Source organism: Lycium barbarum, chromosome 6, assembly GCF_019175385.1.
Source record: "Lycium barbarum isolate Lr01 chromosome 6, ASM1917538v2, whole genome shotgun sequence".
In the NCBI taxonomy this organism is placed as follows: Eukaryota; Viridiplantae; Streptophyta; class Magnoliopsida; order Solanales; family Solanaceae; genus Lycium; species Lycium barbarum.
This window is the reverse complement of record NC_083342.1, coordinates 51,697,212-51,769,300: the sequence shown is the minus strand read 5'-3', so window position 1 is coordinate 51,769,300 and position 72,089 is coordinate 51,697,212. Positions and strand designations below refer to the sequence as shown.

At 38.3% G+C, this 72,089-nt stretch overlaps 1 long non-coding RNA gene and 1 pseudogene across 1 annotated transcript; both read left to right on the top strand.

The window, feature by feature from the left end:
• The first annotated feature begins 34,097 nt into the window (after window positions 1-34,097).
• Window positions 34,098-37,684, top strand: LOC132599714 (uncharacterized). Its single transcript, XR_009566961.1, has 3 exons — window positions 34,098-34,343; window positions 35,228-35,273; window positions 37,162-37,684. It is a non-coding gene; the product is annotated as an uncharacterized LOC132599714 (long non-coding RNA).
• Window positions 37,685-40,017: 2,333 nt separating this feature from the next.
• LOC132643961 (F-box protein SKIP8-like) lies at window positions 40,018-43,391 on the top strand (annotated as a pseudogene).
• Window positions 43,392-72,089: the final 28,698 nt, after the last annotated feature.

The window sequence follows — 72,089 nt, the reverse complement described above, 5'->3', positions numbered from 1 at the left end:
GCTTTAATTTTCCAAAAATAGCTTCTAAAACGTTAATAGAAGGTTCTGTACTTCAAACGCTCATAACTTTCTTATACTAAATCGGATTGACCCGAAACTTGTTTCTGAGCCTTCAGGTGTCGGTAAGTATACTTGTCCATCGAGTCTTAAAATTGATTTATATGCATATGATTTTACTAATGATTTCAAGAAAAATTAGTTTTATACTAAAGGAAACATAAAGTGAGATTTACTAATTAAATTTTCAAAACCACTCTGAAGGGATTTCAAAACCACTCCGAAGGGGGTGCGAGGTTGTACTATTTCATTCCATATACGACTCATGTTTAGATTCCATGGCATCATTATTATTATGTCGGGACCGACATGCCCGAAGGGGCCAGGGTAGTATTATGTCGGAACCGGCATGCCCGAAGGGGCCATCATTATTGTTAATGTCGCAAGCGGCATGCCCGAAGGGGCCATGACTAGTATTATTATGTTGCAAGCGGCATGCCCGAAGGGGCCATCATCATTATTATTATGCTAAAAGCGGCATGCCCGAAGGTGTCAGGACTAGTATTATTATGCCGGAAGCAGCATGCCCGAAGGGGCCATCATTTTTATTAAGCCGGAAGCGGCTATCCGATGAGACTATGGTGATACTAAATTTAGATTGAGTATTCTAGAATTTGTGTATGCATATTATATTGTGTATGCTGGAAGTGGTGTAAGGCACTACATGGCACGGTTCATAATGTTGTTCCAGGTTACTCCGGGTTGCCTCTAAATTGGTTTACTATTACACCTCTCCTTGTTTATGATTCAGTGATGCTTCACATATTCAGTACATATTCCGTACTGACCCCCTTTCTTCGGGGGCTGCGTTTCATGCCACGCAGGTATACCCAGGTGGGTAGAAGACTTTGCTAAAGGTGTTCCAGCGGGATTGGCGAGCTCCATCTCAGTTCGGAGTGTTGCCGGATCAAAGCACTTATGTCATGGTATTTTGTATTTGTTAGAGACTTTGCAAACAGTGTCCTTCGGATAAGGCGTCGAGAAGTGCGAATCATTTGTAGATGTTAAAAGAGTATGTATTTTCAGATGACTTCAGTTGGTTTAAAGTTCGTAATTGATTGAAAGTTTTTCATAATCTGTATAAAGATAATGACCTCTATTTGGAAAAGTTCCATGTTTTAAAAGTTTTTGAAATGACAGGTTTTGGTAAAGCGAATGTTTAAGGGTTCGCTCGACTCTGAAGAGAGTCGGGTGCCCATCATGCCCTATCAAGATGAGGGTGTGACAGTATTAGATTTCGGAAGTAATTGGGATGATCATTTGCCGCTTATTGAATTTGCATATAACAACAGTTATCATTCCAGTATCCAGATGGCCCTGTATGAAGCTCTATACGGAAGGAAGTGTAGATCGCCAATTGGGTGGTTTGAAGTAGGAGAGACACAATTAATAGGTCCAGAAATGATCCAACAAGCAGTGGAAAAGATCAAGCTTATTCGAGATCGGTTGTTAACAGCCTAGAGTCATTAGAAATCTTATGCGGACAATCGTCGATGAGATTTAGAATTCCAAGTTAATGATTGGGTATTCCTAATAGTGTGGCAAATGAAAGGTGTAATGAGATTCGGCAAGAAGGGCAAGTTTAGTCCTCAATATATTGGACCTTATAAAATTGTGTGCAAGGCGATCCAAGGGGCTTATGAGCTAGATCTACCTCCAGAGCTTGAATCAGTTCATCCATTTTTTTATGTGTCGATGCTCCGTAAGTGTTTTGGAGATCCTTCCAAAATCGTGCCTGTAGATGGTGTTTAAGTTACCGAGAAGTTGGCTTATGAAGAAGTACCTATTGCCATACTAGATAGGTAAGTGTGGAAACTCAAAACTAAAGACGTAGCTTCAGTTAAGGTCTTGTGGAGAAACAATAATAGAGAATAGGTGACTTGGAAAGCTGAAGAAGATATGAAGACTAGGTATCCTCACTTATTTCCATTCCCATAAGAGGTTCAAGACGAGACGCCATTGTCCCCGGGTATGTGATTTTTTTTAACGCTTTTGGGTCGTGTGTGGCCATGTTTCTTGCTGTTGTATTGTAGCCCTGTGGGGAGATGTTATTTTGGGTTGCTGTGAAAGGGTGGTAGTGCCATATTACAAGGGAAACTCTGGCGAAACTTTTATAGCATCCCCGAGAACCTAACATTCGAGGACGGATGTTCTTAAGGGAGGGGGGGATAATGTTACACCTCGGACGTTTCATATCGTTGGGCTGTGAATAGACTAACGCAAGATTAACGTGAAAATGAAGTTTGTATGACAATAAGGAGAGTACTTAGATTTAAAGTGCATACGACAAGATTTTGAAGTTATATGAATCGGTGAAACTAAGTTCGTCGAAGGAAGTAAAGTATAAGTCATGTTTGGGGAGGTTTTTTGCAATTATCGAGTTAATGATTATTTAGTCATGTCTTTGGAAGGAGTTATAGGGATCTTTATATGGTTAATGAAGTGTGAAACAAGTGTCAAGAAGACTCGATAAGGATTTGAGATCAAACGAATCGACGAAAACAGTTTTGGAAAAGGTGAGTTATACGACCACTTATACGGTCCGTATAACTTTATATGGTCTGTATAAGAGTCCGTATAACTGTTACAGTGAAGTTTCACCACTGGTGATATTATGCGGACCGTATAAGTGTTTCTATAATCGCATCAGACAGCTTTTTTTTTATATATAAAAAGATGACCCAAGTTCTAATTTTCAATTCCCATCTTCTCCACAATTCTTGAGAGCTCTAGAATATTCCACACACCATATCAACACAAACCAAATAGAAATCAAGGATTAAATACCAAAATCAAGAGAATCATGTGTAGAAAAGCTCACTAAGGTTGGTAGAAGCCAAGAATTCCCTTGGTATTGAAGTTGGGGTTTGTCTCAAGTGAAGTATATCCATCCAAAGTTCATCCTTATATGATCAAAGGTGAGTTTTACCTCTATTTCATGTTATTAAGGGTATTTGGTTGTTGAATAACTTGAATGAAGGAAGGAAGAAGAATATGAAGCTCAAACATGGATTTAATGATATTCTTGAATCGTAACTTGACTTGAGTCATAGTTCTTGGTATGTCATGGGTATAATTTTGTTGTGGATTATACTAATGACGTTGAAGAAGTATTATGTGAGAACGAATATGGTATCATGTTGTAGCTATGGTTATAAATGACTTTGAAAAGGAGTTTTAAGGGTTGAACAATGTTTAACTTATAGAAGTCTATTGATTATGATATTATGGGTGTTGCTATTGATGTTTAGGAGTTGTTTATTATATGGAGAAAGTTGTTAAAACAAAGGAAATGCTGCCCAATTTTCGGTAACTCTTAATCGCTTTAGCTTAGACTTAAGCATGTTCTAAATAATCTAATTTAGTATGAATTCTCTTAAATGTAGAGTTGTGGGCTTGGAAGGAGAACGTTTAGTCATTAAGAAGACGTAAAGGTATGTAAAGGATGGTCCCTTTCTTTCAAAGGCATGATTTCTATATTATGATTTCCTCTCTACATTTCCATGTCCTTTTTACTTCCCAAAAAGTTGAAAGTTAAAGATTCTTAAGAGCTTCTTATGAGAAGGAATTTAGATGTGTCTTATGATAATGATGATGATGATGATCCTATTTCTATAGATTCCAAAGCGTATGAATTGATACTATTATGAGCTTAATGACCTTATATAATAATTTTTTTGATGTTATTCATTGTTGGCCATCTCACCTCATGATACTAGTTCCTTCAAGGTGAGACATAGTGACGATGATTGTCCATAATATAATCGGAGGATACCGACCTTACGCCACTCCGATAGAGTTATAGCTTTTACTTGAGTTATCATGCATGCTCTATGTTATGTATATGTATGATTACACTGTGCCTAGTTGGTCGGGCAGACACCACTATGATGGGCGTAGTGGGCAGCTATGATAATAATTACACCTTGCCTAGTTGGCCGGAAAGACACCACTAGTGGGCGGCATGAGATGGTTACCCCGGATGCGGGAGGCCCGGACACGGGCTAATGATGATCATACCGTACCTATATGGCCGGAAGTTTACATATGTATATATCATATGTTGATGTTTTAAATAAAAAAGTTAGCATGCATGACTCGCCTTAAGGGGCGATCGGTTACAAGGTATCTCTTCATCTTATGCTCTCTTATTTTTCTATTATGTTTTCATACATGCCTTATGTACTCAGTACATTGTTCGTACTGACGTCCTTTCTTTTATGGAATCTGCATTCATGCCCATAGGTAGACAGGGAGACGGCACAGACACTTAGGAGCTCATCAGCAGATTTACAGGAGCACTCCACTATTTCAGAGTTGTAGTTTATTGGTATATTCTTTTGTGTACATATTTAGGGCATGACGGGGTCCTGTCCTGTCCTTATGATTTCCATACTCCAGTTAGAGGCTCATACATACATATGTATGGGTAGTAGATATCTCATGATCTTCATAGTGTATATCTTGTATATCATTTTATAGCCTCGTGGGCTTGTACATATACGTATATTTTGAGGAGTAATTGAAGATCGTTTCATAGTAAGCTTTACCTGAGAGCTATGCTGATCTAGGTTGATTATGGTAATGAGCATGATGAGTGGTGCTCGGCAGGTTAGCTCCGGGTACCCGCCATGGCCCCTATCTGGGTCGTGACAGCAGGAGATTTATTTTTCCATTAACGTATTACTAGATACTCAGCCAATATCTATTCCTCCTTATAGGATGGCGCCTGCTGAATTGAGAGAATTGAAGGAGCAACTAAAGGACTTGCTTGAGAAAGGCTTTATCAGGCCTAATACGTCACCCTGGGGAGCACCAATATTATTTGTAAGGAAGAAAGATGGCTCCTTGCGGATGTGCATTCATTATAGGCAGCTGAACAAGGTGACAATAACGAACAAGTATCCACTCCCAAGGATTAATGACTTATTTGATCAGTTGCAGGGTGCTAGATGGTTCTTAACGATAGATTTGAGATCAGGGTATTACCAGGTGAGGGTTAGAGAGAAAGATATCTCGAAAATAGCTTTCAGAACTAGATATAGTAACTTTGATTTTCGTGTAATGTCATCTGGGTTGACCAATGCATCGGCGATATTTATGGATTTGATGAATAGTGTATCCATGCCTTTCCTAGATCTGCTCATCATTGTGTTTATCGATAATATTTTGGTATACTCTCTATTAGAGGCATAGCATGTAGATCATTTACGTGTTGTCCTTAAAGTTCTTTATGCCCGGAAGTTGTATGTAAAATTCTGTAAATGTGAGATTTGGTTGAACTCTGTGACTTTTCTAGGGCATATTATTTCAGATGAAGGTATTAGGATGGATACGCAGAATATTGAAGTTGTGAAGACTTGGCCGAGACCTAAAACACCCACGAAGGTTCGTAGTTTTCTAGGCTTGGCAAGTTATTATATGAGATTTGTAGAGGGTTTTTCTTCCATTTCTGCACCACAGACGGAGCTGACTCAGAAATCAACTATGTTCCAGTGGACAGAAGCTTGTAAGAGTAGTTTTGAGGAGCTGAACAACAGATTGACTTCGGCTCCAGTTCTGACACTTCCAAAAGGATCAGAGGGTTATGTTATTTGTTGTGATGCTTCAGGCATTGGGCTAGGTTGTGTGTTGATGCAGTACGGTAAAGTTATAGCTTATGCTTCAAGGCAGTTGCGGAAGCATAAACAGAATTACCCGACTCATCATTTAGAAATTGCCGCAGTGATTCATACATTAAAGATGTGGAGGCACTACCTATATTGCATGCATGTTGATATCTATATGGACCATAAGAGCCTTTAGTATATTTTCAAGTAAAAGGAGTTGAATTTGCGTCAGAGGTGATGGTTGGAGTAATTGTGATGTTAGTATGTTGTATCATCCCGAAAATATGAACGTAGTGGCCGATGCCCTTAGCCACAAATCCATGGGTAGTTTATCTTATGTTCATCCAGAGAAAAGGGAGCTATTTCGTGAGCTTCAGCAGTTAGCTAGCCTAGGAGTTTGACTATTAGACTCAAGCGATACAAGGGTTACTATCAAGAATTCGGCAGTCTCATCTTTAGTAGCTGAGGTTAAGGAACGCCAGTACGAAGTTCCTATGTTAGCTCATTGTAGAGACACAACCCCTCAGAAGAAGAAAAAGTCACCATTTGGGATTTCTGCAGATGGAGTTCTCAGATGTTGCAGGGTTACGTCGTCAGATTTTGGGAGAAGCTCATTACTCTCGTTATTCTATTCATCCAGGGACGACGAAGATGTATCATGAAATCAAGGAAGTTTACTGGTGGGACGGAATAAAGAAAGGCATAACACAGTTCGTAGCCCCGTGTCCTAACTGTCAGCAGATGAAGATTGAGCATTAGAAGCCCGGCGGATTATTGCAGCCTATTGAGATTTTGACTTGGAAATAGGAGGTGATTAATATGGATTTCATTACAAGCTTTCCTCATTCCTAGCTTAAGTTTGATTCCATATAGGCAATTGTTGATAGACTTACAAAATCAGCCCATTTTCTGCCTGTCAAGACTATTTACTCAGCCGAGGATTACGAGAAGCTTTACATTAAGGAGATAGTGTACTTCACAGGTAGTTGGGATGATCATTTGTCGGTTATTGAGTTCGCATATAATAATTGCTATCATTCAAATATCCAGATAGCCACGTATGAAGCTTTATATGTGCGAAAGTGTAGGTCACTTATTGGATGATTCGAAGTGGGGTAAACTAAGTTAGTAGGGCCAGATTTGATCCAGCAAGAGGTGGAGTAGGTCAAGCTTATACATGAACGATTGTTGGCAGCCCAGAGTTATCAGAAGTCTTATGCAGACAACCGCCGACGAGACTTAGAATTCCAGGTTGGTGACTAGGCATTCTTGAAGGTATCGCCTATGAAAGACGTTGTGAGATTTGGTAAGAAAGGTAAACTTAGTCCTCGGTACATTGGGCCTTACAGGATTGTATGTAAAGTAGGCTATGTGGCCTATGAGTTATACCTACAACTATACTTATAGTCAGTTCATCCGGTCATTCATGTATCGATGCTTCGTAAGTATATCGGAGATCCTTCCAAAATTGTATCCTTTGATGATGTTCAGGTTACCGAGCAACTATCGTATGAAGAGGTTCCCATTACTATACTAGATAGACAAGTTCTAAGATTGAGGACTAAAGATGTAGCTTCTGTGAAAGTCCTTTGGAGGAACCGGAATGTTGAAGAAATGAGTTGGGAAGTTGAGAAATATATGAGATTCACGTATCCGCACTTGTTTCCACTCCCAGAAGAGGTCCAGACTGAGACAGGGTGCATATTGTTTCATTTCTTATGATTTTCAATCGTGTGAGGCCATTATTGTTATTGTTTATTGTGGCCCTGTGTGGTATTGTATATTTTGGGTCGTTGTGACAGGTTGGTAGGGGTACAGTTACAGGGGATACTCTGTCGAAATTCTTAAGGGAAGAGAATGTTACACCTCGCCTTTCGCATACGTTAAAGTTTCGTTTTAAGTTGGTTGTCATAATTTCATATTGGAAATAATTTGGGAAGTTGTGTATGAGGACTATGGGTGCATCTCAAAGATATATGAGCCCTTAAACATGTTTGGACAAGAGTACAAAGGTTACACGTCAAACGAAAACATTTCACCGAAAAATTGGACTAAGGCATTTTCATGGCCACTTCCACGGACCATGAATAATTTCATGGGCCATGAAAGTGGTGGTCGGACACCTTGAAATGGTGGCAGTGGGTGGCAGCCACTAGAATGATTTCACGGCCAGTGAAATAATTCACGGTCCGTGAAAGTGGGCCGTGAAATTGAGGCGGTGGAATTTTTCCCTTTTGTTATAAATTAAAGGGCCATGACTTGGGGCTCAATTTTTCCTCAAAACAGATCCTTATTGACCCTAGAAGCTCTCTCAAACGCTCCCAAATCATTCCAACCCAATACAAGAGAAAATCAAGCTCTAAAGCAGGTTGTGAGTATAAATCAATTAGTGCATAGAAGGCAATTATTCTTGGTTACACTTGGAGATGTGGTGAATTTGGTCTTGAAGCAGGTTGTGTGAGTATAAGTTCTTCAAGTATAAGGTATGTTCTTCACTCTATTACTTATGTTGAGTTGATTCGGAGGCATAATAAATCTTAAAGGTAGGGAGAATCATGGTAGAAAAGGTCATAAAGTATTAAGTTGAAGTATTGGTTATGGATGGAATTTGAAAGGAAGTTTTGGACTTATTTGAGTATAATTTGGGTGTAATATTTTGGTTATGGTATTTTTCATAGTTATTGATGTTTGGGAGTTGTTTTGGAGTTTAGTGGAAGTAGGTGATATAGGGGAAATGCAGCCCAAATTTTGTTAGCTCACTTAATAGTTTAGTTTGATTTTATAAGCGTTTCAACACTTAACCTTAGTGTGAATCAACTGGAATGTATATTTGCTAGCTCGGGAGGATAGACGTTAATTGGTTAAGTGGACAACGAGGTATGTTAAGGCAGTCTCTTTCTTTCTTAAGGCATGATAATATTGATACGAACATACTCAAATGATATCCATGATGACTTTCACTATTAGAATGTTAGGAGCATATGTTCTTGTTGTTCTTATGATATTATTGATCTTTTCCTCATGATTATTGATCTTATCTTATGGTTAATGATCTAGTTTATTGTTGTTGATCCCATCTTATGGTCATTGATTCCTCCAAGGTGAGATGAGCCGACGAGGATAGTTCCATAATGGAAATCGGAGGTTACCGACCTTACATCACTCCAATGGAGTCATAACGTTTCTTTGAGCTCTCATGCATGCTTAATATATATATGTAGCTATTTTTTGACATCGACCCTCATTATAGTAGGATGGGTATGGCACCTATTGTGCACACCACTGCAGTTGGGTACGCATAACATCGAGCCTATCATGGCCGGGTACGGTATTATGATATATATATATGTGTGTGTATATATATATATATATGTGTATGAAAAAACATTTTAAAAAGGAAAGCATGCATGTCATCTCTTATCTCATGTTACTTCCATATCTTTATTATGTTTTTTCCATGCATTACATACTCGGTACATTATCTGTACTAACGTCCTTTTGTTTGTGGACGCTGCGTTCATGCCTGCAGGTAGACAGGGAGACGGTACAGACCTTTAGACTGCCTTCTCAGCGCTTGTACAGGAGCACTCCACGTGTTCCGGAGTTGCAGTTCAGCTTGGTATGATTCTTTTGTGTACATTTGGGCATGGTGGGGTCATGTCCCATCCTTATTATGTTAAGCATTCTAGTAGAGGCTCGTAGTCAGATATGCACAGTCAAATGTCCTATGACCTTCTTGGTCTTTATTCTGTTGTATAATTACTTTGACAGCCTTGTCGGCTTGTATATTTTGGGTTTAGCTTGATGATGTTTGTATGTATATATTTATATACACCTTTTGGGCTTGTGTCCCTTACAACTTATGATATCCATGAGTTAGCATAATGGCCCACTCAGGTATGACTATGAGATGTATGTATGTTCTGAGGGGCTCGGTAGATTAGCTTCGGGTGCCCGTTCTTACACCACGTATGTTACATCCCGTATTTTTGGACAAAGAAACTGAACCGTCCAACATGAGCGATTTTACCGAGGCCGTGGGATTTGGTTATATTCAAGCATGAAAATCAAGAACTCGGTGTATACAAGGAAAGAAGTCCCGAAATGATTTAAGATGGAAAAGTGTAATGACGATGATTGCAAATAATATTTTGTGTGTGCCAAAAGAGACTATGGGCTAATGCTATATCTTATGATTGTGGTATTGAGTATATGAAGTCCATTAAAAATGAGTACTACTTAAGCGAATTGAGATCAAGAAATTAATTATGTGTGTACTTAATTAAGTCTTGGATTGTAGTGGAAGACAAGAAATTAATTATGATTATTGGATAAATATTATATGGACAAAATCATGTAAATCATTGACAAGTGGCAACAAGTGAGTTATACATGCACAAAAGAGTGAAATATGATAAAAATAATGTGTAGCTACATGGACTACACGTATGAAATGATATTTGATGAAAAATGAAAGGGGTGCTCAACAAATGACACGTGTAAATAGTGGAGGGCCCCCTTAAAACACTTATACACCCTTATGTTGACTTGCTATCTTGAGAAACAAGGGCTGCACGTTTTTATATATGTGTACATATCCCACTTTATTTGGAAAAAGGCTATTAAGGAGTGAAATGTGCAGCAACTAAACATATTTATAATAACCTCTTTACTTGAGATGTATAAAAGATATACACCTCCTGTACTGGGAAAAATATACATGTGGCAGCAAAAAGTGTCAAATTGCTATCATAGGAGCAACAGAAATACAAAGAACGACATGGAATTTTTGCATAGTGCTTTTATCTCGTTATTCCATTTTGTCGTGTTGTTGAATCCGGACTTTCTTCAAAGTGAAGTAAGGTGGAAGAAGAGTACTTCTTTTCATATAAGGTAAGAAATCCTCTGTCCTAGATGTATTTGATTTATCCAAGTCGTATCTACATGGCTAGATGAAGAAATATGAAAATTATATCGGAAATCGAATAAATTGGTATTGTAGTTCAGTGGACTGTTTTGGGAGGTTGTTCTTATGAAATTATATGATTGGCAATTAATTGAATAACCTGGAGGTGTTTTTGTTGTTGTTAATATTTTTGGAAAATTTTCAAAATGGAGATGGAGTTTAAAACTATTGTTTAATTGACAAGCTAAGCTTGCCGCTCTTCGCATTATTGTTTGAATTATTGAAACTATTTTTATATTGTTGAGGGGCCGGATCAATGGGATTAATAGTTGATGTTGTTAATAGGGTTGTGGATGATTTGGCCAAGTTGAATTCTCAGGGTTTGTTGAATTTTTAAAGGAAATACTGTCCGAATTTCTATAAATAACGTGCTAGCTTAGGTTTGGATTCCTAAGTACCTATAGCTAATGTTTGGTATCTACTGACGTTGTTGTAGATCTTGGGAAACCCGAGACTTAAGTTTGGATTAGCTTAAGAAGCGGACAAGGTATATTAAGGCTATCCCTCTCTTTCATTTTGGCATGATCCTTATCATATGAACGAACATAGTGAGCAAGCGAGTTCCAAAGACGCTATTCTTAGATAGCGTAGAGATATTTGTATCCTTGGTCTCCTATGTTTTATGTCCATAACTTCCAGAGACTTATCATACTAGCTTCTTATGTCACCAGAGGAGTTCAAAGTATCATTTTCCGTGTCTTACATGCATTTATATATATTATATTATGTATATGGATTAGGTCGTACGTTCCTCGGCACTATTATATTATATATATGGATCGGGCCGTACGTTCCTCGGCACTATTATATTATATATGGATCGGGCCGTACGTTCCTTGACACTATTATATTATATATGGATTGAGAGTTGTACCTTCCACAGCACTATCAATTATATTATAACCTATGCCTATCATATGCCACAGAGTCAGTTTCAGTCATATGGAGTTACGCAGGTATTCTCAGATATTAGCCACAGATGCATTCAAATATTGAGACTGGTTTTCCTGATTCATCTGTACTTAATGTTCTTATGCCTTACATACTCGGTACATTGTTCGTACTGACGTCCCTTTGCCTGGGGGCGCTGTGTTCATGCCACGCAGCCCCAGATTGTTTTGCAGGAAAGATTATACAGGAGATTGACTGTAGGGTATTCCCAGGCTGTCAGCTGGATTGGTAAACTCCATTTCATTCGGAGTATGGCGGAGTCAGAGTATTTCTTTATGATTTGAGTCAGATGCATTATGGGTATGTTAGGGCCCTGTCCCAAATGATGTTCTGATATCATGTTCTACATTAGAGACTTTTGCAGATAGAGTCATGCATACAGTATGTCAGTATTGTAAGCGGCTATGTAAGCCGACTATTACACCCCGTATCTTCGAAGAAGTACTTATCGAATTTGAAACATAAGTACGTTGAGTTACGATTAAGTAAAACCACTTTGGAATATGAAGAGGAAGAATAATTAAGTATATTTAATGAGGAATGATGTATATAAGGTATACCAGAAGGTTTTATAAGGAAATGAGTGGAAGAAATCGAGTAGTACGACTTTGGAAAAAGGATGGGTAATGTTTTGTGTGAAATTTTTTGTCCAACTTGGTGGACGATTATCTCTTAGCATACGAAGTGTTTTAAGGTGAAACAAAAGCCTAAGATGAAGTTCGTCGAGTCTAGTTTCTAACTCAACAAACTGATTGTCGATAGAACATCCGAATAGAGAAGTATGGACGTTACAAGTTCAGCTGACAGAGCAGAAACGCGAGCTACAGTACTGCTACAGTACCTACCTGCTACAGTATCCGACCCGAATTTGACCCGAATAAAAAGGGTAAGAACCCCTTTTTTTCATCAGGTTTGCCCTAGAAAATTCCATAAATTTTAAGAGATAGAGAGAGGGAATCAAAAAGTAAGCAATTTTCAAGTAGCGGAGTAGTGGTTTAGGTCCAGCCAACGCATGGTTGTGATTCTAATGCTGTTTTGTGGTGGATTTTTGCGTGGATACTGAGGATATTGCGGTCTTAACGAGAAAGAAGGTATGAATCTTTCTCTTTTGGTATTATTTAAGGTTTATTCTCGGAGACAAAGTCGTTAAATAATTATGTAGTAAGTTGGTCAGTTATGGAAGTTGGAAAATAGTGTGTGGGCTGTTTTATGGTACATATTGGTGTTGGAAATGATATTATTGATGTTGGTATTGATGTTGTTGTTGGTGGTTGCTGAATTACGATTCTTGGCTAGGCATATAAACAGAAGAGATGCTGTCGAAATTTTGATAGATTTTAGGAAGAATTAATTTAAGGCTTAGGATAAGTATATGATAATGGGCCTAATCATAGTATGAATGGCCTTATATGTAGACTTGCGGGCTCGGACGGATAAGCGTAGGTAGTTGGTGGCTGAACAGGTATGTTAAGGCTCGTCCCTTTCTTTCAAAGGCATGATCCCTATGGTATGATTTCATAAATGTTTCCGTTTCTTGTTTTCAAAAAATAAAAGTCCATGGTTCTTAAAGCTTCTCATGATGTGGAGGATAAGAATGATTTCATGATGGTGACAACGATAATGATGATTTTGTATTTTAAGAACTCAAGTTTACAATTTCAAAGCGAATGTGAGAATGTGGAGCTACTTCTAGATTTTCTCAATTTTACTCATTGATGATGACTCTACTCCTAAAGGCTCCAAAGTGTATGTAAAGCTATCCCTTCTTTCTTTATGGCATGAACTACATAAAGTGAGCGAACGACGAACATACTTTTTTTTAAAACCACCAAACCAAGTTTGGCAGTGTTTTATTAAAAATAGTAAGTTTTCTGTACAATAGTGTAAAGAAAGAAAAAGAAAAGAAAAAACAAATGAAAACAATCCTAGAAAAAAATAAAAAAAGGACTGAAATGTAAACTACATCCAAAGACTGTACGGAAGCTAATCTACTGCAGATCCTCTGGCCTTGCCTTGATACCATCTCAAACACCTACAAGCTCTCACCAGGTGCTATGGTTCAAAGTCAAAATGAATACATATTCAGGCTTCCAGGATGGAGTAGAATTCCTCCATGTTCCTTCAGATGTAGCTGCTATCTCCTTGCCTTGATGTTGACCTTTGTTTGCCATTGTCTCAAGTTTCCTGAATGAACCAATCTTTAGAAGTCTTACAAAGAATGATCTTCAAGGTAATACCCAATCTTTCACTGGGAACTCTTGGTCAAATGACACCGTATGAAGCCCTATATGGGCGGAAGTGTAGATCCCCAATTGGGTGGTTTGAACCAGGAGAGACTAAGTTGATGTCACGACCCAGCCCCGTGGGCCGCGACTGGTGTCCTTCTGGGACACCCCAAACGAACTCACACCCAGACTATCGTAATCAGACTCGTCCAAACTCAACGTACGTTATTCGAACTCAACATCGTAATCGGACATCTACCGAGCACTTATCCTAAGCAGTCGCCCGTACAGATCAGACAAATCACAAATCAGAAAGGAGGCGGAATGTACATCGCCAGATTTCACACACACATCAGAAGGGTGGCGGAATATACATCGCCCCCAAATGCATACACACACATACAAACTCAGAGGCCGACTTGGCCATAGTAGCGTACGGGCCGCTTAAGATCGCAAAACAGACTCACATGCAAACACACCGGACCCACGACCCACAAATTTGACTACAGGCCTCTAAACAAAACAGAACACAAGAACATAGGACGGGACAGGGCCCCGCCGTACCCACGCATCCAAATATACAGAATACAGACACAACCAAAAGATATGTACCGAAAGTAGGCTCCGGATCAAGGGGAGCTCTTCAACACAGCAGAATGAGTAGCCTAAACTGGAGGACCACCCAAACGAGCTTCTGTACCTGCGGGCATGAAACACAGCCCCCGAAGAAACGGGGGTCAGTACGGGAGAAGTACTGAGTATGCAAAGCAGAAGGTACAGAAATCACAAACACAGCTGGAGTCAGAAAGAACAAACACACCAACATCGCAAACAAAGCAACCCTGTGCGGGAGACGAATGTACAAATGCAAATCAAATCATGTATAGGGTTTAGGAACGTGGTCACCCCCCGACGCTGGTGCCACAACACATCATAACTCCAGAAGTTTACAAATCCCCGTACAATCTCCAGACACATCGTATCACACACACATCATATCATCAGAACATATCAAATGCCATATCACATCATAACTCCATAAACGGTAACCGGCCCTATGGCGAGGCCTCGGAAACCGTAACACATCATAACTCCCGAATATATTATAGCGCGCACGATCACAAAGTCGGCCCGGGTACCGACGAACGAAGTCATAGCAGACAGCACGAATAGAGTAGTGCAGAAACCATATGCATATCAAAAATAATTTGTCGGACTCAACATATAGTTTACGTAGAGGTATATACTGACGCCCGAAGGCTCGGAGTAGGAATCAGACTGATCAAAGTATGCGTATAAAAGTTACGAAGTTCCAAACTGCCAAATTCGCAAGAAAAACTGTTCATAAGTCATTTTCCAAAAATCTCACATCATTCAAAGTACAGAACGTACATTAATGGCATAGGAAGTTTCAAACACATCTTTGGGTCATAAACAGACGGTTGCGGATCATAACGGACACAAACGAATCAAACAAACCGAATAAGGGGAGCCTCGGGGCTCGCGGGCCCACCTCGAGTCAAATTGAGGCGGCGGACACAAATCACAGACTCTCGGCTCCATAGAGCCATCTACGAAAGTTTCGAAGAGTTTCGGACACAACAGCACAAGTTATGGGGGTACGAACTTTCTTTTAACCAAATGCAACAAAAGAGGTCAATTGCGCTGAGTGAATAGTGCTCGAACTTGAGCTTCGATTTCCAAGAGTAGGATTATTCCCGAGGGGCCGATCTTAACCTAGTAGGACTAGGACATGCCAAAAAGAATGATAGGTAGGCTTTACATACCTGGTTGGCGCCTTACGCTCCTCAAATCGCAATTCCCGTTTCGTCCAGAAACTGCAAATGGTCACTTTTACCAGTTACTATTCATGAGGATTAACATTTTCGTCTTTGGGCTATATTTGGCTACCGAAATTTCGGCAGCACTTCCCCTATAAATCTAACACCCCGAGACTTAGCTCGGCTCAAAATATAACAACATCAACAGCCCAAACATCATTACACAATACGAATCACAATCAAACACACTAACTTCACAATTGCACTTTATTTCATAAGTTGGTAATCCTATTTCCAAACTTCACAATTTCAACTCATATCCACATTATTGTATTCATTCATTCAAGATTATTCCACTACATAACAAACAAGTTCCAAACAACATACAAACATCCCCAAAATTCACTACTTTCCAATTTTCATTCAAAACACCAAAAGTTACGACGAACGTTCTAACTTGCGTCGTTTCATTCCAAACTCATTATCATCAACCATAAATCATATTTAAAGTCTTTAGTATCATATATATACTATGACATACACATATATACCAAGGATATACACTTTCCGATAACGTCCAAAATTATTTTCTAACACCAACTCAATTCCTTAATCAATCCTTTACAACATAATGACCACAACAACACATCATTCAAGCTAAACAAGATCAAATTCTTATGCCTTAAACCTTATAAAGCTCACGGCCAAACACACTCTTTTTGCACACACATGCCAAGCACAAACACAACACCATTCCAAAATCTTCATGCTAATTCAATCACTAACACATATGTACCCATTTCATAACATAAAAACATTGAAATCTTACCTTAATCTTAAGATCCCGATTTGCCGCAAACGAGCACCTTACGCCAAACTAATTGTACCCCGTTGAAGAGGGGCTCGAGTACTTCATAATACGTTAAGGACAAGGATTTTTGGATCACCACAAAGCTAGCAAATTGTTTTTTTCTTTCCCTATACCCTTCGGCCGAGAGCCATTTTTTTCTTGTTCTTGAATTTTTTTCTTTTGTTCTAGATAATTATCCATTACAATGTGATATATATCCACTTATAGGTCATGTGCATAGCACATGACCTTAATGGAATGGGCTTGGGCTTGCCCCCCCCTTTGGCCGGCCACTTTCCTTCCTTTGGGCCTCAATTTTTGTATTCCATTTTCTTAGCCCAATGCATAAAATGTCCCGTTTTGTAATTCCCGAAACTAATTTCTAAAATTCCAAATTCACCCTCGGCCTTCCCCGAGGTCTTGACATTAATAGTTTCATAATCAACACGAGCATAGCGACTTAAACCAAAATTATTTCCTCAATACACACAAGTCTTATTTATCTCTTGATTTCCCGTTATACGAAAATACGGGACATAACAGTTGATAGGGCCACACTTGGTCCAACAAGCTATAGAGAAAGTCAAACTCATACAAGATCGGTTGTTAGCAGCCCAAAGTCGTCAAAAGTCCTATGCAGATAATCGTCGAAGAGACTTAGAGTTCCCAGTGAAAGATTGGGTATTCTTGAAAGTGTCGCCAACGAAGGGCGTCATGAGATTTGGCAAAAAGGGGAAGCTTAGTCCCCGATTCATTGGGCCCTATGAGATTGTATGAAAGATAGGCAAAGTGGCCTATGAGCTAGAGCTACCTCCGGATTTGGAGTCAGTCCATCCAGTTTTTCATGTCTCGATGCTTCGGAAATGTGTTGGAGACCCTACTAAGGTCGTGCCAATAAGTGATGTGCAGGTGACAGAAAAGTTGACTTATGAGGAAGTACCCATTCCCATACTAGATAGGTAAGTATGGAGGCTTAGAAACAAAGAGGTGACCTCAGTTAAGGTTCTATGGAGAAGCAGTAAACGAGAAGAAATGACATGGGAAGCGGAAGAAAGTATGCGATCCAGATACCCGCATTTATTCCAACCCCCAGAAGAGATTCAAGATGAAACACTAACTATATAAGGTATATATACTTACTTTTCATGCTTTTGGTCGTGTGTGGCCATAGATATGTTGATATTGTGAGGTAGCCCTGTGTGGCGATGATATTATGGGTTGTTGTGACAGGTTGGTAGTGCCAAATTACAGGGGAAACTCTGGCGAAATTTTCGCAGGATCCCGAGTGTTTAGCATTCGAGGACGAATGTTCCAAAAGGGGGGGGGGGGGGGGGGGGGGGGGGAGAATGTTACACCTTGAAAATTTCCCCGCGAACGTACAGTGGATAGGCTAACAAAGGGCATAGCGTGTACGATGTTTCAATAAGAAGGGAACGACGTTTGACGACCCTAAGTAAGATTTCAAAGGCAATTGCAATAAGAGATAGGTTATGCTACATAATGACTAACTATAGGTTCTGAAAATGTGGAAAGTTGCAGATTTGCACTTTGGCCAGTTGATCGTAAAATGAAATACGGACCGTAAAGTAGTTTACAGGCTGTAAACTGCCATGTCGTATTTCAACTTCCAAAACTTCAACTTTCTGTCAAATGCTTGAATGGTTAAAGACGACATGAAATACGGATCGTAAACTGAAATACGGCCCGTAAACTGTGTTCGTAAATCACCATGTCTTAGCCTGACTTTCTGGTTCGGTTATGATTAAATACGTCCATGAAATACGGCTCGTAAATTGGAATACGGACCGTAAACTGAGTTTACGACCACTGTTGTACTTTCAACGACTGTTCATTCCAGATCAGATTTTGGGTTATTAAAAAGTGGACCAAGTTTATTATTTCATTTCCACACTTCACCCCTTCTCTCTAAAACATCTCTCTACATTTATTCCACAAAAATTCAAGGATTATTAGTGATCAACAACATAAATCAAGTGAATCAAGAGTAAGAAAACCCATTAAAGATCATACAAGTCAAGAAATCTCATTGGAGATGAACTAGGGTTTTTTCTCAAGTGGAGTATTATCAACCAAGGCTTGTTCCTACGACATCTAAGGTAAGATTTATGATATTTCTATGTTGTGTAAGGTATTTGACAGTTGAAATACTTGGATTGTAGAAGGGTATAGAAAAATGGGTCATGAATGTGGAATAGTGCCATTTTGAGAAATAGCTTAACTTGAGTTACGCTTCTTGATGTGTTGTGATGTAAATATGTTATAAATGATGTTGAGAACATGATATGAGCAGTGTATGAGAATGGACGTCGTCGTGTGTTATGGCCATGGATAATGTGGATGAATAATGACTATCATTATAGTATTGTGAATGTATTATTGACCTTTGAGAGTTGATATACGCTATAGAGGAATGTCGTATAAATAGAGGAGACGTTGCCCGATTTTCTCTAGTTTAGTCATGTATGCTAGCTATCGATTCTAATGATAGTATGACTTTAATGAAGGTAGAGACGCGAGCTTCGGAGGAGAACGTGCAAGTGTAGAATAGTTCAACGGAAAGGTATGTAAGGCTAACCCTTCTTTCATAAGGCATGGTTCTTTGGCCAAACGTCCAAATCTTCTATAAGACTATGATATCTTTCAAATGATTTGATCTTCCGAGCTTGTAAGCTCACGATTCTTGATATGCCACGATTGTGCTAAGTTCCTCGTATGACGAGTAAGCCTCTAAAGATAGATGTGATGAATGACGATAATAGTGACAATGATATGAAAGACGCTTATGTGCTATAATGTATATATATCTATGTATGACTATTATGGAACCCCGAGCTTATGAGGCCAGGTAGGATATGTAAATAAATATGTATATGATCATGCAATGCGCGCGCACCTCTGCAGATGGTACGGATAACCCTGACGCCTTGGTAGGGCCAGGTGGGTATAACCCTGACACGCCTTGGTAGGGCCAGGTAGATATAACCCTGATGCCTTGGTAGGGCCAGGTAGATGTAACCCTGACGCCTTGGTAGGGCCAGGTATGTGTAACCTTGAGCCTTGGCTGGCCAAGTATGTATGAAACACCGATCCTGCATGGTCGGGTATGCTATGTAAATGCTATGTATATAATATATATACGAGTACGAATACGAATATGAATATGATACGATATGAATGTGAACAAGGGTATGTATACGAATACAGGTACAAATATGGAACGGATACGATTATGGATATGGATATGGATGTATGTACACAATACGCATTAGAAATGGAAAGTTCCTATGAAAGGCAAGTAAGTGCCTATGACGATGATATTACCGTCTCTCATCTTGTGTTATTCCTCATGTTGTTCATTATTCTTCTCTATTGTTATTGATTATGCTTTACATACTCAGTCAATTCTTCGTACTGACGTCCTTTTCTTTGTGGACGCTGCGTCATGCCCGCAGGTGCACAGGGAGACAGGCTTGATCTATAGCTACATTCTCAAGGACTACATAGCGGAGCTCCATTTCATTCGGAGCTATAGCTTTGGGTACTTATTCTTTTGTGTATATAATTATAGGCATAGCGAGGTCCTGTCCCGCTTATGTGATATGTTGTACTCTCCTTAGAGGCTCGTAGACATGTGTACGTGGTTAGATGTGTTTGGCCTTGTCGGCCTATATTTTGTATATAATTTTGTTAGCCTTGTCAGCTTATGTACATTGACGTGGTATAGATGCCAATGATGATATAAAGGCATTGTTGTCCAATGGGACTAGTATGACTGATGAATAGAAATGTATGTTTAATTATGTGGCTCACCTAGAGGTAAGTGTAAGTGCAAGCCAAGGGGTGCCCGGGTGGGCTTGCACCAGGCGCCGTCGCGGCCCCCTAGACGGGTCGTGACACTAAAGGACAAAGCGGTACTGAGTTAAGAATAGGGTTCCTTGTGCGAGGAATAAAAGATTGATTACAAAACGGGAGGTAATAAGATAAATTGAGGAGGAAAGAACGTAAAGGAATAAGTATGGGTATAGAAAGAAAAGGAAATATGCGAAGCATGTGCGCTTAAGAAGTAGTTGTATTATGAGAAAATGAAGATGCATCTCCTACGAATATCCTATACCAAGACAGAATGAGTAAAGTATATAAAGGAATAACTTGGAAAGAAAAATATGGCCATGAGTTATGAGCTTACCGTACGACGATAAAGCGATAAAGCAAGGGTGTCATCAACGACAAATATGATATGATTATGATTGGTTTTGAAATCAATGTTGAGTGCAACACAAGAGTAAAAGGGTATGAGGCATAAGGGGTATTTGTTATATCCCGTATTTTTGAACCTCGGAGTATCTGCTGGGGTGGGGCCCACACACCAAGATTTTTTTTTGGAACATCTGAAATGTCATATGAATCACATATGTAAAGTTAAACACAACTCATGAAGTACCCTTGGGCCAAATCAAAGTGGAAGCCCTCCAAACGAATATTTTTAAGAAAATGTTTTCGGGTGACCTGACTTTGAGGGGCAAAAACGGTATTATAAGTTTGGAATTTGGAAACATACCAAGAAATAGAAGTTGTAGATAATTGAATTAGCTTTCCATCCATAGTTCGTGGGTTCCCAGGTGACGTCGGTACAAGGAGATATGAACGTTTTAAGGCCGAAAGGTCAGTGGTCTAGGCCCAACTCGGGACCAACCGAGTTGGCCCAAAAAAATGAAAAGAAAAAAATTGGCCCAACTTGGAGAGGGGTGGCCGGCCATGCCATGGCCCAAGCCCATGATTTTAATTAATTTTCATGTGCTAAAGGATAAAAGGGGCAATTATTCATTAAATCCCCTAGAACTTTCAAGAGAAAGAAAAGAAGAAAAACAAGAGCAACAACATAAGAGCCATTTCGGGTTTGGCCATAGAAAAATCATCCCTCAAAATCTTGCCTCTAAAATTATTTTCTTGTTGAATTCCTACTAATTCAAGGTCCCTCTACAACTTGGTGTAGTTGTTTTGGAAGATTGAGCATTAGTTTCATCAATCTCACACTTTGGACAAGTGAAGAAGATTGGAGAAAAAGGTAAGAATTCATACCTTTTTATTATGTTATGAAGGTTTGTTTGTGTTGTAGTATATGGAAATGAGTAGAAACTATGGAAATATGGAAGTTTACAAAGTGAATATATATATATATATATATATATATATATATATATATATATATATATATATATGTAGCCGTGAGTGTATATATGTTGTATACATATGGTGAGTTGTATTCTAGTTGTGGTTAGGGCGAAAATTATATTGGGAATGAAAGTTGAATGAATTTTGGTTGAAGTTGGAATGTAGAAGATTATGTCACCTTAGAATGATTTTGTGATATTATGGAAATGAAGTTGTTAAGATGTGAATTATGATTATGGTTGATGAAATTGGAAGATGGAAATATGTTATGGATATGTAGGTTGAATATTAGAAGTTTTGGATGAATTATGACTTTGGTGGAAAGTTTGTATATTTTGTATATCTTGTGAATATTTTGTGGAAATGATATGAAATGCTTCCGAATTGTGTTGTAATGATCTTGATTAGTAATGAATATGAAAATGTCGATATTGATTTGAAAATACGAAGTTGGAATGAAGGTTACGACATGATGTTGGAAAGATGAATAATTATGTTATATTGTGTTTTGTAGTGATTATTGTTGTTGTTGGTGTTGTTGTTGGGTCGTTGTTGATTGTTTTGGCCGAGTTGAATTCTCGGGGGCGCTATATGTATAGGGGAGATGCTGCCCAAATTTTTGTAGAAAATGTTGACTTAAGATTTAGGTCTTAAGTCTTATGGCTAACAATTGGTAAACGTGACCATTTGTAGATTTCGGGCGAAACGGGAATTGAATTCGGAAAGGCGTAAAGACCATATAAGGTATGTAAAGCTATCCCGATTCTTCTTTTGGCATGTCCTAGGTGTACTAGGATCGGATTTGAGTCTCGGAATATATTCTGTCCATCGGAATCCGCGTTTGAAATTGTCACTTTTTCGTTCAATAGAATTGAACCCTTTAGGAATGCTTTGTTGGAAGAATTAGGCAAACTTTCACAAATTGTTTAGAATGTTATGAAATGTCCCTAGTACCTCTATAGGTGACCCCATAAGCTTAAAATATGTAATTTGAGCCCACCGCTTCGGTTGTCCCGAGGTGGACCCACTATTTCCGATTTTACCCTTTTGTGTTTATGACTTGTCTTTGAGCGGCTTTAAAGGAAAGGTTTTAACTTCTAAATAAAAGTCATTTTTAATACTCCATTACGTCTTATAAATCGTTTTGGATCTTGGAAACGATCTCGGAAAGATTATACCTCCGTAACCCATTATGACATCCGAAATTCACTTACTATGATTCCGTCCGATTTCATTGCTTTGATTTGTCATTCGGTATGCCTCATTGAGTCTCTGGAAATATATAAGGTATTTTATTGCATTTAGTCTCTCACTACTCCATTCGTGGATGCCTCAATGTTTCCCACACTGAGCCCGGGCCAGGATATGTTCTCAAGCGATTTCCACGGCATTGTTCGTCGTGCCTCGATGTGAGGGGGCAGGTATAACATGTACATGGGTTGTGGAGTATGTTGTGCCATGTACACTATTGTGATATGATATGATCTGATATGGCCATCGGATATGTTATGCTATGTTATGGGGTTATCCCCTATTCTGATTCTGTCTACCGAGTCCCTTGGCGGGGGCCGGATATGATATGGCATATCTCTCTGTACACACTTCATATGTTTTGAAAATATGCATTTGATATTCTGGATTTTGCATTCTTTTTCTGTTCATTCTGTTTCCGGGTATGATCTTGTTTCTGTACCTCAGGCTTTACATATTAAGTACATATTCCGTACTGACCCCCTTGCTTCGGGGGCTGCGTTTTCATGCCACGCAGGTACAGACGACAGGTTTGCTGATCCGCCCGCATAGGACTTTATTCTGCTATTTTGAGGCGCTCTTTTGTCCGGAGCCTATCTTTGGGTACAGTCTTCTGCCATTGTATATATGTATGCCATTCAGGGGTACGACGGGGCCCTGTCCCGTCTTATGATTCTGTTTTGTTCTGTAGAGGTCTGTAGACATGCATGTGGGTTCTGTATATGTTTCTGGGATTGTTATGATCTGTGATGGCCTTATCGGCTTCCACGTGCTATATCTGTGCATATGCGATATCTAGTAACGCCAAATTGACTCTTATATTGATATATTCTGCTAATATGCTAGTTTGGGGTTATTGGGTACGTATGGGTGTCCAGCACGGACACTAGTCACGGCCTACGGGGTTGGGTCGTGACAGTATTAGTTGCGCATGAGACTTAGATCCTTGAAAACAAAGATGGCGGGTTTAAGGGAAAATGCATTTACGGCTACTATAAGTCGATTACGGGAAAGAGAGGAATAACTTGAGATGGGAAGAAAAGGAAATATGACGCTATAAGTGAACTCTGAGTATCGAAGAATTGGATAAGTGACGTTACATGGATGGTGCGGATAGCTAGACATACTACTATTTCGAGTATCCCTATAGGACAGAAGTTGTTAATTGGAGAGGATGTAGACATTGACTCATAACTTATGGTTGAGCTAAGTAAAATACATCCTTGTTTGGATTGCTATGTTGGTTATATTACTTGATCACAAAATTTCATAATGAGTATGTTAATACTTCACAAATGAATTACTATAGCTATAAATTATGGGAAATGGCATGAATATGACTCAGTATAATAAGGAAATTGAGGAAAGGGATACATGAATTCAAGATTGGAAGTGAGGAAATGGATTTTAGAATGGTATAAGTAAGACCCTTAAAGGGGGGAAGCGAGTAAGGAAAATACAAGTGTAGATATTGAAACGATGAATCCTAAGATGTCACAGATATAGACTCTAAAATAAAAAGTGAGAGCTATGCAGAAATAAATCTAATAGCTAGTAAATAAATGAATAAGAATCGAGCCGGTATCTGAGACTGTACTGAAAATCATTCATGAAGATCTTGAACAACATGACATTGAGAGCAAATAGCTCAAGGAATATTGTAAAGGATAGCGATGCTATACTAGAATAGAGGCAAAGGAATTGACAGTAGAGTCGTTTGCTAATGATATTACAATTTATAAGTGACAAATAAGAAGGGACATAAAGTTTTCTATAGTAGAAATATAAGATGTGATAATCAAGGGACAAATAAACAAAAGAAAAGAGTATGATGAAATAAGTCATAACAGATAGACAAAAGAGTTTTGGTATGTATGAGATACGTAAAGTAGAACGAACCGAAGGAAGGAAAGTTTACGAATAAGATTAGATGTTCATACACGAATCACACAAGAACGGTTATGTAACCTGCAAGTATTTACACGTCGAGAATGAAACTAACTGGGTACTTAAAAAGAGGAGTAAGAGGTAAGCTTGAATAGTGTGTTAGTGATACTCCGGATCAGTTGGGGGAAACTATGGTAAATAGGACCATTACTCTGAATATGATATAAGTATATGTTATATGTTTCCTACGATAGCCCTGGGTGTGTTAGATTATGTACGAACTTGATAGGATCATCGAATGAAGGGGGTTTTACCAGAAGAATATTACGCCTTGGAACTTTCATTTTTGTATCATTGTGGTTATATCGAATTTCCAACAGTTTACCAGAGGATTATGAAATTCTCGAAAATTATGACGCCTTTAATGAGTCGACGAGGGATACCTATGACAGGACATCTCAGATTGAATTTATCTAGACACTGCAGATGTAAATCAAAACCATTATCATGGTCATATGGAAGAAAGGAAGTGGGAGAGATTTGCAAACCATGTCAGACTTAATATCATTATTGAGCAAGAAAAAGGATCGACGAGTCCGAGTATCAAGGAGGATCATATCAGAAAGTGACGCACTTATATCTCTTCAAAGGATATTCCTAAGGAATCGAGGGAATATTGCAACCACGAGTCATTACTAAGAAGGAAACTCGTTTTCAACTATTCAAAGGGAATATTATAGATAGTGCATGTTAGAGGATTAGAATGATGACACCAAGAAAGAGGTACGCTGCAGACTATGCGACCTAAATAGAGAGTGGATGTAGACCTATAAGAATTAGAAGAGAGAACAAGAGGAACCAATATGCGATGGTAAACCTACCTAAGGGAAAGACAACTCCTATTCTACAGTATTACTGGAAAGATGACTCCAAAACAAGAAAAACTCGACCTAAGCTTCAAACGTAGATGAATATAGTAAGTTGCAGTAAATTACGGAGGCAGCTAAATTATGGCCACTTTCTTTGGAAATTCAATAATAACTGATGTCAGGTGGAGAACCATATTAAGTCAGGCAAGGAGAGGCATAGCATGATAGAAGAGTAATTGATTTGTCATAAGATCGCCATAACTATTATACTTATACAAGACAAGTTTAACATTCGAGGATGAATGTTCTAAAGGGGGGAAGGATGTTACATCCCGTATTTTTGGACCAAGAAATTGAACCATCCAACATGAGCGATTTTACCGAGGCCGTAGGATTTGGTTATAGTCAAGCATGAAAACCAAGAACTTGGTGTATACAAGGAAAGAAGTCCCGAAATGATTTAAGATGGAAAAGTGTAACGATGATGATTGCAAATAATATTTTGTGTGTGCCAAAAGAGACTATGGGCTAATGCTATATCTTATGATTGTGGTAATGAGTATATGAAGCGCATTAAAAATGTGTACTATTTAAGTGAATTGAGATCAAAAAATTAATTATGTGTGTACTTGATTAAGTCTTGGATTGTAGTGGAAGACAATAAATTAATTATGATTATTGAATAAATATTATATGGACAAAATCATGTAAATCGTTGACAAGTGGCAACAAGTGAGTTATACATTCACAAAAGAGTGAAATATGATAAAAATAATTTGTAGCTACATGGACTACACGTATGAAATGATATTTGATGACAAATGAAAGGGGTGCTCAACAAATGACACATGTAAATAGTGGAAGGCCCCCTTAAAACACTTATACACCCTTATGTTGACTTGCTATCTTGAGAAACAAGGGCTGCACGTTTTTATATATGTGTACATATCCCACTTTATTTGGAAAAAGGCTATTAAGGAGTGAAATGTGTAGCAACTAAACATATTTATAACAGCCTCTTTACTTGAGATGTATAAAATATATGCACCTCCTGTACTGGGAAAAATATACATGTGGCAGCAAAAAGTGTCAAATTGCTATCATGGGAGCAACAGAAATACAAAGAATGACATGGAGTTTTTGCATAGTGCTTTTATCTCGTTATTCCATTTTGTCGTATTGTTGAATCCGGGCTTTCTTCAAAGTAAAGTAAGGTGGAAGAAGAGTACTTCTTTTCATATAAGGTAAGAAATCCTCTGTCCTAGATGTATTTGATTTATCCAAGTCGTATCTACATGGCTAGATGAAAGAAATACGAAAATTATATTGGAAATCGGATAAATTGGTGTTGTAGTTCGGTGGACTGTTTTGGGAGGTTGTTCTTATGAAATTATATGACTGGAAATTAATTGAATAACCTGGAGGTGTTTTGTTGTTGTTAATATTGTTGGGAAATTTTCAAAATGGAGATGGGGTTTAAAACTATTGTTTAATTGCCAAGCTGAGCTTGCCGCTCGTCGCATTATTGTTTGAATTATTGACACTATTTTTATATTATTGAGGGGCCGGATCAATGGGATTAATTGTTGATGTTGTTAATATGGTTGTTGATATTGTTGTTGATGATTTGGCCGAGTTGAATTCTCAGGGTTTGTTGAATTTATAAAGGAATACTGTCCGAATTTCTATAAATAACGTGCTAGCTTAGGTTTGGATTCCTAAGTACCTATAGCTAATGTTTGGTATCTACTGACGTTGTTGTAGATCTTGGGAAACCCGAGACTTAAGTTTGGATTAGCTTAAGAAGCGGACAAGGTATGTTAAGGCTATCCCTTTCTTTCATTTTGGCATGATCCTTATCATATGAACGAACACAGTGAGCAAGCGAGTTCCAAAGACGCTATTCTTAGATAGTGTAGAGATATTTCTATCCTTGGCCTCCTATGTTTTATGTCCATAACTCCCAGAGACTTATCATACTTCCTTCTTATGTCACCAGAGGAGTTCAGAGCATCCTTTTCCATGTCTTACATGCATTTATATATATTATATTATATATATTTGGATCGGGCTGTACGTTCCTCGGCACTATTATATTATATATATGGATCGGGCTGTATGTTCCTCGGCACTATTATATTATATATATGGATCGGGCCGTACGTTCCTCAGCATTATTATATTATATATGGATTGGGCCGTACGTTCCTCGGCACTATTATATTATATATATGGATCGGGCCGTACGTTCCTCAGCACTATTATATTATATATGGATCGGGTCGTACGTTCCTCGGCACTATTATATTATATATGGATCGAGCTGTACGTTCCACAGCACTATCAGTTATGTTATAACCTATGCCTATCATACGCCATAGAGTCAGTTTCAGTCATATGGAGTTACGCAGATATTCTCAGTTGTTAGCCACAAATGCATTCAAATATTGAGACTGGTTTTCATGATTCATCTGTACTTAATGTTCTTTTGCCTTTACATACTCGGTACATTGTTCGTACTGACGTCCCTTTGCCTGGGGGCACTGTGTTCATGCCACGCAGCCCCAGATTGTTTTGCAGGAAAGATTATACAGGAAACTGATTGTAGGGTATTCTCAGGCTGTCAGCTGGATTGGTAAACTCCATTTCATTCGGAGTATGGCCGAGTCAAAGTATTTCTTTATGATTTGAGTCAGAAGAATTATGGGTATGTTGGGGCCCTGTCCCAAATTATGTTCTGATATCATGTTCTACATTAGAGACTTTTGCAGACAGGGTCATATATACAATATGTCAGCCTTGTAAGCGGCTATGTAAGCTGACATATCATTTTGCATTACTTTACGGATTCATATTATTACAGATTTTACTTGATTTAAGAAAGACGAAAAGATTGTTTTGAAAAGCTTTCATTATGCATATCATTTCATGATTAAGAGCCCAGTGAGATTATGAGTATAACGAGAACCAGTGGGTTTGCTCGGCTCTAAGTACGGGTCGGGTGCCCATTGTGCCCTATCAGAATTGGGGCGTGACACTGTAGTTCTATACATTGAAATTCGTAAGTGTCGGTTGCCCTAAGTGTGGATTTTAGAGTTACCTTCAAGGGTATGTATGGTTTCATGCATTTAATTTATGATCATGAAGGTTTAGTTCAGGTAATAAGCCACGAGACGATTGGAAAGCAGGTGAATTTCAAAAACTAGGGTTGATGGTCCGACTTGGAGGTAGGATGTCCTTTGGAACATGATGAATTTTGAGAAAAAGCAAAAGCCCAGAGTAAATTTCATGAAGTCCAGTTTCCAACGCAACAAATCGCTCCTCAATATGACATTGGGTAAGGAGATATAGACGTTACAAGTTGGGTACCAGGCCACGAAAATAGCCTGCGCGAACGCGCCGCCATGGGGCACGAACGCGGGGCGCGAACGCGCGGCCATGGGGCGCGAACGCGCTGAGCAAATTTTAGGCTCGGGCTAGGGATGAATATTATATGATCTGAGTATAAGAATACAAATATATACATATATATATATATATATATATATATATATATATATATATATATATATATATATATATATATATATATATATATATGGTGTAAATCAGTTAATACGTTACTTGATGAATAGCCCTCGTAACCGTAAGTTAAGGTGGGGCCCACATGCTAGGGTTTTATAAAGGACATATGAAAAGTTATATGAGAAGTTGAGCAAGTCTTAAGAAGGACCCTTAAGCCATATATGGGCATAAGCCCTCCAAAAGGATGATTTAAGGATACGTTTTCCGATGATCTTACTTGAAGAGGCCAAAATGCTATTATAAGTTTGGAATTTGGAAACACACCACAAATTAAAGTTGTAGATAATTGAAAGAGCTTTCCAACAACAATTCGTGGGCCCTCATACATTTTCGAGATCAAGGTTTATGACTCTTTTACTGAATGAACGCGCAGGCAGAAAAAAATAAGCCTGCGCGAACGCGCCCAATACCCATGCGATTGTGCTCGGCAAATTTTGAGGCGGTGCAGGCAGATTTTGGAACTCTTTATAAGGGAGGCTTAGCCCCATTTCTTTATCCATACACCCAGAAAAATCCCCAAAATTTCTGGAAACTTTCCCCCAACTCCCAAACACCAAATTTTAGCCCAAATCAAGTTTAATCTCCGGATTTTGGTTCCGACAGCGTATAGTTGCGGTTATAAAATCGTATTGTGGCGAGTCTTGGCTTGAACTCAAATTGAAAGTGAAGATATTGTGGTTCTAGCAGGTGAAAGGTATGAATCATTCCTTATTAACATCAAATTAAGCTTATTTACGGAGAAAAAGTTATTAAACGATCGCATAACGAATTTATGAATTGAAAAATAGGAAAAACATCATGAGGGATGTTTTATGGAGCATATTGGTATTGATGATGTTGTTGTTGATGTTGGTATTGTTGTTGTTGGTTGTTGGATTACGATTTCGGGCTAGGCATATGAACATGGGAGATGCTGCCCGATTTTCGACAGGATATGAAGTAGTTTAATTTGAAAGTTTGATATAAGTATATGACGATCAGTCTAACGATAGTATGAATTATCTCAAATGTAGACTTGCGAGCTTGGGAGGATAAACATAAGTAGTTAAGAAGACCAAGAAGGTATGTTAAGGTTGTCATTTCTATCATTTTGGCATGATCTATGAAAAGTGTGAAACGTAGTGATATCCATAATATTTGTAGTGTTGGTCAAAGGTACAGATTGAGTCTATTACTCTTTTATCATTCGAGTTGAGATATATTGTTTTAGTTCTGCCTTACATACTCGGTACATTATTTGTACTGACGTCCCTTTGCCTGGGGGCGTTGCGTTTCATGCCACGCAGGTGTATACAGATGAGTAGAAGACATTGGCTATAGGGTGTTCCCAGGCTATCAGCTAGATTGGTGATCTCCATCTCAGTTCGGAGTGTTGCCGAGTCAAAGTATTTATGTCATGGTATCTCATGTATGTTAAAGACTTTTGCAGACAGTGTCCTGTGAATAATGCGTCGAGATGTCGACAGTTTTGTAAAGCGACCATATAGGTCGATGTGTTTTTATGCTTTATTTTTAAAGATTTTATTGTGTCTAAAAGGTTTTTTTTTAATTAACGATAAGGGAGAAGTCCCTGATTTGACGAAAGAGTTTTATTGAAAAGTTTTTTTACCTGACAGAAGCGTCATTTCATAGATTAAAGGTCCACAAAAAGTTATGACTCATGGATTGAATGGTAGTATGGCACTCCGCCGAGTACGGTCTTAGGTGTGAGTCGCAGCCCTCCAGTTTGGGTCGTGACACCCGTCATGGCCCTCCGGTTAGGTCGTGACAACGAGTTTGTAGACACCCATATTTCTATATACTCGAAACCCAAAAACGAACCCAAAATAGTCAAACCCGAGCTCCAAGGGAAAAATTGGAATTTTATTTCAGAAATAGTTTCTCCATAGCCTAAATAATCTAAACCCAGAAAATCACCCAAAACTATATGGATTGACCTCCAATTTCAAGAAAAACTTAATTTCAACTTAAGCTTAAAGGCCCCAATCTCCTAAGCCAAACCAAGGAATAAGTCCCAAATTAACGTAAGAATTCAAGTGGAGACATTGAAATTAGAGTTAGAATCTTACCCCCGAGCATAAACGATCCAATTGCCTTTGAAATCATTCTAAACTGAGCTTTAGAACTTAAATATGGAAATGGGAAGATTTTTTTGAAGTTGGGAACTTAAATCACTGTTCTGCCCAACCCTTCTACGTGACCGGGAGAGAGGGCTCGTAATAGCGACCCTGGCCCAGCTCAAACATCACGAACGCAACAAGGGCATCACATTCATAATGCCTAGGGGTGACCCGGCCCATCCCCACTTCTCTTCTTCGCGAATGCGGCCCACCTCCAACGATCGCAGCCCCACCCTACATTCGTTTTCGCCAACGCGATGACCTAGCTGCGATCGCAAAAAGGGATTACGGGCACCAAAAACTTTTAATCTCAAAAATAGTCCAGAACTTCGATTCAACCCCCGAAACTCATGCGGACGTCCCGAACACAAACCAATTTTGTATTTCAGTCATAAAACACGCTACGAACCTGTGCACACACTCAAAACAACGCGGGATCGTCTTGGCATGATGTTGACCGTGGTCAATTCTTAACTTTGAATTTGCTAGTTTCCAACCAAAAGCCCAAATCATACCCTAGCCTCTCGGGGCCCGAACCAACTACCCGAATAAGTTTTACACGTTTCGGACCTAATGAAATCGACAAAACTTCAATACGGACCCATTTATCCCTGATGTTGACTTTGGTCAAACTTTCTCGTATTCTTAACTTAAGGACTTTTAAATTTGCTAAATCTAATCCAAAACTCATCAAATTACCTCAGATATTGCACCACCTATCCCCCCAAGTCATAAATACCATGATGAAGCTACAGGATGGATTTTTCATGGAAAATGAGTAAAAAGGCATAAAATGACCTAGCGGGTCATTATAACTGAAATACCGTGAATGAAGAGAGAGTAGTTGAAAAAATCAGGTCCTTTTTCCTAAAATTATTAAAGTCCAAAGAGGGTGGTCAAGCCCAAAAGGAAAAAGTAATTAAAGTCCATTGGCATAGAGACAATACACATGAGATATCACCAAGAAACAGAAGCAGGCACCGAGGAAATATTAGAAAAGAAAAGAAGGGGAGAAAAGGAGAGGAAAAGAGAAGAGAAATATAGAGGTTTTCCACCCAACTCATCAAGGTAATGACTCTAAACATTTATTTAAACTAGTTTCTCGACACGTGCGCGTTGCACGTGTATATCGAGTCATGTAGTACATATATGTAAAATAATAGCAATGTTATAAAAACTAAATATTGAGTGAATAAATAATACATGAAAGAATTAACAAGTTTTAGTGGACGATCTATGTGGATCATCGGATAGGGATTTATTTGTCAGTGTCAAGATGATTAGGTATCATCTGAATCAACGAAGATGACCAATCAAAGTTTAATTAGATATATGTGAATTTTTAGGTAAAAACATGTAATGAAGCGTATCTCACCTAATACTTTCTTATAGACGATTTCCTGGTGTACCTGTTCTTTTCATTTGATTCGGTGCTCTGCTAAGACTTGAACGACTTTTGTTGTCGACATTAGTATCTGTCTTGAAAGTGCAACATGAAACTGATCGTGTAAATGTACATGTTATGGTAGATATAATTCAACATGTTGTGGTAAATACAATCCAACATTGATTCTCAAAAGCAAGAGAATAGACGAAACATAAATGACAAAATGAATTTGACAATATGCATACATGGCAAAAGACAATTACATGTTAATATGTTATAATAGTCAGATATTCTTTTTGATATTAAGTATTGATATCATTTTTTGGATAGTTAAATCTAATAATTACTTTCACCAGGAAAAACTAACTCAGAGGCGAAAACGTTCTTTAATTGATAAGATCTATTACTTATAAGAGATAGAACGTCTTATATTATTCTACCAAAGAAAAGGTCTTCCAATAAATGAGGTATATGTTTTCCAATATATGGAAAACAATGACTGAAATAATGTGTACCAAATTTCGAAAGTGCATATTTAGACATACCGATTTTAACTTATAAAAGTCCATAATTGAAAGGAAAAATAAAGACCAAAATTCAAAGAAACAAATAGCCTATTGGTACCACCTGCTTAAAAAAAGCAGTATTAAGCTGTAAGTTAGTTTTAAAATAATATGTTGTATATATAATTTGCAAGCATTGCATGTGCTTGCTCACTCTTTTTAATACAGAGTGAATAAATGACATTTGTCATCAACAATTTAAAGAAGCTAAATTGAAAATAATAAGTTTAAATAGATAGCATAACAAACTGAGGACTGTAACTTAAATGGTGAATCTCAAATCAATAGACCAAATAAAAGATAATTATGAATTATGATACGCTTTTTACATATGAGCCAAAACAAATTGGCAAGACAGGTTTGACGGAATAACTGGACTGTTATAGCCCGTATATTGTACGTTTGGAAATTCTAAAGTCGTCGTGGAAAGTTAAGGGCGAAACCATTTTCAAAAGTTATATTAATGCACAAGTTGTCATGAATATTATTTGTGACTATTATTAGTATGGAAATATGGTAAGAGGCTAAGGGCAAGAAGAGAAATTCGCAAAATGGCTTATGAAAATATTGCGGAAAGAATAGGGGCAAAACGGGAATTTCACCAAAAGGTTCATGAGAATTTAAAAAGGGCCATATTGGCCATGTGACAAAAAATATATATATGAAATGAAAAAGAAAAAGAATTAAAAAGGATGACAAATTAGTCTTCTTTTTATGGAATTTCAAGAAAATTCTAGAGAGGGGCATGTGCCCCTCACATGCCACTAAAACTATATGTATATATAGGACTAAAGTCTTGAAAAAGAAGACAAAAATCTATCACTTGCATTCTAGACAATTCAAGAAAGAAATAAGAGAGCAAGAAGGCCATGGTTTCGGCCATGACCATGGAAATCCAAATCTTCAATTTTAATTCCAAAAATTATTTTCTTCATGTATTCCTACTAATTCAAGGGCCCTCTACATCGTGGTGTAATTGTTTCGGAAGATAGGTCATCCGTTTCATTGTTTTCCGCACTTTGGTTGAGTAAAGAAGTTGGGAGGAAAAGGTAAGAATTCATGTTCTTTTGTATGTTATAGGAGGCTTGTGTATGTTGTTGTATATAGGAATGGATGAAATTCATGAAAGCATGGAAATTGGGTGTTGGCCGTGCATGCATGTGGTATGTAGGAATAATGGTGTAATTATTTTGTTTGGTGTTTTAGTTGTTGGATGTTCTATGTTGACAATGAAAGTGGATGAAACTCATTAGGTTATAGGTGTTGGAGTCTTGGCCGTGTGGTATGTGTGTTGTGTAGGAAAAATGAATAAATTTCTATGTAGCAATTTGATTGTTGTTGATATGTATTCTATGATGGGAATGGGAACTTGGTGGTTTAAATTGATGTTGGAATGATTATGGACTGATTTGGAAGCTAATGAGATTATAGTGTCATTTCTTGTATTTGTGCAAATGATGTAGTTAATATGCTAGTTGCTAATGTGGTTTATGAATTTGGAAGATGCAAATGTGTTGTGAAAGTATATGCTAAAAATTTGGGGGTTTCGGATGGATTGTGGTCTTGGTGGAAAATTTGTATATGTTGTAGAATGGTATAAAATGCTTTTGAATGGTGTTTGGTTGATCTTGAGTTAGTAATGAATGTATGAGCATTGGAATTAGCTTGAGACATCTAGTGAATGGTATGTTGATGAACTATGTAGAAAAGAGTTACTAATGTTAGAATGTATTCTTGAATTGATTATTGATGCCATAGCTTGGTTGTTGGTTGGGTTATTGTTGAATTGGGCCGAGCCATATTCTCGGGGTTGGTACATTTACAGGGGAGATGCTGCCGAAATTCCGGCAGAATATAAGAGAATGTGTTTGAAAAGATTAGGGCAAGTATGTGACAACGAATCTAATGAATGGATGAATCCTCTTGAATGTAGATTAACAAGTTGGAGGCACAAGCGTAACTAGTTGGTCACGGCGCAGGTATGTAAGGCTTACCCTTTCTTTCTTTGGCATGTCCTAGAGCCAAGTAAGGTATAATGTGATATGCTGCCTTGGGGTAACTCTGTTCTGTGATGCTGAGTCTGATTATGATTCTAATTCACTTCTTGACCTGAGCTTGTGATCCTAGTTCATCCCTTGATATAGGTATTTGATATAAGTATTTTGATATAAGTATTTTGGTACAAGTATTCTGATATACGTATTTTGATATAAGTATTCTGATATAAGTATTTTGATATAAGTGTCTTGATATAAGCATTTTGATATCAGTCTTCTGATATAAGTGTGTTGATATGAGTATTTTGATATAAGTATTCTGATGTAAGTATGCTGATATAAGTATTCCGATATAAGTATCCTGATATGAGAATTCCGAAATCAGTATCCTGATAAGAGCATTCTGATATGTTTATTCTGGTTCGAGAACTTCTGTAAGATTTAATGTCCCTAACTTCCGTATACGATCTCGGATTGCTCTGAAATGTTCGAAGAGGTTTCTGTATCAAGACGTCTATAATTTTCTTATACGTAAGTATGGTTCCAAAATCTCTATTTGATCTGATTCGTAAGGACATCTGAAGGTGTCTGATATGACTATGATTCTGATTTCCCGAAAAAGGCTTCTGAAATGCTTATAAAGCGTTCTGTACTTTGAACGCTTGTAACTTTCTCATACTACATCGGATTGACCTGAAATCTGTTCCGAGTCCCCAGGTATCGGTAAGCATACTGCTCTGTCGAGTCTTGATTCCTATGCATGTGGTTTCTCACTATTCTGCTCGTGCATATGTTATGATTTCCTTCACCGAGTCCCGGGCCGGTATGTATCGTGCGGATGGTTCGCCGAGTCCTCTGTTGAGGGCGGGGTTCCATATATGAATTCCGAAGTGTGATGAGTCTGGTTCCGGGGTACTGTGTTATATGTCCGTCCCCGGTTACCGAGGATATATTATGAAGTATGATGTGTCCGGGCTCGGGGTGCCGTGTTATCTGTCCGCCCCCGGGTACCGTGGTTATGTTATGATGTGTGACGGAGATCGGAGCAAATTTTCTGAAATATGATGTGTTGTGGCGCCAAAGGTAGGAGTGGCGACCATGTCCCTATGTTATCGTGCGCATCCCTTGGCATTGTTCACCGGTTCCTCGGCGTGTTACCTGTCCCCGAGGTTACCATGTATATGATAGGATGTGACCGGTCCCTCGGCGTGTTATTTGTCCCCGAGGTTACCGTATGTATGATATGGTATTTGTCCCGGTGTGGTATATGTCCCTGGGGTTACCGCGTATGTGATATGATATTCGATTCAGATATGCATGACTTGTGTTGGAGAGTAAGCATTCTGACCATACGTATATCCTGTATTCCGTTTGCTATATGACATCCTCTGAGTAATCTGTACGTTCTGAATCCCGTCCGATATATGGCATTATCCGAGTATACTGTACGTTCTGTATTCCGTCCGATATATGACATCATCGGAGCAATCGGTATGTTCTGAACTCCGTCCGACGTATGACATTATTTGTGCGTTCTGTACGTGCCACACTCCTTCTGATATCTGACAACGGTATGTACGATCTGTGTCTGGAAAGTGAGTATGTCAGCATTCTATATGCTCTGTATGATTTGTACGGTCTATATGATCTGTATTGGTCTGTACGATCTGTGTCGGCCTGTATGATCTGTATTGGTCTGTATGATCTGTGTCTGAGAAGTAAGTAATTCGGCAATCTGGATAATATGCTTACCCTTTGTACTATTTGTTTCGATTATGGTTCTGCTTTCTGTATTTCATGCCTTACATACTCAGTACATATTCCGTACTGACCCCCTGTTCTTCGGGGGGCTGCGTTTCATGCCGCGCAGGTACTCCCAGATGAGTTGAAGATATTATAGAAGATGTTCCAGCGAAGATAGCAAACTCCATTTGCTCCTGGAGTGTTGCCGAGTCAGAGTATGTGTGCTGTGATGTCTGATATATGGTAGAGACTTTGCAGACAGCGTCGTGGGTATGGTGTGTCAGTCTGTAAGCGGCTCCGTCAGCCGATATGTTGGTCTGTGTTGTGTATTGAATTGTGTATGACTACAGATTTGTTTGCTTGGAAGATTCGAGAAGGAATATTTCTGAAAAGAATATTTCAAAAAAAAATAAATAAAAAAAAATAAATAAATAAAATATTTTACTGCGTATTTTGCCTGATTTGATTTAAAAAGTCCGACGTAATTTTATGTGCGGCAAGAGTCTGAGGGTTCGCTCGGCCCTAAGTAAGGGTCGGGTGCCCATCACACCCTAGTAAGGTCGGGGTGTGACATGGACACCCATATTATTTTTAATTATAAGGAATATAAAAGGATCACTATCTATCTATAATTGCCATGTTGGTAGGATTTCAATTTTTGGATCTATAAATGCCGGTGAGTCTTTAATTTCATCTGACAATCTTAAATCATTTTTTTGAAATTGAAGAAAAATTGAACACAAAAATAATATGTAGTAAAATTATGGAGGTAGTCCTTAATAAGATGTGTCAATAGAATAACATAATTTGAATAATTGGATGTACCGATAGAATACTGCACGTTTTTGTACTTATGACATTGAATAAAACCAAACCAAAAATAAACCATCAAACTAATGCAGAAGAATATTTCGTAATAAATAAAACATAAAAATCAATTAAGCCACATCATACGATGAACTATGTTGTGGAAAAACTTTTGGTCTTGAAAAGCGCAATTATTAAAAATTAAATATCAGGAAATTATCAAAGGAGAAAACATACTTTTGTCGAGAAAGATGACGAAAACAAATAAGCCATAGTAGTAATAGAGTTCCAAAGACAAAGAAGAGAGTTGTAATGTTCTACTAACTTAGTCTATTTAGACTCAGTTTAAGTTGTATAAGCTTTCTAATCCTTTTACCTTGGATTTGAGTTCAAATCCTTGTCTAACTAATTAAGATGAAGTATAACAACAGAAAAATAAAATTTCATATCAACAGAATCAACAAGTAGCGCGACAAATCAACAATGTCAGTAAACCACAAATTCTGATTAGGCCCTTATCAAAATTTGACTCACAAACCCGGAAAATAACATTGGTTTTATCAGTAAGGGAAAAATATTGATATAATTTTAAAAATCGAGACAAAGTAATTTTGTTCGAAAAAAGAACCAAATCAAAATGGATTTGAATAAGTGGGAAGTATGGTTAAACATATTGCCATATTCTTGGCTTGGTAGACTTCGTAACTACTTTTGCTTTTTCGTGTCTCTTGAGAGAGACATGCACAGTTTCATTAATTTATTGACAACTATTAGGAAGAGGTGTTTATATTGAGTTTTATTTATTTGTAGGGGTTCTAAAACAACAAGAAAGAAGGCAAAGCTGGGAACCTTTCGGCTGAATTTTCCTTTGTTTTTTTGTTTTCTTATGTTTAGGTTAAGTATAGGGATATTTACGTAATTTAACTTTCAAGTTAGGGAGTTCATGCTTTTAATATAGTATAGATTTAATATGTTATTATGGATAAGTTTTTATGGTGGAAATATTGAAAAATATTGAGGAATTGAGAAAGTCTAGGCCTAGGGTTCTTCAACCTAAATCATTGATTTGAAGGGGCAAACAATGTCGGAATTTAGACTTATATATATCGTTGGAAGCATCTCTTCGAGAAATTTCCGAAAACATGTATCTTGTCGAGTTTTGAACCCAATGACCAGAGGGCATTTTCGTCCTTTAAAGTTTGACTTTGATCGTTTAAGCCTTAAAAATATGAAAGTGGTTTTACCCTAAGAGTTTTTGACCATTTTAAATCTGTTTTGGCGTAGTTTGAGGTGATTTGGAGATTCGAGAGTGCAGTTCTGCTTTATTGAAAAGGGTGCTTGAGTTGTGATTTTAGGTAAGTGAGACTTTAATCATTATTATTTTATTCTACACAAAATTTCACTAATTTTAATCATTACTCATTATAACTTTAATGTTTGATGTGATGTTTTCTTTGCCAATCTTACTTTTCGATCATTACTTTATACTGCTACTAGCATAATAAATAAGTTACATTAACATTATATACTTCTCGTAGGATACAATTATATACTATATATCAAATACAGAAGGATTACGAATATCATTGTATACGAATTGAAGTTTATTCATTGTCTATGCATTCTAAACATTTATTTTAAAAATATTTCTTTTAAATGATGCAAATTGACTTTTTTTGGCGAAGAATTAATCAAGATTAAGTGAGGTGATTCGTGAATTAAATTAGGTGTTTAACGCAAAGCTTATGATTTAACCAAAATGTTTAGAAAGTCAAGACCACAAAATATGATTGCAATATTTCTTTCAGATCTAGCAAATCCCAGATGACACTAGAAAGTTGAAAGGAACAAGACACAACTAGCCACCAATGTACCATCACATTTAGAGGTGTCAAAATCAATTAAAACGTAAAATGTTCAACTTGCTAAAACTATGACTAATTCTCGTTTGAAGAGTAGCCGCTTGCGGTTGGCTGACTAATTTTAAAGAACTTTTACTAAAATTTGAGTAGCAATTTGTGCATTGTCACGCTTTCAAAAAGTACTTTTGGTAGAAATGACTTTTCAACTTCTAAAAAATCATCCCTCCTACTATTAGAAGACACTTATTTTTTTCTTTAAAAGTGGTCAAACACCTCAATTCTCAAAAAAGAAAAAAATTAATTATCCAGAAGTTTGGCCAAAAAAGCTAAAAATGTGTGATCGATATAATTAATAATTGTAGGCTGAACACAAATCGACTAGTAAAAAGAATGTAAGACTACAATTATAGAAACAAAGTCGAAACTGGAGAAGAATTGGCTGAAAGACCTTTTTAAGTCTTGAATTGAGAAACTATACCGTTCTTTTCTTTGTCATTTATTTTAAGTGCAATAAATGTTTAACTGTCTATTAAATGCTTTTCTGGGTCTATTTCATAATTCTTAAAAGTTCAGGGCTGAGGTTTCATGTTTAGGAAAATATGCTTATGTCTCTCAAGCTCTCCAGTCGTTGCTCGGTCTCCAAATTTTTGAAGCACGACCATCATCTTTTTCAGGTATTATACTGATTATCTTGTAGTTTGCATGCAACCGTTGTCTTTAGAAGCTCCATATTCTCGTTTTCAGGTATTATACTGATTATCTTGTAGCTCCATTCTTGAGAAACCTTAGTGTGTTTTGTTCTTGTTTTTTTTTTTTAAATTTTTGGAACCACAACATGTGTTTTCTCGAAATATGTGTTATTTCTACTAATTTTTGCTTGTTTGTCTTTGTTGTATTGTTGTCGAGTACGAAGTTAATGCCTTTTTATGTTTCCCTTTTTGTAAATTTGAGAAATTCTTACGAATGGATTTTGCTCGATTGGGGTTTTGTTTGTTCTTTCTTGTTGCCTCGATCATTTAGTCTATTTCTAGACTTCTTGTCAAATATTATTATTTTTATATTGAGGTTGGTCAACGATCTATTGTTTGCATGTAGATCTCAAAAAGAAGCAAAGGAGGAAAGTCCTTAAAGCTAATGGTTCGTTCTGCTGTAAAGGACCTTGGGAGAAAAAAAGAAAAGGTGAAAAAAGATAAACTAGATGGAAAAAGAAAAACACTACAGAAGCTGAAAATGAGACCACTAGAGACACCATGGCTGAAATTGATATTTATCATGATGCTGAGCAAGTAAACAGACTCCATGATGCCAATGATGGTGATCAGGTAAATAGAGTTGAGGGTGGTCGTGATGGTTCTGAGAATTCTTTTGAGGATGGTTCTGAAGAAGATAAATACGTTGATCCCCTGTCCTTGCCATATTTTGATAAGGATATTGAGGTGGAGAAGTTTGGAATGACTACTTGGCTAGATGAATTACCAGGTTTTCCAGAAAAAATATCTGTAAAGTCTAGACTGAAGTTGATTTGTGAATTGAAAAGAATTGTTGAAAGAAAAAAAACTTATAATAATAATAATAATAATAATAAAATCGCAAGCATTCCTATTTTAGTCAATTTAGAAAGATGTCTGAACACTTCAACAAATTTAATGGAAAGATGATCCATTGTCTGCTTCTTTGTTGTGTTAGAGAGTTGAAGAAGTGTGAAAAATGGCTCCTCGTGGATGAAAAGCCAGTGTGTTTCAGGCTGAAGGAGCTTTCATTAATGACGGGGTTAGGTTATATCTCTTATCCTCGCGACTTTAAATAGAACAAAGTCTTGTACAAAGGTGAAGACTTTTGTAAAAAGGTTATTGGCACCAGGAGCAAGAAGGTTACAGATGAGAGGCATTGTTGGTTAGAGAGAGTAGGCTAAGCAAAGATGAAAAGTTAAAATGCTGTCTTGTGTGAGTTTTTGCATACCATTTTACTTGCGGGAGATGTGTCCAAGGCTATGGACATTTTAATGAATTAAAATGGTGCACTCTTTGGATGAGGATGGTCAGTCGTGGTAATGATGTAATGAAGGTGGAAGATATCTTGGTGAAGGGACGTCGAGGGGCCATGTTGTACCAAGTAGGGGTCTATCAGTAGAGGAGAAACTGCTTCAACACATGATAAAATTGAGAATATTGTGAAGGGTCTTCTATAATATATAAGGGAGGACCGAATTAAGCAAGAAGAAGAAGAAGTAAGAAGAAGAAGAAGAAGGAGGGAAAACATTTTTTTATTTTAATTATGATAAATTTTGTATGCCATATGCACTTCGGATAATTATGTTCATGTGCATGAAGTAAAAGCACATGTGGATCAACCTTCTGTCGAGGGAAACCTCAAAGCGATCGATGATGCGCAAAAATCTGTCATTGATAAGGAGAATGAAGATGTCATGGTTTAAGATCCAAGTGCTGAAGTAGTGAAGCCAACTGATGAGGTCTTCGAACCAGCTGTTGAAGTTGATAAGGCAACTAGTAAGGTCCCTAAATCAGCTCAACAAGTTGAGAAGGCAAATGAGGAGCCTAAGTTGATAAGGCAACCAGTCTCCATTTTTAATACCAGTAAATACAAATAGGGTTTCAATTTAGGAACAAAAATGATTTCTCTGCAACCCTAATTTAACTCCTTTCCTTTCCTTTTCAAATTTCAATTTACCTCCACAAAAACACTCTGTGGAAATCACCGTACTGGATAAAATATTATTATATTTTATTCATGAAATTTTTCATGACTTATGAATGGAAATTAACTTCTTCTCCGTCACCGGCGCCGTCACGTTTATCTGTTGCGTTTTCGCCACGTCAGCAGCTTTTATAACTCTCCGATCAAAAAAAGCAGTAAAATCGAACGGTGGAGAGGAAACGACGGCGTCGCATTTGATTAACGGTGGAGATATGGTTGAGAAGTTAACGGGAGCATCGATGATGGAACAATTAGTACCAGAGATAACGACACATGCGTTGAGTTATTTGGATTATCCGAGTTTATGTAGGTTATCTATGACTAATTCTCTTATGAGGAAAGCTGCTAATGATGATAATGCTTGGAAAGCTCTTTATCATAAGGATTTCACATTGGAGCAGGATTCTGTGACTCCAATTAATGGATGGAAGGCTTACTATGCAGCTACAAGAGCCATTATGAATGTCAATGCTGAGTTTTTTAAAATTATTAAGAAAGATCAGTCCCAGCTATGGAGCGTTTTTGGCTCAATGCAGACTATGTGAAGTGTTTTCATGCCTCTGGGGAGTACTTTACAGGTTATAATGCAGTCATTGGCAGCTGGCAGCTGGCTTTTAACTGGGAGCAAAATGTTGATGTCGAAATTAGAGACGTAAAGGCAAGGGTAATGACAGATTCAGCTTGGGTGACTATGAAAGCTTATCTTAATATGGGATCAGGTAACGTGACTAATGTGTTTGAATTCCATAATGGGAGATGGTACATGGTCCATCATCACTGCTCAGTGATGCTCATTCATGGAGGTGCAGGACAACAAGTTGTGCAGGGATAGAGATTAAACAAGGCAACTGTGAAGAAGATTGATTATTCTTTAGAAATTGGAAAGTGGTATAGAGTTCCGTCTATAGTAGGTTTGATTTCGTCTGGAATCTTCATAAAATTATCTTATGTAGTTTCTGCTTCCCTTCTTGTCTTTTCTCCGCCCAATCTCAGCTTCATCTCTTTGGTGGTTAAAAAAAAAAAAAGGAGCCTAAATTGTCAGTTGATGACAAGAAAGCAACAAATATCCCTAAAAATATATGGCTAATGAGAAGGTTTAGAAATTCCAATCACAAGACATGAATAATAAAAAGGGTGCAGAGGAGGTCGTGTATATACTTCTGGCATTGCCGGTGAGTGAGTCGACTGAATGGTGAGCTTGATGCTGAAGTTGATGTGTTGGGCATTTTCACTCAGATCAATGAATCATTTTGAGCATGATGTAATCTGGTAGTTAGGATTTAACAAATAAGTAATTTTTTGATGGATGGTGACAAACAATTAATTTGACCTTTTTTTACAAGTACAAGTCGAAAGTTAATATACAATGTGCTAAGGTTGGATCACCACAACCTTATAATCTAAATACGTTATTGTCTTCTGAATTTGAATGTATTTCAATATTTGAAAACATGTCAGTCTTGTCGATTGTCAATTAATATTTATACGGAAAAGGTCCAAAAATACCCTTGAACTATTGAAAAAGGCTCATAAATACCCTCCTTCCACCTTTTGGTCTAAAAATACCCTTAAGGTTTGTTTTTGGCTCAAATATACCCCTCAAACTAACAAAGTTAAAGTTAACTCTTTTAAAAAGCCAAATGGCATTTTGTGATTGGACACATATATTATTTAATTTAAAAATTAAAAAATATGAACAAAACTGATTTTTTTTTTTGCATTTTGTGAATTAATCAACGAAATATGTTTTTTTTTTTGCATTTCGTGAATAAAAAAACGAAATAGGAAATTATAAATTTTTTTTGCATTTCGTGTATTGAAAAATGAAATAGGATAAAAAAATTAATTTTGTTCATATAAAAACAAAATTGGAAAATATATTTTGTCCAATTTTCCAATTTCGTTTTTATATGAACGAAAATAATTTTTTTTTATCCTATTTCGTTTTTTAATACACGAAATGCAAAAAAAAATTATAATTTCCTATTTCGTTTTTTTATTCACGAAATGCAAAAAAAAAACATATTTCGTTGATTAATTCACGAAATGCAAAAAAAAAAAAAAAAAAAAAAACAGTTTCGTTCATATTTTTAAATTTTTTAGTTTTTAATTTTTAAGTTTCCACACAATTTTTTTAAAAAAAAATATGTAAATTACGGAATTTTATTATTGGCAATTTTTTTTTTAAATCTGGAATTTTAAATTACTGGAAATTTATTATTGGCATTTTTTTTTTTAAAATTTGGATTTTTTTTTTAAATTACGGAATTTTATTATTGACCAATTACAAATTGTCATTTGGCTTTTTAAAAGAGTTAATTTTAACTTGTTAGTTTGAGGGGTATATTTGAGCCAAAAACAAACCTTAAGGGTATTTTTAGACCTAAAAGGTGGATGGAAGGATATTTTTAGACCAAAAGGTGGAAGGAGGGTATTTATGAGCCTTTTTCAATAGTTCAGGGGTATTTTTGGACCTTTTCCGATGTTTATATGCAAATTCAACCGAAAAGCTATAACACTTTAGAGATGTGGACAAACACAACATACTACATCCTTTACAAAAAATGCAGATACTTTAACATATAAGTCAATAAGTTGCTTCATATTGTACATACTTCTCCGCATGCCCAGATGGAAAAAGCCAATTCCAATATATCCTTATTAGACATTTTCAAATAGCAAACATCAACAATAAATCATATATTAGGCTCCATAGCTGATTCCTCTGTTCTTTAGCTACCATCAACTTTTGTTTTAGGTGATCTCTCTCTCTTTCAATATCTCTCATCATATCTTTCAAGTAATCCCTCTGTTTTTCAGATTTTTTAAACAATATATTAAGTAGTTCCCTCTTTTCTTCTAATTATCTGACCCTTTTTTGTATTTCAAACTTCGTTAAGCTTTTAGATGTCGTTGTTTCAGGTCCTTATGGGCTCCTTTTAGCAAACTTTTTCAGAATTATTACTGCATCGTGTCATGGATCAATCAACCTGAAATAATCGCAACCACTATCATCCCAAACAAAACAACAAAAAATTAAAAGATTTTAAACTAAAACCACATGAAAAATGCATGCTAAAAAAAATTAAATACTCCCTTTTTCAACCGACAAGTATAGAATCTAGAACATTGATTTCTTGCGGTGCCTAATGTCTTTAGGTTAGTGATTCAACACATAAATACACGTCGGGTTCTTGTGCTATAGATGTTTGCGAGGTCTGAGACATTGGGGTGTTTAGGAGGTTGAAAAGATAGAGAATGAAGGAGTTAGAAAAGTCTAGGACTATTTTAAAAAGGAATAATTGTTTTTTTACCGTTGTAAACTTCAGAGTTTTTAATTTTATTACCGTTGAAAAAATTGATGGTCAATGAGTCAATAAAATGCTAAGTGTACCAGCTCTATAATTGACCACGTCACCAACAATCATAGAATTTACTCTGTTTTGATGATAGACTATGTGTTTGTATATAGAGCACTAGCCCATGTCAATTTTCAAAAGCTATGTTTTCTACTCAACTACATAATTTGTCAATAATTGACGGCTAGGTATATTTAGGCTAGGCTACTATTTGACTAGAAAACAATAAGTTAAAAATTAACCATAATAAAAGACTTTACACTATTTAGACATCAAAATAATAGTTTAGTATATCATATGAGAGCCCCAATCAAGTGGGAGCTTGATCTAATGACTTTGAGAACAAGTACTTATTATACAAAGCACTACTATTTAGCTAAAAAAGCAATTGATTTATTAAATAAATTGTAATAAAAGACTAAACCTTTTTTAAACATAAAACTAATCCTTTATTATATTAAATGTGAGTCGTGTCAATAGGCCACATGATCCTACGAGTTTGAGAATATATAATAGTTATCAAAGCACATCCATATTCTAAAATGTTTCTATGTGAATCATTACTTATATTGTAATTACAAATAATTGGTCACATGTCCTTATGTTAAGTACTACTAATTTGTGAGACATTATTAAGTGAGGGCTCATTAATTGGTCACATTGTAATGATTAGCTAGATCGTTTTGAGCTTTTGTACTCATTTTCTCTAAAAGACCATTCATGTAGCTTTAGAATGGTGTTTTTGACTTGCGGAGATGGGTGGCGTAGTTCCCTAGGTAATCGGATGAGTATCGAATAAGAAATAGTAAAATTGGAGGTTCTTAAGTTAAGAAAATGAGAAATTTGACCAAAGTCAACATCAGAGGTTAACGAAATTGGATCGGAGTTTTGTTAGTTTTATGAGGTCCGAAATGTAATTTATAACTTATTTAGATGGCTTGGACGAATTTCGGGAGCTCGACGGTGATTCAGCCACTTGTGTTGCATTCTAGTGGAAATGGAAGTTAAGAGTTGACTAAACGAGTTCGGATTCATGGGTTGAAAGTTCTAATTGGTTTGTATAATGATTTTGGACTAGTCCACAAGTTTTTGTGGAGTTCTGATGTGTTTCAGATATGTTTTGATTGTGTGGCGTTCTTATTTGTTAGTTCGACGTCATTTCTTAGATCATAAATGAGACCATATTAAGTAAATGAGCTATAAATTGCATTTTGATTGAACAATTAGATTCATATCGGGATTACAACACCATAGCAACAAGAATTGTCGAATGTGGAGATCATATGAGAGAGTTATGATCATTTTATATTGATGGGTTATTTTTGGTGCTGGAGAGATCGCAATTGCGGTGGAGGGTTTGCAAAATGCGGCAAAAAGCACCGCAAATGTGGCAACCGCATGTCTCTTAAAAATCTAACTTCGTTTCATTAATTCAAAGTCAATTTTGGGAGTTCTAGAGCTCTGATTTAGGCGATTTTCATGGCGTTCTTCTTGTTTTGAAGAGAGAGTAAGTTTCTAATTCTTGTTTTGAAGTTTCTAATCCTTGTATTGGTATTTCCTCACGGGTCTCATCGTTTATCTAACATTTTATCTGTGTTTGAGCTGAAGTAAAGGGGGGGGGGGGGGGGGGTTTGAGCCTAAGTTTAATTTTGGTAAATTTTTGATTTGAAATTCAATTTGTGGATAGATTCAGCTAATTTCCTTAATTTAGAATAATTAGGCTATGGGTAAACTGATTTTCTAATAAAATTTCAATTTATCCCTTGAGGGCTCGGGTTTGACTTTTTGGTTGAGTTTTTCGGCTCAGGTCTGTCACGACCCGTCTAGGGGCCGTGACGAGTACCCGATACTTGTACCGAGCACCCCTTGTCTATCGTTTTACCTGTACCTCTTAGCAAGCCATGTAAACAGAGCCATTTTTTTTTTGAACATTAACATTAGCGGCGTCATTCTGAACATAGACTAATAAACTTCGTTATCACTTATACATCAACATTAGCATGCCAAAACACCATATACCTAACTATACTTAACTGACTGTACATATCTGTCTACGAGCCTCTAGACATAGTACGTTTATACATAGAAAGGGCTGAGTACTGCCGTGCCCGAATATATATACACAAAATAGTACCAAGGAAGTGAGGCTCCGGAATAACTGGAGCACTGTCAACACTGCTGGTAGAGCTTCTAAGGATCAAATCCGCCTGTCTGCTGACCTGCGCGGCATGAAACGCAACGTCCACAAGAAGGGACGTCAGTACGAATAGTGTACCGAGTATGTAAGGCATGAATAGTAGCATACGGAAAGTATAAAACGGAAATAACGACATAAGAGAATAATAGCACATGTCCTGAGGTAGAAACATAACCTGTATATATATATACCCTTGGCAGGTGCTATGCGTACTTAGCTTTCCTTTAAGAATCTTTCCTTGTTCATATACATATACATATAAAATAGGACATCTCATATTGCCGAGGTGTCGGCAGCCGATCCATTTAACCATAAATATACACATCCCGAGTCCGGGCATCCCGCGTCCGGGACGATATCATATCATGTAATGCGAACTGATCAGGTGGATATGTGTTCATAACGCTCTGCCCTTACCTCCATTTTCCCCGTATACACATGCATATATCATGTACATATATCAGCGTCTATAGCGCTCTAGCTCTTTTATCATATACATATACGTGTGTCGTGTAGGTACATCAGCGTCTATAGCGCTCTAGCTCTTTCGTCATGTGCATGTTTTAAAAATATATACACATATCTTACATACATTTACATGTCTTATATGCATTTACGTATCCTATATACATATGTCTCATAGGCACGCAGGAAAGCCCAAAGAAGAATCATGTAGTCATCGGAGTGACGTAAGGCCGGTGACCTCCAATTATATTATAGAATACTCGTGATCACTTTGTCTCACCTTGAAGGAACGAGTATTTTAAGGTGAGACTACCAACGGGGAATAATATTAAAGTAAACGTAGAATGAAATCGGGGCATCATAGATGACAGTTCATAGACTTTGAAATCTTTTAGAAAATAAAGTCATAGCTAGGAAATATAAATAAGATTAAAAAATTAGTTTATCATTTTCATGTTTACATAAGATACTTAGCTTAGTCATCTTAGTCATAGAGTCGTTCCGGTAGTACATATCATAGGCATATTCTCTTATCTAACATCATTGTTATCATTATCGTCATGGAAGTGCCCTCGCTAGAGGAGTCATAGTATTTATCATTTGGTAACGAAATCGGGATCAAAGGTTCCCTTTGGATTCACTTCAAGTAAGTCAAGCAAGACTGTAAGGAAAAATCCGAGAGTAGCGGGCCCACCTCGGGCCGGATGGGGGTGACGTATATGATTTACATATATTACGTGTCATGTCATTACTTGTGAGGGTCCTAGGGTAATCGGGTCCCACTTATGCAAGTTCTAGGGGTTTAAGAGGTCTTTCCATCATTTGCACACTTTCTAGTTCAATTCTATTGAACAAAAAGTGAAAAACTTTGGATGCGGATTCCGGGGAAGAGAGTTGTCCCCGAGGCGCGTACCCAACTTATTCCGTCTAAGACATGCCATAGAAAGAAGGGTGAAACCTTACATACCTCTTTCCGCTTCTTTTGCTATTCCGAATTCACGTTGCAATCTCGTCAAAATCTGCAAATTGGTCATGTTTACCAAAACTCTTATTAGGATACTTAGAGTTGAAGTCTTAAGGAAACATTTGGCTACCGAAATTTCGGCAGCACTTCCCCTATAAATACTCCATCCCACCAAGTTCAACTTGGCTAATTTCAATCAATAACAATCCCGGGAATTCAAACCCGGCCAAAATATCAACCACAATTCCAACAACAACAATACTAACAACTTCCATATTCAATCAACTTACTACTTCTTCCAAAAACTTTCTAACTTTAATGAAAACAATCACAACCTCATGATCTATATTCCAACAACATCATACTAACCACATTACCTTCCATGCATGCAAGAACATTACATTCAATTCACATAACTTCTAAAACAAACCTCCACCTACTTCAACTTCACAAGATTATTATGCATTCATTAGCAATCTAGCATCCACAATTCAACTACAACCAAAACATTAAATAGAATTGACTCCTTTTCTTCCATATTACTCTACAACTACACGGCCAACATCAAGCATACACACTGCAACCTCTCCAAATTTACTCAACTTCCATTTTCCACATATCATTCACAACAATAATAACCAAACACTAGATAAATTAATTAAAACACAATTTCTACACACATATACATGTTCCATACCTCACGACCACACCCCTATTTTTATCTCTTTCATGAATTTCATCCATTTTAACATACTACAACACATATAAACCATTCATAACACATAAAGAAAGATCAAAACTCACCTTTCTTCTTCAACTTCTCACTTGACTACAACTTGACAACTTGTATGATTTTGAATCTTTCTTGCTCCAACAACAACTCCACCTTGTTAAGCACCCTTTACTTGGTAGGGATTGATTTTTGAAGAATTTTTTATCAATTTTTCTCATGGACTTTCTCTATGGCCGAAATGTCCTTAAGCTTTTCTCTTGTTCTTCTTTTCTTGAAACCTCTAGAACTTATTGTGATAAGGATGACTTAGTCATCCTTTTATTGACCAAATTTTATTTAATATTGGCTTGGGCCATAACCATGGCCGGTTGGGCCTCACAAATTTGGGCCTTATTATTTTTTTTGATTTTTTTGGGCCAACTCGGTTTGGTCCCGAGTTGGGCCTAGCCCACTGACCTTTCGATCTTAAAACGTTCATATCTCCTTGTACCGACGTCACCTGGGAACCCCCGACCTATGGTTGGAAAGCTAATTCAATTATCTACAACTTCTATTTCTTGGTACCTTTACAAATTCCAAACTTATAATACCGTTTTTGCCCCTTGAAGTCAGATCACCCGAAAACGTTTTCTTAAAAATATTCGTTTGGAGGACTTCCACTTTGATTTGGCCCAAGGGTCCTTCTTGAGTCGTGTTTAACTTCTCATATGTGATTCATATGAATTTTTTTTAGATGTCCCAAAAACAAATCTCGATGTGTGGGTCCCACCTCAGCAAATAATCTGACGTTCAAAAATACGGGATATAACATTATAGGTATAGCAGTATGGGTGTTTATGGACTCGTTTATTTACGTACATTGCATATTTGATAGATTGGGAGAATTCTGAGACACTTCATAAGGGGAAGGGGATTTTGTGATTTCGTTGCTCGACCTTATGGAACATTAAGACTTCTTATCTTCGCTTGAGGGATGTTTTTTGACAAGATAATAATAAGTTTAATAATTAGGGTTAAGGGCGAAAGAGGAGGTATCGTACCCGTGATGTGATGAACATTGGTCCTAGTACCGGTGCCATGTTATGGAAAATAATGTAATTTTGTAGTTGTGGGTCGTGACCCAAGAATGCCAAACCGTGTGGGCATTAGATGATATGTGCTACTTTTTTAACTTGATTATTTAGTTGTATTCATCACTCCATGAAATATAGTACACTTGTGATAACCAAGTTCTTGAATTGATTATTGAGATATTTAATGCTCTTATGTGATTTATAATGCACATACATTTGATTTGGCTCAATATGAACTGGTAGATCTGGATTCTGAGAAAGGTGATACGCCCAAATTACACCTTTAAAATTAAGAGTAAGCGGTCGTTGTCAAATATAAAACTCAATCAGGTTGGGGTCGAATCCCACAGAGAATACAATGAACAAATGTACTTGCTAAGTGTAACGCTCGACTATTAGTCTATATTTCAAGGGAAAGGAGGTATAATAATGATTGGGTTGAAGTTTGATCGTTAATTTCTAAGAGTTGTTGTTATAAAATGTAAACTATTGGTAAAAGAGACTAAGGTTGTTGTTCTAATGGAAAGTAATGTGAATGGGTATCAATCCAAATTCTTTAAATGTCTAGATGCAATTAAACATGGGCTACATAACGTTTTCAAAATTCTCTCAACAAAATTGACAAATATCATTACTAAGCGTTCTCAAGCCTTAGAATGTAGAAAAAGTGCACACCCTTTTTGTTTCAAGTTAGTTTTCCTATCGCTAACTCAAACTATTAGATGGATTTAATGACCCAAATCCTTGCTATCTAACTCTTTTCCTAACTTTCACTTTCTTTTTCAAGCAAAGTAAAAGTACTTAGGCACAAGCAATGTTTGTAACAATTAAGAGACATTAAAGCATGAAGAGTTGATAGAATGCACCATTAACATAAAAATGAAGTTTAAATATGAAACCCAATCACATAACTAACACATTTGGTCCCATAACCTTAGCTAATGGGTTTAGCTACTCATTTCCATTAAGTAAAAGAAAAAAGTAGATAAAGTATTCATAAATGCTTACAAAGTTAAGGGAAGACGACAACAAAAAGTGGAAGATTCCTCTTAAAATCTTCACCAACCAATATTCAATGTAACCTCCACAAAAAGACAACAAAATAAAGTATGGAATCTATTTTACAAAAGCCTGGGATATTATTTATAGCCTTCCAAAATGGGAACAAATTGTGGATAAAAATATCCCTCCACTCCTGCCTGCGTGTCGCCGATTGCACATAACTCTCGCAGGTCTTGCACTATAGAGAAATGACTTGCAGCACCTGTGGTCATGGAAGCATCTCGTAGGTGGCACCTATCTCGCAGGTGCTACTAGCATATGCTGCATCTCGTAGGTGGCACCTATCTCGCAGGTGCTACTCGCATATGCTGCATCCGATTTCTTCAAATTTCCAAAATCTCTGTACACATTTGTTGCAGCACATGCGGCTCACAGGTCACTATTCTTCCATTTTGGCTTGTTCTTCTCCATTTTGCTTCATTATGCTCTCCAAACCTGTTATCCTACAAATCTACACAAACATACGAAAAGTAACAACAAAAGTGCTCGAAGAGTCACAAAAGCCTAAGGAATTTGCATCGAATGTGCCGTAATTTCACGGCACATCAACACCCCCAAACTTATACTTTTGCTTGTCCTCAAGCAACATAAAAATAACTATAGCACACGACAAGTGTTCAAGTATTTCAAAGGTAGTAATGGCTACGATGGTGATAGTAATCAGTTACAAGCACACATTCAAGATATGATTACCCCTCATTCTTCTTTTTGCAAAACATGGTGCATTGACTCAAAGGTTGAGCATTAACTAATCACTTCACTCGGTGACACATTATTATTAGCTTTAAGGAAGTGACCTCGAATTCTAAGCCAAGAAACAATTCTTTCATTAAGATTGGTAATCCACATGCCCTCACAAAAGACCAAAGAAAGTCCCAAAACACACATATTCACAACAACAAATGGGACGAAAGAGTAGAACAACTCACACTCACAAAGAACATGTACAAGTGCAAAAATACGATGTCATAAGCTTGCCCTTTAAGTATTTCTCCACTAATGTAAACACACCTTGTTCAAAATCAATTAGGACTTGCAGGTTGTATTGAAGGCTTAAGGTCAAGGTAGGATATATTTTGGATAAGAGTGAATTGAAAACTCCCTAAGCAATACCAAACACGCTTCCTTCACAAAATTCGGTTATTTCTCCATCTTTTCATACCACCCATTAGTCATTCTGTTAGTCACCACTGTTATTTACAACTTTGAATCACATATATTCCTCTAGTCACAACCTTTATTTACAAACTAATATTTATATATAAACACATTTTTATAGCCTTTTCACCTCTTAATCAACTTCCACCTCACCAATTGCCAAACGCCACCCCCAAACTTGAGCGTTTTAGCCAATGTTTTCATTTCTGAATCACTTAGAGAGATAGGGTGCCAAAAGATGAGTCAACATGAACAAAAGGATAAGGCTTGTAATATGGTTGTCACAAAAGAAAAAAAAAATTAAGGCTCAAAAAGGGGTTGACTAGGGAAAACATGCAATGGATAGAAAATTTAAGGCTTAGTAACGATCCAAGGAAAGCCTGATATCCTCTTTCAAACAAAGTGTAGTTTAGGATTTCGCCTTGAGACACTTTCTGGGCAAGTTATAGATCACAATCATGCACAAGACTTAAAAGACAACACCTCACAACACATGGCATAGGGATTACTTCACTAGTTTCTAATTACTTCTCAACCAAGAATTCAAGGCAAAAAAAGATAAATTTTTAGTAAACAATATGTCACCAAATGAGTCATGTCAGTTATGCTATTCCCCTTTAAGTACTTGTGCACACAAAAATATTTTTTGAGAGGTATATTATCAAACCAAGATGAAAACATACATGCCATAAACTGATCAAACCATCACCATATAAGTCAAGATACTTTGCTATACTCAAAACAAAAAAAAATAATACAATCAACACTAACTAAACATTCCATGTTCAACAGAAAATAACTACTGTTGGGAAAGAACACTGGCAAAGAAAACCCAAGAGCGCCAAAAATATCCACAATCCAACACTAAAAACATGAGCTACCCCCACCTCCATCCCCAACAAAATAGGTATGCATTGTCCCAATGCATGAACTATAAAAAAAAAGGCGAGTAGCTCCCTGGGGAAACGTCAAGCGTCCGACTGTGTAGAGTCTAAGAGATCAACGTCAGACTCCATGTGGAGAGGGGAAGTCTGATCAGTAGGAAGCATCTCCAAAGGTGGGACAATCATAGGTGCAGTATCAACAGGGACACCACTCAAAGGCTCCACAGGTGGAGGTGTGAAGGTCTCAGGACCAACTGGGTATGGGAGTGGCATATCAGCAGGGGGACCGGAGCAAATACTGGCCTCACCTACCCCAGGAGGTTGTGGTGTTGCCTTAGTACCTCACAGCGGGCTGTCTCAAGTCTCTCTCTAGCTCGGTTTTCCTGTAATGTCTCACTGACTCGAGCCGGCTCCACTATCTCACTAGCTCGGTCAACATCCACCTAATCCTCAGATTCCTCCACAGTCACTTCATCCTTTTTTTCTTCATTCTCATTTTCTTCTTCCTCGTCATCTAACTCATCAACCAATGGTCTAGTAGGCCTAGTAGATCTAGTGGGCCTAGTAGAAAATAGGTCTACGCCCGATGGTAGAATGGGTGTCATGACCCAACCCTGTAGGCCGTGACTAGTGCCCGATCTGGGCACTCAAACGCATTCCAGTATATAGCAGAAGCCGACAAGGCTTTATTTCAAATTTAGCTAATTTCTAGAAAAATTTCGGCAGAGTCTCCTTTGTTTTACGGACTATCCCAAATACTCTGCACGCAGAAAATACCAACAAAGGCCACACAGGGCCAACAGAGCAACATTTAAATATATGCGGACCGGCCGCCGCGGCGAATGGGATCGCCCAAACACAACATATACACACATCTGTACAGAAAGACCCCAACCCATAAACATATCTACAAACCTCTAAACAGACTGACAGAATCATATGACGGGACAGGGCCCCGCCGTACCCATGAACGAGAATATACATATATAGAAGTGGCAGACTGTACCAAAAGATGGCTCTGAATAAAAGAGCGCTCCAAATGGCAGAAAAGATATCCTAGACGGACGGATCAGCAAACCTGTCGTCGGTACCTGCGCGGCATGAAAACACAGCCCCCGAAGAAAGGGGGTCAGTACGAAATATGTACTGAATATGTAAAGCCTGAATTACAGAAACAAAATCATAACTGGTACAGAACGTACAGAAAGTGAGCAGAAAATCCAAAGTATCAAATACATATTTTCAAAACATGCAGAGTGTGTACCGAAACATATGTCATATCAAATCCGGCCCCTGCCAAGGGACTCGGCAGACAGAGCGTGGCCACCCTCCCGACGCTGGTGCCACAACACAAAAGAATTAGAATGGGGGCATAACCCCGTCACATAATATATCATATCAGATGGCCATAGCAAATCATATCAGAACAAGCGTACATGGTACAACATACTCCACAAACCCATGTACGCGTATACCTGCCCCCTCACATCGAGGCATGGCGAACAATGCAAAGGATCACGCTTGACAACATATCTTGGCCCGGGCTCAGTGTGGGAAACATTGGGGCATCCACGAATAGAGTAGTGAGAAACTAAATGCAGTTAAAATATCATAAATATTTTCAGAGACTCGATGAGGCATATCAATGACAAACCAATTCAACGAAGTCAGACGGGATCGTAATAAGTGGGTTTCAGATGTCATAACGAACTACAGAAGCATAACCTTTCTGAAGTCATTCCAAGTGCCAAAACAATTTATAAGACTTAAGGAAATATTTAAAATAGTTTATGTTTAGTAGTTAAAAGAGCAGTCAGAACATTCCTTTCAAAAACCGTTCGAAAACAGGCCTTAAGTACAATAAGGGTAAAACCGGGAATAGTGGGCCCACCTCGGGACAAGCAAGGCGGTGGGCTCAAATTACATATTTTAAACTTATGGGGTCACCTACAAAGGTTCTACGAACGTTCTATAGCTTCCCAAGTGGTTTAGAGAAAGTTTGCATAATTTCCAAGAAAGCACACCAAAAGAGTTCAATCTTACTGAAAGAAAAAGTGATATTTTCACTTGCGGATTCCGAGGGGCAGAAAGTCTTTCGAGGCCCGAATCCGATTCTAATACGCTTAGGCATGCCAAAAGAAGGATCGGGTAGCTTTACATACCTTTTGAGCTTTTTAAGCCTATCCAAGCTCACTCCCCGTTTTGTCGAAAATCTGCAAATGGTCACATTTACCAATTGTAAGGTATAGATGCTACGAATTCAATTCAACTCGTATTTGTCTACCGAAATTTCGGCAGCACTTCCCCTATACATATAGCACCCCTGAGAATTCAACTCGGCTCAAAATCATCAACAACAACATCAACAACAACAACAATCACTATAAACGCAATATAACTTATTTAGCCCTCTTTTCAATACAATATCATAACCTTCACTTTAACCTTAACTTTCAAACTAATCTCAATGATTTCACATTCATTATCAATCTAGATCACCACAACATAGTTTAGAAGCATTTCATATCGTTTCCTCAAATTATACACACGATATACATAATATACAAACTTTCCGCCAAAGTCCTAACTCGTTCAAAACTTCTAATCTTTGGCATACATATTCACAACATGATTCCAACTTCCAAATCTATCAATGATCATCATAATTTGCAACCTAATAACTTCATTTTCATAATGTCGTAAAATCATACTAAAGCAACATAAGTTTCTACATTTCATTTCAAAGAAAACTCATATCATGTTACTTTCATTTACATTGCAAGAATCACAATAACACAACTAACACACTAAATAAACTTAATCCATTTCCATTCCACACACTCCACACCACACGGCCATATACTCTTTTTATCAACTTCAACTCAATTCATTCAACTTTCATTCCCGACATGCATTTCACTACCACCACAACTAGAATATAACATGAATTCAACACATTATGGCTATACAATATACACATGCACACGGCTACACATATATACCACACACCCACTTTGCAAACTTCCATTTCTTCATACAATCAACACATTTCTACATACTACAACACAAACAAGACTTCATAATACAATAAAAAGGAGTGAATCCTCACCTTTTTCTCTAGTATTCTTCACTTGGACAATTGATCAAATTGATGAACCAAGGCCTCTTTCTTCCAAACCAACTACACCAAGTTGAGAAGGGTACTCAATTTAGTAGGAAAACCACAAAAGAAAAATTTTTGGAGCAATATTTTTGATAGCCAATTTTTCCTTGCCAAAGCCGAAACCCCCCTTTTGTTTTGCTCTTGTTCTTTTGTTTTTTGTTCTTTCTTCAATCTTCTAAAGGATGAAGATGATATATAATAAGTATAATATGGCCCCCCTTAGTTAATTTATCACATGGAAATTACTTTGGGCCATGGGTTTGGGCCATAGTTGGCCGGCCACCCCATCTCTCTTTGGGCCTCATTTCAATTCACATTTTGAGCCCAATTGGCTTGTATATCATATTTTGTAATTCCTGAAACTAATTTTCCGAAATTCCAAATTTTGCCCTTAGCCCTATTCCACACTTCCACAAAAATATTCTTTCATAAACAACTCATGTGCTAAATATAATCAATTATGACTTTATTTCATACAAGTCAAGATTATTTCTAATTTTCCCAATGTGCGAAAACACGGGATATAACAATGGGTGCACCAATATCTTTGTCTGGGATTTTCAACCCCTAAACATCTGCCTTGACCTTTTCCAAGTCTGCCCGAATGGCTGGAAGGCCATCATCACCACCACCCTCAATGCGCTCCAATCTAAGCTCAATTTCCTCCACACGCTCTTTTATCTATGTTTGCTTATTTTTGACCTTTCTGACTGCCTCTATATATGGTATCATAGCTGCCTCTGTTGCCTCTTTGACATAGCCAGAGATGTGGCCCATAAGTCGATTCATCTTGGCATTTCCCGCTCTAATCAACCGCATACCCTCACTAGTGATCCTGTACCTACAGGAAGCTGAAGTAGAGACAGGAATGCAAACATAAGGTTTTTATTGCTTGATCACAGAGTTGTACTGGAGGGCCAATGTGCGTAAGATTGATAGGTCGGACAAGATGGTCACGGCTGACCAATCTGGTGATATCAACTGTTTGGTCAGCCATGACCATCTTGTCCGACCTATCAATCTTACGCACATTGGCCCTTCAGTACAACTCTGTGATCAAGCAATAAAAAGGCAGCGAAGTATTTTTCTGGGTGAAACGATCCTTAATCTCATTTATGATAATCACCCCCATATCAACAAGAAACCCAGACATGAGGGAAGAAATAAGAACACACTTCTCAATGGCTATGTCAGTGTGATTCTTAGAAGGCATCACCCTCGAGGACACTAGAGATAGCCAAAAATTTTCCTCGAGGTTGAGAGTGCTCTTATGGATTTTTACTGCTGGGTCTATCTAGTCTGGTGTCCCAGATGCAGTAATTGAAGCCACCCAAGCACGCTATTCCTTTGGTTCTTTCATCATTTTATGATATTCTGAGGTATGCAGGGTCCATCCTTCAATAGGGTCACCTTCTCTTTGCTAATAAATGACAGTACCAATCAAGTCCGCTGAGCAATCAACATCAGTACCTCAAATCAGGATCCATTTGAGGTGTTCAAGGTTCTTTTTGGGTTGGCAGTGACTGATTTTTGCATTTAACATTGCCCCATACGCAGCATAAAGTTCCCTCACGAGAACTGGGCAATACTCGGCTGGTTGCATGAAGTAGTCCCATCTCAATGCCTTCCGCTTACGGATGATACCCAGGCACATGTCTTGCAGACCATTCAAAGTCACCTATTTTTTCGCGTTGAATGCCCGGGTCTCATTCGCATCATCCTTGATAGTTTTCTAGGTCAGATACAATTCGCGGCAGAGGTCGTGGTGGAGCTTCTGGTACTACCGGTCCTTCAAACCGCATTTATTCTTTGTCCAGCCGCCAGGACCAGGAGGCATCGCCTAATGTCGTTACAGGTACATTATTGGTCTTCTCTCGGTCTGTGTATGCATTGATTGATCCAGGTTCGACTTTGTCATATATTTTGCCTCTGGTTACCAGTAAAATTGGTATAACGTCTGAACCTATAGAGCCGTTTGAGGTAGCCACACCGATTGGGGACTTTATTATAGCGAAACAGGTATATAAAGACTGTTCTGTAACTGTATATGGCCGAGACACTAAGGCCGATCTGGTGGAATTAGATATGATTGAATTTGATGTTATTATGGGAATGGACTGGCTAGCCTCCTGTTATGCTAATGTTGACTGCCAAAATAAGGTAGTTCGTTTCCAGTTTCCCGGGGAGCCAGTTATAGAATGGGCCGGTAATACAGCATCCCCGAAAGGTAAGTTTATTTCATACCTTAAGGCGAAGAAAATGATCAGAAAAGGTTATATTTATCATCTGGTTCGGGTACAAGACTTGACAGTAGAAACGCCGACTCTTCAGTCAGTTCCCGTGGTTAATGAATTTCCAGATGAGCTTCCAGGCCTTCCTCCAGAGCGGGAGATAGATTTTACTATTGATTTGCTTCCAGATACTCAGCCTATATCTAATCCCCCGTACAGAATGGCACCGGCAGAATTGAAAGAACTGAAAGAGCAGTTGAAGGATCTGTTAGAAAAAGGCTTCATCAGGCCCAGTACTTCGCCTTGGGGAGCCCCGGTATTATTTGTGCGTAAGAAAGACGGGTCGCTGCGTATGTGTATTGATTATCGGCAGCTGAATAAGGTAATTATAAAGAATAAATACCCCCTCCCCAGAATTGATGACTTGTTTGATCAGTTGCAGGGCGCCAAATATTTTTCGAAGATAGATCTTCGGTCAGGCTATCATCAGGTACGGGTACGAGAGGCTGATATTCCTAAGACAGCGTTCCAGACCAGATATGGGCATTATGAATTCAGAGTTATGTCTTTTGGGCTGACTAATGCTCCTGCGGTATTCATGGATTTAATGAACCGGGTATTCAGGCCGTTCTTAGACATGTTCGTAATTGTATTTATCGATGATATTCTGGTTTATTCTCGGTCTGAGGCAGAGCACGCAGATCATCTGAGAGCGGTACTTGGGGTACTTCGGCATCAGAAATTATATGCAAAATTTTCTAAATGTGAATTCTGGCTGGCTTCAGTGGCATTCTTGGGACATGTTATTGCAGCTGATGGTGTCCGGGTGGACACACAGAAGATTGAAGCCGTGAAGAATTGGCCTAGACCCACGACGCCCACAGAGGTACGTAGTTTTCTGGGATTAGCAGGTTATTACAGAAGATTTGTGAAAAAATTTGCTTCGATTTCAGCGCCTTTGACAAGGCTAACTCAGAAGGGAGCCAAGTTCCAGTGGACTGATGCTTGTGAACGAAACTTCCAGTTGCTGAAAGAGAAGCTGACTACAGCCCCAGTTCTGACTCTTCCAGAGGGACCCGATGGGTATGTTATTTATTGTGATGCTTCTGGTTTGGGGTTAGGCTGTGTATTGATGCAGCACGGCCGAGTTATAGCTTATGCTTCCCGACAGCTCAAAAAGCATGAAAAGAATTATCCTACCCACGATCTGGAGCTTGCAGCGGTGATTCATGCTCTGAAGATATGGAGACATTATTTATATGGCATTCATGTGGATATCTATACAAATCATAAGAGTCTCCAGTATATTTTTAAGCAGAAAGAGCTTAATTTGCGACAGCGGAGGTGGCTGGAGCTCCTGAAAGACTATGATGTGGATATTCTGTATCATCCGGGCAAGGCTAATGTTGTTGCAGATGCGCTTAGCCGGAAATCTATGGGCAGCTTGGCAGATTTACAGCCAGTTAGGAGAGAGCTAGTACGTGATATTCATCAGTTGGCTAATCTTGTGGTTCGTCTGGCCGATTCTGGCTGTACACGGATCTCTGTCCGAGGGGCTTCTGAATCATCTATTAAGGAAGATATCAAGCGGCATCAATATGAAGATCCTGTTTTAGCTCGATACAGAGACACAACCCATGAGAAGGAGAAGACTCCGTTCGAGTTTACACCAGACGGAACCTTACTATACAGAGGCAGGTTGTGTGTACCTGATATTGCAGGGCTGCGGCAGCAGGTTATGGGCGAGGCACACTATGCTCGCTATTATGTTCATCGTGGGTCTACGAAGATATACCATGATCTTAGATGCCTATACTGGTGGGATGGTATGAAACGGGATATCGCAGAGTTCGTCGCCCAGTGTCCCAATTGTTAGCAGGTCAAGATTGAACATCAGAAACCGGGTGGACTGTTGCAAGAAATGGAAATTCCGACGTGGAAGTGGGAGATCATTAATATGGACTTCATTACAGGTTTTCCTCGCACTCCACGGAATTATGATTCCATCTGGGTTATTGTTGATAGGCTGACAAAATCAGCCCATTTTCTCCCCGTCAGAACTACTTATTCCGCCGAGGATTATGCCAGGCTTTATATTAAAGAGATAGTGAAGCTTCATGGAGTTCCTATATCTATTATCACTGACAGAGGTGCCCAATTCACAGTGAACTTCTGGAGATCTTTTCAGGAAGGATTAGGGACTCAGTTGAGCCTGAGCACAGCTTTCCATCCTCAGAGTGACGGACAGGCCGAGCGCACTATCCAGACGCTTGAAGATATGTTGCGGTCCTGTGTTATTGATTTCAGAGGTAGCTGGGATGATCACTTGCCATTGATTGAGTTTGCTTATAATAATAACAGTTACCATTCCAGCATCCAGATGGCTCCGTACGAGGCCTTGTATGGCAGGAAATGCAGGTCACCTATCGGCTGGTTTGATATTGGCGAGACAGAGTTAATTGGCCCAGATATTATACAGCAGGCCGTTGATAAGGTGAAACTTATCCGAGAGCGACTATTGGCAGCCCAGAGTCGACAGAAATCATACGCTGATAAATGGCGTCGACCGTTGGAATTCCAGGTAGGCGATTGGGTATTCCTGAAGGTATCGCCTATGAAAGGCGTGATGCGGTTCGGCAGGAAGGGTAAGCTCAGTCCGCATTATATTGGGCCTTATCAGATTATTAGAAAAATTGGAAATGTCGCCTATGAGTTAGATCTGCCATCAGATTTGGAAGCTGTACATCCGGTATTCCATGTGTCTATGCTCCACAAATGCATTGGTGATCCCTCCAGAATATTTCCTGCAGATGATATTCAGGTGACAGAGCAGTTATCTTACGAGGAGCAGCCCGTAGCCATTCTAGACCGCCAGGTGAGAAAACTACGGAACAAGGATGTAGCTTCTGTCAAGGTGCTGTGGCAAAACAATAATAGGGAGGAAATGACCTGGGAAGCCGAAGAGGAGATGAAGAAGAAATATCCTCATTTGTTCCCTATGCCCTCAGGTAATCTTGAATCTTTGCTTAATTCCATTTCAATAATGAATGTGTGCCATATGTGCTGTCCATAAACAGAAACTCCCCCAAAGTATTTTCAGACCCTATAAGATTAATTTAACATTCGAGGACGAATGGTCAAAAGGGGGGGGAGGATGTTATATCCCGTGTTTTCGCACCTTTGGAAAAATTGGAAATAATTTTGACTGGTAAAAAATAAGGTTATAGTCGAGGTTATTTAACATAAGAGTTGTGCATGAAAGAATATTAATGTGGAAGTGTCGAGGAAGGCTAAGGGCAAATTTAGAATTTTGGAAATTAGTTTCGGGAATTATAGAACAAGGATTTTTAATTCATTGGGCCAAATAATTGAAAGGAAAATGAGGCCCAAAAGGAAGGGGGTGGCCGGCCACTTGGCCAAGCCCACCCAACAATTCTAATAATTTCCATGTAATATAATTAACATAAAAGTCTTCATCCATTAGAAGACTCAAGAAGCTAAGAGTGAGAAAAGGGAACAAAACACCAAGAGCAAAACAAGGGACCATTCGGCCTTAGCCCAAAAATTTTACCCTAAAAAATCTTGCCTCCAAAATTATTTTCTTGTTGGAATCCTACTAATTCAAGGTCCCTTTGCAACTTGGTGTAGTTGGGTTGGAAGGAAGAAGTCTTGTTTCTTCAAGTTGACCCTATATTCAAGTGAAGAAGATTGAGTAAAAAGGTAAGAATTTATCCCTTATTATTGTGTTATGAAGTATTGTTTGTGTTGTAGTATGTAGAAATGAGTTGATTGTATGGAGAAATGGAAGTTTGCAAAGTGGGTATGGAATATAGAATGTGGCCGTGTGTGTGTGTTAATGTGTAAGTGAAATGAGTTGAAATTTATGTTGTATTCTAGTTGTGTGTATGATGGAATTCATATGGAGAATGAGAGTTGAATAAATTTGGTTGAAGTTGAAATATAGGGGTTTGGCCGTGTGGTATGGTGTTGGTAGGATGCTAATGAATTAATTTTGTTTAATGTGTTAGTTGTGTTATTGTGATGCTTGCAATGTAAATGAAGATAAAATGATATAAGTTTGTATTGAAATGGAATGTAGAAGCTTATGTCGTTTTAGTACGATCTGACGACATTGCGAAAATGAAGTTGTTAGGTTGCAAGTCATGATGATTATTGATGAATTTGGAAGATGAAAACATGTCATGAATATGTATGCCAAAGATTAGAAGCTTTGGATGAAATATGACTTTGGCGGAAAGTTTGTATATTATGTATATCGTGTGTATAATTTAAAGAAGCAATATGAAATGCTTCTAAACTATATTGTGATGATCTAGATTAATGACGAATGTGAAACCATTGAGATTTGTTTGGAAATTGAAGATGAAATAAAGGATAAGGCATTATGTCGGCAAGTAGAACTAGTTATGTCATATTGTGTATTATATTGATTGTTGTTGTTGTGGGTGTTGTTGTTGGGTTGTTGATGATTGTTTTGGCCGAGTTGAATTCTCGGGGGTGCTTTATGTATAGGGGAGGTGCTGCCGAAATTTCGGTAGACATATATGAGTTAAGTTGAATTCGTAGAATCTATAACTCACAATTGGTAAACGTAACCATTTGCAGATTTTTGACAAAACGGGAAGTGAGTTTGGAGAGGCGTAAGGAGCTTGAAAGGTATGTAAAGCTATCCCGATTCTTGTTTTGGCATGTCCTAGAAGTACTAGGATCGGATTCACACTTCGGAGAATATTCTGCTCGTCGGAATCCGCGTCTGTAATCGTCACATTCTCGTTCAATAGAATTGAACCCTTTTTGTATGCTTTATTGAAAAATTAGGCAAAATTCCTCCAAATTGCTTAGGAAATTAGGGAATGCCCTAGGATCTTCGTAGGTGACCCCATAAGCTTAATATACGTAGTTTGAGCCCACCGCCTTGTTTGTCCCGAGGTGGGCCCGCTATTTCCGATTTTACCCTTTTTGTGGTTATGACTTGTCTTCGAGCGTTTTTTTTTTAGAAATGTTTTAACTAATAAATAAGACTTGTTTTAAATATTCCATTAAAAGTCTTGTAAACTGTTTTGAAACTTGGAGACGAACTTGGAAAGATTATGCTTCTGTTATCCATTATGACATTGAAATTCACTTATTATGATTCCACCCGATTCTATTGATTTGATTCGTCATTTGATATGACTCATTGAGTCTATGGAAATATATAAGGTATTTTTAATGCATTTAGTTTCTCACTACTCCATTTGTGGATGCCCCAATGTTTCCCACACTGAGCCCGGGCCAGGTTATGTTGTCAAGCGTGATCCTCTGCATTGTTCATCGTGCCTCGATGTGAGGGGGCAGGTATACGCGTACATGGGTTTGTGGAGTATGATGTACCATGTCCGCTTGTTCTGATATGATTTTCTATGGCCATTCGATATGACATACTATGTTACGGGGTTATGCCCCTATTCTGATTCTTCTGTGTTGTGGCACCAGCGCCGGGAGGGTGGCCACGTTCTGTCTGCCGAGTCCCTTGGCAGGGGCCGGATTTGATATGACATACGTTTCTGTACACACTCTGCATGATTTGAAAATATGTATCTGATACTTTGGATTTTCCGTTTACTTTCTGTATGTTCTGTACCAGTGATGAGTTTGTTTCTGTAATTCAGGCTTTACATATTCAGTACATATTTCGTACTGATCCCCTTTCCTCGGGGGCTGCGTTTTCATGCCGCGCAGGTACCGACGACAGGTTTGCTGATCCGCCCGCTTAGGATCTTATTCTGCTATTTTGGAGCGCTCTTTTATTCAGAGCCATCTTTTGGTACAGTCTGTCATTTCTATTTACGTATATTCTCGTTCATGGGTACGGCGGGGCCCTGTCCCGTCATATGATTCGGTCGGTCTGTTTAGAGGTCTGTAGACATGTTTGTGGGTTGGGGTCTTTCTGTACAGATGTGTGTATATGTTGTGTTTGGGCGATCCCATTCGCCGCGGTGGCCGGTTCGCATATATTTAAATGCTGCTCTGTTGGCCCTGTGTGGCCTTTGTTGGTATTTTCTGCGTGCAGGGTATTTGGGATAGTCCGTAAAACAAAGGAGACTCTGCCGAAATTTTTCTGGAAATGAGCTAAATTTGAAATAAAGCCTTGTCGGCTTCTGCCATATACTGGAATGCGTTTGAGTGCCCAGATCGGGCACTAGTCACGGCCTACGGGGTTGGGTAGTGACAATTTCCACTTCGGGTATGCACCGCCTTATGATGTTGTCGGCACAAACCCGGAATAGATATGGCTCATCCTAATAGAACTTTCGCACATCACTCAAGAACTTTTTCTTTTGGTGGAAATTTAAATCCTCTGGCATGATAATTGGCAAAGTCGGCATACCACGGAATCATATCATATGACCCTGCCATCACTTGCTCATTCGGGAACGATTTATTGATTTCAAGACCATGTGATGGCCTCCCACCTTCTTCAAGATGAGACAAATGGTCCGCCACTTAATTGTCACACCCCTTTCTATCCTTGACTTCAAAGTCAAATTCTTGTAAAAGAAAGACCCAACGTATCAACCTTGGGTTTGCATCTTTCTTTGTCATGAGATAACGTAGAGCCGTATGATCGGCTTGAATAACCACATGGGTTCGCAATAAGTAAGCATGGAATTTCAAAAAAGCAAAGACAACGTCAAGCAACTCTTGCTAGATGACTGTATAGTTCAATTGGGCACTATTGAGAGTCTTTTTTGCATAGTAAATCGGATGAAAGATCTTTTCACATTTTTGGCCAAGCACGACCCCCAATTCAAACCCACTCATATGACACATGAGCTCAAAGGGCTTAGACCAATCTGGAGCGATAATAATGAGGGCCGATGTGAGTTTCTCTTTCAAACAATTAAAAGCCTTTAAGCAAGCATCATCAAATATGAATTTTGATTCTTTCTCCAATAACTTGCAAAGAGGATTGACCACTTTTGAGAAATCCTTGATGAACCTTCGATAAAATCCGGCATGCCCAAGGAAGCTTCAAACACCTTTGATGGAGATAGAGGGAGGAAGCTTAACAATAACCTCAATTTTGGCTTGATCAACCTCAAGCCCCTTCTCCGAAATTTTGTGCCCCAAGACTATGCCTTCCTTTACCATGACGTGACATTTTTCCCAATTGAGCACCAAGTTTGTTTCTTCACATCTTTTTAATACTTGGTCTAGATTCCCCAAGCAATCATCAACGGAGTCTCCAACTACGGAAAAGTCATCCATGAGGATTTCAATGGATTCCTCAACCATGTCGGAGACGATGGACATCATGCAACGTTGGAAAGTTTCGGTAGCATTGCATAACCCAAAGGGCATTCTCTTGAAAGAAAAAGTCCCGTAGGGACAAGTGAATGTGGTTTTCTCTTGATCTTTCGGGGCAATGCTGATTTGGTTGTACCCCGGGTAGCCATCCAAAAAGCAATATAAATCTCTTCGCGCAAGCCTATCAAGCATTTGATCCATGAAAGGCATTGGGAAATGATCCCTCTTTGTCCACCGATTCAACTTTCTATAGTCGATGCACACTCTGCAATTGGTAACCGTACGAGTTGGTGATCCCACCCTTTTTGGGTACACATTGAACCAGACTAACCTATAGGCTATCTACTATTGGGTACACAACACTGACATCTATCCACTTGATGATTTCTGCTTTAACCACTTCTTGCATAGGAGGGTTCAACCTCCTTTAGTTCTCAACACTATGTTCACAATCTTTATCAAGTTAGATTTTATGGGTGCAAATTCCAAGAGGAATTCCTTCAATACCCGCAATACACCACCCAATTGCCTTTTTGTACTTTCTCAAGATCACCATTAGTTGTTCTCTTTGCTCATCCATCAATCGGGCGGAAATTATTACGGGAAAAGTGTTGCTTGGTCCAAGGAATTCATACCTCAAGTGTGAAGAAAGAGGTTTGAGTTAGGCTCAAGGATAGAGGGCTTGCGGGAGGCTTCTCACAGTTTTCTAGATCAAGATCAAGCTTTTTGCGATTGTATTTGTATGTACCCAACCCCACCAATGCATTAACCGTTTCCTGGAATTCTTCTTCATTTTCCCGCTCATAGTTCATTATAACCACCGCCAACATCTCACCCACATGTTTGTCACGACCCGACTAGGGGTCATGACGGGTACTCGGAGCTAACCACCAAGCACCGCTCATACTATTACCCATCGTACTCATCCTGCTTTCATTCATTATTCTTATACTCAAAATCGTAGGAAAACCATTTCCATTTTGAAACATATTTACCTTTATATACATAAGCCCTTCGGCTATCAAAATAAAATATGTACAAAATATATAGGAAACCGTGAGACCATACTACCCACACATACGTATCTACGAGCCTCTACTAGAGTGTTAGATGTAGGGATGGGATAGGACCCCGTCATGCCCAAAATACATATATATACACAAAATAATAAGTCAATGGCACCTTCGGAACAATGGAGTGCCCTTAAGTCAGCTAATAGCTCCTACATGTCTGGATCACCTCCCTGTCTACCTGTGGGCATGAACACAACGTCAAAAGAAAACGGACGTCAGTACGAACATTGTACTGAGTATGTAAGGCATGAATGAAATGATCATAACAGAGAAATCATAAGACATAAGATGAAGATGTAACCTGCTTAGTTTTTAAGAGTGGATGCATTTCATACATATATCGTATATAATCATAATACATGTATCATCACAGTGCATACATCATTGTATCATATATATCATCATCGTTAACCCGCGTCCGGGTAACAATCATATGCCGCCCACTATTGGTGATCATGTCCGGCCTTCTAGGCACGGTGGAATCATAAGCAGCCCACCTTAGCGGTGACATGTCCGGCCATTTGGGCACGGTGGAATAACAAGAAGCCCGCCTGAGTGGTGACATGTCCGGCCATTTAGGCACGGTGGGATTGTATCATCGTGTACACATCATAGACTTATCATTATTATACATCTCATGGGCATATCATGACCTTATCATAAGCTTATCGTAACCTTATCATAGCTTAGCATTATTATACATCTATCATTAAAACATACATTGGAACTAGAAGGCATCTTTGGCTATGTCGGAGTGACATAAGGTCGTGACCCCCGATTACATTATGGAGTGATCATTGTCACACCCCACTCTTGGTAAGGTGTGATTGGCACCCGACACCTTACAGGAACCGAGAGAACCAACTTATAACTTACATACTTCGTGTCTCAAATGGAAACAATAAGATCAACAGGCAAAGTATGAATATAATATCATGCGTAAGTACAATAGACCCATGATGCCGATATTACTACTGTCACACTATGACTAAGCTGTACACAGGAACTGTCTGCAAAGCCTCTATGAACATGACTGAAGTATACAAGTCGGGACAGGGCCCCCGACATACCCTGGACAAAATCATATATATATATATATATATATCTAGAATCGACAGTGCTCCAGGAAGAAATGGAGCTCACCAATCAAAACTGGTACCTGAAAGCAGCCTACTGCGGAAGATCCTCGTCTCGTCTACTTGCACCTGCGGGCATGAGCGCAGCGTCCACAAGAAGGGACGTCAGTACGAACAATGTACTGAGTATGTAAGGTATGAATGGTAGCATGATATCAGAGTGAAGAAAACATAAGATAAAGTAAGTAATTATACCTCGTACTCTTCTTAAAATCTCTGTCATGTAAACTACTCGTCTATAGGAAAAACATGTCATACACATCCATACACAACATACATACATATGCATCCACATGCATTTACTATACATACATCTATCATATCCGTACCCGGCCCTTTCGGGACTTGGTGTGATCCGTACCCGGCCCTTTCGGGACTCGGTGTGATCCGTACCCAGCCCTTTCGGGACTCGGTGTGATCCGTACCCGGCCCTTTCGGGAATCGGTGTTATCCGTAACCGGCCCTTTCGGGACTCGGTGTTATCCCGAACTGATCAGTGGGACGCAATGCCTACATACATACATATACATAAAAATACATAAATGAAATCAACATCATCATTAGCATTAACGTTATCACTATATACTTCCTTAGAAGATCAACTATCTTAATGTTACACCTCGGAAAATTTCTCGTTGGTACGCAAGAGAACGAACTAGTGATGAATATGAGTGCATGATGTCCATGAGCAAGAAACGACGTTTGATGACCTTAGGCGAGATTTCGAAGGTATCCGATGTGAGACGAGGAAGTTGGCTAAGTTAAGATGAGATACAAGGTGAGCAATGCATGTGCATGGACGGGGGTGTTTGAAATGAGAAGTCTAAGAAATATGGGAAGTTGCAGAATTGGAACTGCCCAGTGGTCGTATATTGCAAAATACGGACCGTAAAGTGCAATACGGTCCGTAAACTGGCGGTCGTAAACTGCCATGCCAAGCTTCGACTTTCTGCCAGCCGAGGAAATGGTTAAATACGACCTGGTGGACGGACTGTAAAGTGATTTACGGCCCGTAAACCATGGTCGTAAACCACCATGAAGGCAGCCCAGCTTCTGGTTCTGGAAATGGCTAAATACGCCCATGGAGGACGAGCCGTATAGTGGAATACGGTCCGTAAACCTCCATGGGCGACCACTGTTCACCCAACACAGATTTTCCAATTCATTAAATATGAGGATCAAGACTTATTTTATTTCATTACAACATTACACCACTTCTCTCTAAAACTTCTCTCTACATTTATTATATGAGTTTTCAAGGATTATAAGCCATCAATAACATTAAGACAAGTGAATCAAGGATAAGGGAATCATCAAGGAACATTCAAGTCAAGAAATACAAATGGAGAAAAACTAGGGTTTTGCTCAAAGAGGAGTATTATCAACCAAAGCTTGTTCCTACAACTTCTAAGGTAAGATTCATGATGTTTAAAAGATGTTTAAGGTATTGGAGAATTAAAATACATGGATTGTAGAAAATGTGGTCAACTAGGTCATGAATGATGAATAGTGACATTTTGAGAAATAGTTTGAATTGAGTTATGAATGTTGTTGAGTTGTGATATGAATGTGTCATAAATGGTATTAAGATCATGAACTAAACACTTTAGACGAATGGATGAAGATGGGTGTTATGACCATGAATGTGGGTGAATTAGAGGCAAATTGAGGAATCTAGATAATGTGGATAATGTGAATGACTAATGGCCATCGTTATGATATTAATGAAGGTATAAACGCTAGCATTGGAAGGGAACGTGCAAGTGTAGAATAGTTCGACGGAAAGGTATGTAAGGCTAACCCTTCTTTCATAAGGCATGGTTCTTGGCCAAATTCCTAATTCCTCTATATGAGTATGTTGTCTTCACATGGTTGACATTATGAGCTCATAAGCTCACGACCCTTGATATGTACTATGATTATACTATGTTCCTCGTATGACGAGTAAGTCCATAATGTAGATGTAACGATAATGATGAGGATAGTAATGATGACGAGAGTAAAAATGAGATTAGAGATGCTTACGAGCTATGATATATGTATATGTATGCCTATGAAGGGCTATGATAAGACCCCGAGCTTATGATGCCAGGTAAGCCTATATGTATATGACTATGTATAAAGTATGTATACGATTACGAAACGCGCGCACACCTCTGCAGATGGTACGGATAACCCTGATGCCTTGGTAGGGCCAGGTATGTATGACCTTGAGCCTTGGTTGGTCAAGCATGTATAAGACATCGATCCTATGAGGTCGGGTATGCTATGTAAATGCTATGTATATGAAATGACTATGTATATATTATGAATATGAATGTGATAAGACTATGTATAAGAATACGAATAAGGACATGTATACGAATATGAGCACAAGTATGGTACGAGTATTATTATGGGATACAAACGACGATGTATGCAAGTAAGCGACTTGATGATGATGATATTACTGTCTCCCCTCCTATACTATTTTCATATGATATCTATTATGCTTCTATATTGATGTTGATCATGCTTTACATACTCAGTACATTCTTCGTACTGACGTCCTTTTGTTTGTGGACGTTGCGTCATGCCCGCAGGTGCACAGGGAGACAGACTTGATCCATAGCTGCTTATTCAGAGATTGCATAGCAGAGCTCCATTTCTTTCGGAGCCGTAGCTTTTGGGTACTTATTCTTTTGTGTATATAATTATGGGCATAGCGGGGTCCTGTCCCACTTATACGATATGTCATACTCTTATAGGCTCGTAGTCATGTGTATGTGGGTAGAGATGTTCGGCCATGTCGGCCCATGTTTTGTATATCTTTTGTTAGCCACGTCGGCCTTGTACTTAAGATGTGGCACAAATGCCTATGAT